This window comes from Pristis pectinata, chromosome 21 (assembly GCF_009764475.1).
Source record: "Pristis pectinata isolate sPriPec2 chromosome 21, sPriPec2.1.pri, whole genome shotgun sequence".
Classification (NCBI taxonomy): domain Eukaryota; kingdom Metazoa; phylum Chordata; class Chondrichthyes; order Rhinopristiformes; family Pristidae; genus Pristis; species Pristis pectinata.
In genome coordinates this window covers 11765938-11838026 of record NC_067425.1, presented here as the reverse complement: position 1 = coordinate 11838026, position 72089 = coordinate 11765938, and the positions used below count along the sequence as shown (strand labels likewise).

The window sequence follows — 72089 nt, the reverse complement described above, 5'->3', positions numbered from 1 at the left end:
TTTATGCCTGGTTTCACGCTGATTTTCAAGTCCAAAACTGCCAAGTGGTACATTGATTTTCTTTCTCTTATTAAGGAATATAAATTCACAGAAAAATCTCTGTCCTTGCACCTTCAATGCCTCTCAGGGAAATGTCAAGATGAGGTGAGCTGAGGGAAGTAAAGAGTGAAAACATTCTGAATGACACGGCACAGATGTGCAGTTAGGCTGTAAAAGGTCGCTTATAACCAAGGAGATCCCTATCTCTTTATCAGTTTATCTGCAATAAATCAGACTTCAGATAAGATAATTGTCTTCTCCTTGAACACCACCATGACTTCGTGATGATTGGAATCCTGGGACACAGGGTCCAGAAGCAGAAAATTGTACCTATAAAACTTCATCAATGGGTGTGGTGGAGCAATTAAAGTATCATGTGACCCTTACCAATATTGGATGATGTATTTATCTAAATTTTTGAAAATGACACAGGAAATCTGATCAAAGAGACCTGGGATCGATCCTCGTCTTGTTCAATCTGCATATCACAGCCCCACATTGAACAGTGCATTGGAAGTCTTGTGGGATCTTGCAATGGACAGTTTTCTAACTCACACGTGTGTACAATCCCAAGAATAAGTGTTCTAAACACTTCTAAACTTCTAAACACTTCTAAACACTCCTGGAGTAAGAAAGCCCCTGGTGGACAGAGCACAAACCACCCAGGTGTTAAAGAAATTCATCTCAGTAAGATTTCTTTCCCCACTGCCTGTGTTTTGACTGGGCCACAGTGTCCAGTTACATGGAGGGCCTTTGTAACCTCACACCCTCTTTGGACCCATTCTTCCACAGCTAATTCTGAATGATGTGTCCATAAAGTATCAAAGTACAAACCAAAGGAGAGGAAGAGGTGTGGGACTAGCTCGCATCCTCCTCACTTCCCAATAAAGTTGCAGGCGAAAGTCCCATTCAGCTCCTCGTTATCCTGGAAGACTCACTTCACCTCACCCAACACTCTCCAGTGGTTGTTTCCCAAATTATTCCACAGATTTTTTTGCCTCCCTTTCTCTGTCTGGGAGATTATTCCCAATTTTAATCATTCTTTGTGTGATTATCTGGACATCAGTACTATATTTACCAGTTTGTGACCATAATACCACAGTGCTATTCCCACAGTTTAAGATAATCTAATGCACCAGGTTAACACTTTCTATGGTAGCACAGTGATTAATTATTGGAGTGGCATGTTAAGACCTGAACTATTGATCTGGAGACAAGAGTTCGAATCTTACTGAGACAGATGGGGAATTTAAATTCAAATAATTCTGAAATAACAGAGATAATTTCATTAATGGTGACCATGAAACTACCAGATTGTTATAGAAGCACATTTGCAGTAGTTATGTCCTTACCAGGACTTGCTTTATATGTGACTCTGGACCCACAGGAATGAAATCCCCTCGCGGAAAGCAATAAGGAATAGTCATTAAATTTCAGTCCCACCAGTGGTGTTCACTTCCCATGGAGGAATAAATAAATAAAAACTATTTTATACAGTTCTACAGAGAAAATGCCTTTTCCAGATTGGGAAGCTACCCTCTCTAAAGCCTGTCTTCAGAACTCCGGCCACTGGGCATAGTAATCAGTCTCAGTCATATTCTCTGCAAGGGCTCCTACACTTGAATAACCTTCCTATTTCTCAAAGACCAGAACTGGGCACACACTGACCAGAGCTCTATAAACATTGATCAGTGCCTGCTCTGATTTGGATCTGATGATGTTAGCTCTGTCATTTACTACCCTAAGATACAAATCCAGCAGACTAATGAAACCATTCTGCATTAAGTTACATAAATTTACTGCTGCAGAAGCAAATTTATGCCAACAGACAGCTATACTGCCACAAGGAGTGTCAATGATGCCAAATTAGATCAGATTTTACACAAACTGTGCTTGGTTGGAAATTAATTATTGTAAATCAATTTAAATACAGTAAAAAAAATGGTTACTAAGTAAATGCGTGTCACTGGGAATATATCGTCAGGTATAAATTCTAAGAGGAGACACGAGACTGCAGATGCTGGAATCCGGTGCAACGAACAAGAGGTTGGAAGAACTCAGCAGGTCAGGCAGTGTCTGTGGAGGGAAATGATCAGTCGATCTTTCGGGTCGAGTCCAGGTGAAGGGTCTCAACCCGAAACGTCGACCGTCCGTTTCCCTCCACAGAGGCTGCCTGACCCACTGAGTTCCTCCAGCTTCTTGTTTGTTGCTTCATAAATTCTAAGATGTGTGCTTTAAGATCAGTTCCTGAAATTGCGGTTGTTTTTCAGGAGTATTTAGAAGTGCAAATAAGTGAATGGAAAAAGACCAAGTCTGAGCCTGTGATTTAAACTTGCTGTTGTCAGAGTCTCCAACCAAGAGAAGTTTCTTAGTGGTGCAATCATCCCCACAGGCAGATACACCAAATATAAAATTACGCTAATCGTGTCTGCAGGAAGAGGCATGAGCAAACAACTATTACTTTGTATGCATTAGTCAGGGCCCCAAGTCACGAAGAGAGAGAGTATTTCCACTTACAGAAAAATCATCAACAGATGTATAATAGGAACGTTTACAGCTCAGTGGTGAACACAGGGTGTTGTCTACCTGCATAAATAAATCATTATCAGGCTTGACTCCAGTAGTTAACAATACTTATCCTCGAGTATTAAAGAAAGCAATGACATTCTAGCTATTTGCACAATCTTTGCAATCATTCTGCTTAATAGTTGATAATTCTAATTGGTTTATTATTGTTGCATACACCAAGATACAGTGAAAAACGTTGTTTTGAATGCCATCTAGATATCATTCCAAGCATAAGTACATTGAGGTAGTACAAAGGGAAAAGCAATAACAGAATGCAGAATATAGTGTTAAGTTACAGAGAAAGTAGTTACTGTGCAGGTAGACAAATAAGGTGCAAGGGCCCTGACGAGGTAGATTGAGAGATCAAGAGTTCATCTTTATTGTTCAAGAGGTCCATTTCAAGACAGCAGGATAGAAGCTGTGCTTGAGCCTGGTGGTGCGTGTTTTCAAGCTTTTGTATCTCCTGCCTGATGGAAGGGGGGAGAAGAGAGAATGTCCAGGGTGGGAGGGGTCTTTGATTATGTTGGCTGCTTTCCCGAGGCAGTGGGAAGTGTTCTATTCTACATTGCAAAGTGTCTAGGATGTTTACAATGGTATGTACTGTACCTACGTACAATAACAGTAACTTCACTATGCGAGATATTTTGAGATGGTTCTGAGGGACATTATTAGGTGCTATAAGAATGCACCTAATAACATCCCTCAGAGCCATCTCAAATTTTTTGAACAACCTCCCATCACTTGTTTGCCCAGTAAGCTTCCAATTAACAGACTGCTCAGGGAAAGTTACAAGATGCAGAGCCAGCTCGCCTCAAAATAAACCTTGGGTGATCCCAAGTAGCCGGACCTGGGTTGCCATTACTCTGTTTTTACAGAGATCAGGGGTCTCCTTTGGATTTTCCAAGTTCTCAGGTTACACAGCAAAGCTAGCAGTAGTTCAGTTATTGGACAAGTATCTAGAGACCTGGGCAATTGATCGGGAGATACAAGTCTGAATCCCACCACAGCAAATATATAAACTTAGCCTCAGTAATAGTGATCATGACTTTTCCAGATTGTAAAAACCCACTTGGTTCACTAATCCTTCAAGGAAGGAAACCCCCAGTGTGGCCTGCAGTGATGCTGCCTGACGCACAGCAATGAGAGCAACTTAACTGCCCTCAGTGCCAGGGCAAATAGTGATGGACAATAAATGCCAACCTTACTAGCAACATCCACACCCCATAAATAAATATTACCCCCATCCATTCACCAGTTGCATTATTTGAACACAAAGGTGGAATCTAGAGCAGTTTTGATGGGGAACCTTTTCCTGCTTTCTCCCAGAAGGAAAGTAGGCGTGAAGCCAATTTCACTTGATGTGATAATGTAAAACAGGGCTTAGTGAATCAGCAGCCATCCTACATGTCTCTTGATTTCAGTGGGAGAAAAAGATGGGAGAGCTGTAAAACATTCTGCTGATTTTGCTCTCCCCTGTTGTATTCCATTGCACAGCTAACATTATCTCCATCACCAGCTCTGATTTCTTCACTAGCTGTCCTCGGTCAAGCTGTGTCCTGACCCTTTCCTATAAGGGAGTCATCCTGACCAGGCTTTTTACTAATGGTAAGAGTGGATTCAAAGTCCTAAACACCACAGAGTCCCGAGTCAATCTAATGATGCCACTCCCTGCCCTGAGCTATTTGGTGGGGCTGCTTTGCACGTAAGCAGTATCAAAGAAGGACTTGCACTGAAAGAATCTGCTCTCAATCTTAAGGTTGTTTTTGAAAGGAAGAACATGTCACATTTCTTACAAATATCAAATGCTTCCCACAAATGTGCAGTTGCTATTATGATGTACATAAACATTAAAAAGAAAAAAGTCAGCTGCATTTCTGTGGAACCTTCCCTTTCATGAAGTTTAATTAAGTACTTTCTTTAGAAGTACTGTCACTATTGTAATGTAAGAAATGATGGAAGCTGGTGTCAGGCTTGCAGATGATGCTGGCTGCCTCTTAGGACCAACTGGGTGGAGTGAGATTCTCGACACTGAGGATGTTAGCCTGGGAAAGGACCATACCCAACACCAGACTCCCGAGAAAGGCACTTGATTCCAATTAAAACAGAAAATGTTGGAAACGCTCAGAAGGGCAGGCAGCATCTGTGAAAAGAGAAACAGAATTAATGGTTTCAGGATGAAGACCCTTGAAATGTTAACTCTGTTTCCCTGGCCACATATGTTGCAAAACCTGTTGAGTGTTTCTAGCATATCTGCTTCTAGTTCAGAATTCCAGCATCTGCAGTTTTTTTGACCTCTGCACTCTACTCCAAGCTTTGTTACAGCATGAGGTTACCAAGAGGACAAAGGAAATAAATCTAGGATGTTCTCAAAGCCTCCTTGAGGAACTGAAACATCCTCACAAGCTCATGGCTGGCCAATCGCTGCTCAAAATGGAGATGGAGCATTTGGAATGCTACTGAGAACCTTGAGTCCTCTCATTGGGAGCACGGTATGATGGAAGAAGCGAACCACCTCTTACATTAGCCAGCAGCCTGCCCATCAAGTACCTCTTATCCTTACGACAGAGTCTGTGGGTCCCACATTGACCTCATCTGCCACCTGAAAACTGGAGTGGAAGCAGGACATCTCAACTCATTGCGACTGTCTCTGAAGAATGCAGGGGATGCAGCAATTGTTCTGCACACAGCAAGATCTCACAAGTGTCTTAAGAAGGAACAAATGACAGCCAGCAAACATGGGGTGAGAGGTGAATGGGACCTGCAGTGATTGGGGAAGGTAGTTCTTCCCAATTCTGTACTAACTAGGCAAGCAAGATGGCGCTGGAGCATGGTGACTCGTTGCAAGATGCTCACTGCAGATCTGCTCATTACTTCTATTATAATCATTCTACTCTTTTAAATCTAAATTCTAAGAACACTACATTATGCATTCTGCTATTGTTTTACCCTTCTTGATGACCTGATGTGATGAAATGATCTGTATGGATGGCTTGCAAAACAAAGTTTTTCACTGTACCTCAGTACATGTGACAATAATAAACCTATTTACCAATTTACCCTCAACTGTAAACAGAAACTGAGCACTTGGTGAGCCAAGAGGCAATGCATCTGTCTGATCTCTTCTACATAATAGATAATGTAAGAACACAATCCTGTTTAGCTCTTCCCCAAACCAAAATGGCCTCCTCTAAGGGTGGCACATTGACACAGCTGGTAGTGTTGGTGCCTCACAGCTCCATTGTCTGGGTTCAGTCCCGACCTCCAGTGACTGTCTGGAGTTTGCATGTTCTCCCTTTGACTGCATAGTATCCCCTGGGTGCTCTGGTTTTCAACATCCCAAAGATGTGTGGGCTGGTAGGTTATTTGGCCACTGTAAATTGCCCCTATTGTTTAGAATCTGGGGAAGTGTTGATGGGAATGGAGGAGAATATGTTACAAGGAACATAGTAGTGAGTGAAGGAGATTGGTCTGTGAGATGGTGTAGAATGGGCCAAAATGGTCTCCTTCCCTGTATGAAGAAAATATAGAATGAAACCATAAGACATAGGAACATAATTAGGCTACTCGGCCCTTCGAGTCTGCTCTGCCACTTGATCATGGCTGATTTAGTTTTCCCTCTCAACCCCATTCTCCTGCCTTCTCCCTGTAACATTTGATACCCTTACTAATCAAGAACCTATCAACCTCTGCTTTAAATATACCCAATGACTTGGCTTCCACAGTCGTCTGTGGCAATGAATTCCACAGATTCACCACCCTCTGACTAAAGAAATTCCTCCTCATCTCTGTTCTAAAGGAACATCCTTCTATTCTGAGGCTGTGCCCTCTGGTCCTAGACTCTCCCACTACTGGAAACATCCTCTCCACGTCCACTCTATCCAGGCCTTTCAATATTCGGTAGGTTTCAATGAGATCCACCCCGCCCCCCCCCCCCCCCCATCCTTCTAAACTCCAGCGAGTACAGGCCCAGAGCCATCAAATGCTCCTCGTATGTTAACCCTTTCATTCCTGGGATCATTCTCATAAACCTCCTCTGGACCCTCTCCAATGCCAGCACATCCTTCCTTAGGTATGGGGCCCAAAACTGCTCACAATACTCCAGATGTGGTCTGACCAACTCCTTATAAAGCCTCAGCATTACATCCTTGCTTTTATATTCCAGCCCACTCGAAATGAATGCTAACATTGCATTTGCCTTCCTTATTACCAACTCAACCTGCAAGTTAACCTTTAGGGAACCCTGCACTAGGACTCCCAAGTCCCTTTGCACCTCCAATTTCTAAATAGACTATTTAGAAAATAGTCTACGCCTTTATTCCGTCTACCAAAGTGCATGACCGTACACTTCCCTACACTGTATTTCATCTGCCACTTCTTTGCCCATTCCCCCAACCTGTCCAAGTCCTTCTGCAGACTCCCTGCTTCCTCAACACCACCTGCCCCTCCACCTATCTTTGTATCATCCACAAACTTGGCTACAAAGCCCTCAATTCTGTCATCCAGCTCATTAACATATAACGTGAAAAGTAGCGGACCCAATGCCGACCCCTGCGGAACACCACTGTTCACTGGCAGCCAACCAGAAAAGGCCCCCTTTATTCCCACTCTTTGCCTTCTGCCAGAATGAGTGACTCTCATGATATCAAACCCCAAACTCCACCCCTGCCCACCAACACATCACCAGCCTCACCCTCCCAAGGCCACAATCAGCAAACACTGTAGTGTGTTCCATTCATTTAAACAAACACAATTGTCAACCAGTGCATTTTGACGGCAGAAGAAGCATGAAAACAAATCGTACATATTACCCAAATACAATAGATTAAATAGAGTAATTCAGCACAGAATTAGGCTCTTCAACCCCTGCATCCGCCAAGTACCTATTTACACCAATTCAGTTTTACCCCCTCCCCATTAACTGCCACCCACACCCCACCAATTTTACTCTCCTGCCACCCACCGACACCAGAAAAAATTTACGGAAGCCAACTAACCTACCAACCAGTATGTCTTTGGCATGTGGATGGAACCAAGAGCACCTAAAAGGAAACCCACGCGGTTATAGGGAAAAGTGCAAACTCCACGCAGACAGCATCCAAAGTCAGGATTAAACCCAGGACTCTGGATCTGTGAGGCAGCAGCTCTAGTAATTCACTGGCCACTTGTGGAGCTGCCTCACACCTCCAAGGGTGACACATTGCTGTCAAAAAAACACTATAATAAAAACTTTTAGAACCAAGCTCTAAATAAACGCACTTCCGCGGATGACTCACCTTGTGTTGGCATTCAGATCTTGTCATCCATTTGATTGGCTTTTCAACCAATCAAATGAAGAGGTCAAGACTCCAATCATTTGACCGGATGCCCTACCTTAATTCCAATAGGCTTTCTCTACTGTGAGGATTTTGAACTAAAATTAAGGCAAAAGTCACGGATTGTTCATTCACACCAGAGTGAATATGTTAAATTTCATGGTAACAGGTGAACTGAAACTAATCTTTGATATCATTTCTCTCTCTTTAAATAGACTTTGATGCCATGTTAATCAGAAAGAATTTCAAAGCCTTCAACAAAGTGGTGGTGACTACAGATTCAGGAGTTAATCAAAAGTCTTGGTCAATAGTGAGAGAGGGATAAAATATGAGAACAAGGGGGACCCAACTCCACGGATGCTGCCTGGCCTGCTGAGTTCCTCCAGCGTCATAGTGTTTTTCGTCTTGGTCAATAGTTTGAACTTTGCTAAGTTCTTTGCCCTTTTCCATTCTCAATTTCCTTTTTATTATGAACACTGCCTTTTCACTAACCCATTGATATTGGCACCAGCTTACTCATCAATTTTCCAATCCTATTCCTTCAAGGAATTGATTTCACTCCATTAATTCATAATCTCACATCCCACCAGCTCTATGATCCAGCAATGCTTTACATGGAAAACTACAGAGTAGTTGAGAATGGAGACTTGTATTGCATTTACATGATGTAAGGAAGTTAAGAAAACATGTAACCAGGCCTGTCAACCCATCGATACCATTCCTGTCTCAGCCATCATCATGGTTTCTACCCAACTTATTAGCTCCACTGAAAAAATATTCCATTGCTGTGGAGTTCATCAGAATTCCTCCCTGACACTCCAGGTCATCAATACATCTGGCTAACAGTAATGACTAACTGAGTTCCATATTTCCAACAACATCACAAAAGTTAGCACTGTTCAATAACAATGCATTGGAAAAGACCCAGATCTTCTACATCCCAGGGGTTTGCTGACACACATCTAAAGTCATCTTACCTTCTGAGAATCCAGAGCTGCTTTGCCCACCGATGTTCAGCATTTGCGTTGGGAGTGAAGCAGAGGGCAGACACTTTCCTCTAAACTTGTCACATGTCAGTAACAAAGATTTCAAGACTTTGCTAGTGTAGAATCAATAAAAAAAGTTTAAAGGTGTAATCACCTGGTTAACAAATAACAGCAACATCTACTCATTACCTCATGTGAGCACAATATTAATCATTTGTAATTGGCAGCTTCTGCAACGCTACTGAGGTGCATTCATCTGGGATTACCCTGTTTGATTTTGGATTCTTCACTTTTGATCCTCTACTCCCCACCCTGCTTCTGTGCAGTGCTATCTTTTGATTCTGTTAGAAGAAAGTCTTTCTGTCAATGAATCATAGCCTCTGTCTTCCCAAACCCTGAGAGAGCCATTATTAGATCACAAGTTGCAAGAATTGTACTGGAAAATTTCAGATGCCTGGAACTCATGCTATCCTGGTCATCAGATACTTCACCAGAATCATTCAACACGTGGGAGCCGAGATACTGAGTTTCATGTAACATCATGGCAAGCCTGATCCAACCTCACATTCAAACCTTCCCCTATAATAAAATCATGAGGGGCGTAGATAATGTGGATGGCCACAGTCTTTTTCCCAGCGTAGGGGAGCCTAAAACTAGAGGACATAGATTTAAGGTGAGAGGGGAAAGATTTAAAAGGGACCTGAGGGGAAACCTTTTCACACAGAGGGTGGTGGGTATATGGAACGAGCTGCTAGAGGAAGTGATAGGGGTGGATACAACTACAACAGTTAGAAGACATTTAGGCAAGTACATGGATAGAAAAGGTTCAGAGAGCTATGAGCCAAATGTAGGCAAATGGGGCTAGCTCAAGTAGATATCTCGGTCGGCATGGAGGGGTTGGGCCAAAGGGCCTATTTCCGTGCTGCATAACTCTATGACTCACAGCTCTGTGATAGTGATAAAGATAAACATTCTTGACCTATCTCAAATGATCTGCACACAGTTCATCTCACATCCACATTCCAAAGACATATCGGTTAGGAAGTTGTGGGCATGCTACGTTGGCGCCAGAAGCGTAGCGACACTTGCGGGCTGCTCCCAGAACACTCAATGCAAAAGATACATTTCACTGTGTGCTTCGATGTACATGTGATGAATAAAGAAATCTTATATTAGGAACTGATCTCCTCACAGATTTTTTCAGGACCACTCGTTGAGCAGGACTTGCATCCAAACCAGACTGCTAAAATGGAAATTTTCCTTCACTTCAGGTCCTAGGTGAAATAACTTTGGATTAGTATCAACTCTTAACTAACATAACCTCTTAGAGCGAGATTGCCTATATTTCAGAGTCCCTTTGTAATCTCATTCAACGGAAGCCAAGAAATGACCAGTGCAAGCTGGAGGAACTCCTACTGGAGCAGAAGGACGTGACCTTCCAGAGCCAGCAAAGAACTCAAAACTGAACCCCACTGCCCTAAACCTCACTGGTATGGAAGATTCCAATTTCCATTCCTCCTATTTTACAAGCAACAAACTAAAAACATTATTTGTGGAGTGTGGTGGATTATATACTCACATTTGAGAATAACACAGCTGTCAGCAATGGCAACCTTGGAACTATTGCCCAAGGCCAGGTTTCATCTCATTTTGTCAGTTTTCTTGGTGCTAAACCCATTGCAGGATCTACTGAAATAAACAAATAAATCCCAGCTGCTTTTCAGGAAGGGAATGTCAAGTTTTAAAGTATTTTTGCACTGTCATGAAAGAACTGATAAAAGAGCATCACTCATATGGATAGTTGAGAACTTCCTTAGAGCACGTTGCCTCCCGTATGCCCATGGCTATGAGGGAGGAAGTCTTACCTAAACTGTTTAGTTGTGAGTTGAGCACTCAATGGCACTTTACAAGAGCTGTTAAGTTCTAGGTCTTCAATGTGATAAAGCACAGCTACAGTTAAAATCTCTTTGAGTCAAGTTCTGAGCTATTTTCTTTTCATTTATTTTTTTTTGGGTTCTGGATGATGCTGACAAAGGCAGCATTAATTGCCCTACCTGACTTGCCCTTTGGAAGTTGGTGAGACTCATTCTTGAACCACAGCAGTCCATGGGAGGTAGCTATGTCCAGAGTCCTATTGAGGAGGGATGGTGCGCAACTTAGAGAACATGAAAGTGATGGTGTTCACATGAGCCTGAAGCCCTTGTCCTTCTTTGATGGTAAAGGTATTCCATCAACACCTGACTTATGATCTGTGGGTGGTTGAAAAGGTTTGGGTAGTGAGAAGGGAGTCACTTGCTGCAGGATGCCCAGCTTTTATCTGATCTTGTAAAGGCAATATTTATGCAGTTTCTGACCAATGGTGACCCCCAGAATGTTGATGGTGAAAGACAGAGATGTATATATCAAGGGAAGATGAATAGGCTTGCTCTTGTTAGAGATGCACATTATTGTGGGTGGAGAACAGTTTACACAACAGTTTTTATTCAGTTTCAAACATACAGGCAGGAGAGTCCTCCTGAGAATCAAAATACATTGTGTTTTGTACATTGTGGGTACAATTATAATGCATAAAAATTGGTTGACAGCCCATCAGATGGAACCATGACCACTTTATGAGAGGCTGGTGGACAGAGAGCTATCTGGGACCCATTGTCCTCTTGGTAAGTCTAAGAAGGAGGACTCTTCTTGATATTTTCATGTTACGATGGTGCCAGATACCTTAATTCTTAAACGCATCATCTCCCAATGTCTAGTCTAATGTCTGTTAATGGCTGTTCACATTTCACGCTTACTTATAGTACATTCATCTGTTACCCTTTTCCTTATCTCTTCAGTGTCTCCTGACCCAGAGTTTCAATGTTTCTTTCAAGGCGTTGATGTTAACTCGTCTGTCTCATTTTAGCCTGTTAAGTACCCTGTATACTTGGACAAGTATCCCTGAATCCTCAGGGTCATGTTCATGACAAACTAAACAAATATATATCTGTATACATACACATATTGAATATTGGGATATCTCGCAATACAACCATTATGACTATTCAGGGTCTGTGTAAATACTGTGGCTAATTTCAAGATTCAATTATGTCAAATGGCTGCAGCATGCGTAAAGGTCACACATTGTAATCAATGGCGGTTTTTGTTGCAGTAGTGGATCCTGGAGATTTCAATAGTCACTTATTGTTTGTAATAACAATTGTAAACTTGATATCAATATATGTACAATAGAGATAGATTGAAAACTGGTGCGTGCTTATTATGAATCATTCATATCACCTTTGCTCTCTGACTCTCCCCCGACTAGGTCTCTCTCTCTCTTTGCTCCCTAGCAGTCATTGTCTAGCACGGTTATGACACAAATGTTTCTTGCCACTTATCGGCCCATGCCTGAATTTTGCCTGGGTCTTGGTGCATGCAGGCATTTGCTAAGGACTTGTGAATGGAATTGAACATTGTGCAACCATCAGCGAACACTCCCACTTCTAACCTCCTGCTGGGAGCAAGGTCATTGCTAAAGATGATTGGAACAAGGACGCTGCCCTGAGGAACTCCCACAGTAATGACCTGGAGCTGGGATGATTGACTTCCACCAACCACAACCATCTTCTTTTCTTTAAAGTATTATTCAAAACATTGGAGTGCTTTCCTCTTGATTCCCATTGATTTTAGTTTTACCAGGGCTCCCTCAGTCCAATGCTGCCTTGATATTACGGATAGTCACTCTCACCTCACCTCTGGAATTCAGCTCTTTGGTCCGTGATTGAACCAAGACAGTGATGAGGTCTGGAGAAAAATGGTCTGAGTGAAATCCAAATTAGGCACCAGGGCAAGGTTATTGAAGAGTTAGTGCTGCTTGGTTGCACTGCCAACCACACTTTCCATCATTTGCTGACAACTGACAGTGGATGGATTTGGTGATAATTAGCCAGATTGGATTTGATTTGCTTTTTAAGAACAGGAGATATGTGAGCAAGTTACCACATGGTCAGGTAGATGCTAGAGCTGTAACTAGCTCGAGCATGGTTGCTCAATACTAACGCTGAGATGTTGTCGGGTGCCGTGGCCTTTGTTGTGTCCAACGACTTCTGTTGTCTGTTGTTTTCATGTGGAGTGAAACAAACACTTGGTTCTTTTATATTGGGGATCATAGGAGAAAGCTAAGAAGATAAGAGGAGCTTGGTACTTCTGGCTCAAGATGTCTTTAGCATTCACCCGTTGGGCTCAACTATCATTGAGGATCTACTTACTTATTACAACAGGGAAGGAAGCCATTCAACCCACTGCATCCAGCAGAGCAATCCCCATAAGTAACATTCCCATTCTTATTTCCTCAGTAGCCTTGCAAATTATTCTCTCTTACACATGCTCACCAAATCCCCTTTTAATTTCTTTTGATACTAAGGAGTAATTTACAGTAGCCAATTAACCTACCAGCACATCTTTGGGACATGGCCACTCTTGATGATGGACATTGAAGCCCCCCACCCAGAGTATATTCTGTGCCCCAGCTACTGTCAGTGCTTCTTCCAAGTGCTGTTCAACTGTAGTGGAGCAGCAGTAACATTGCCAGACTAATAATCCAGAGGACAGTCTAACAATTCAGCAAACTGAGTTCAAATTAATCATCTGGAATTTAAAACAGCCTAGTCATTAGTAACAATGACCACAAAATTGCTGAATTATTGTAAAACTCCATCTAGTGTCCTTCAGTGGAGGAAATCTGCCATCCTTACGTGATCTGACCTGCACGTAATGCCAGACGAACTGATGCAGTTGGGTTTTAAATACCCTCTAAAATGGCCTGTTGGAAATGGGCAATAAATGTTGGCCTTGCCAGCAACGTCCAGAACCTGAAAAATGAATACATTTTATAATGTCAGGAGGAGGTTTCTTTACCCATGTTTGACTTGGTGCCCTAGGGGTTTGGATTCAACATTGAGGGCATTCCCAGAGTTTCCCACTCCCACCTGCATACTATGTTGCCCCCTCTGTCTTGTCAGTGGGACGGGATGTACCCAGGCATTGGGATGGAGAAATATGTCACATTGCCAGAGAGTATGATTCTGTGATTACAACAAGGTCAGACTATTGCTTGACTTGTCAGTAGGACTGCCCTCTCCAATTTAGACACCAACCCCCAGATTTTTATGAAGACTTTGCAAGGTCAACTAAGTTGGGAGTGACTTTGCTGTGTCTGAATTCAGTGCCTACATCAATGTCAGTTGGTCACGCCAGCTTTATTCTTTCACTGTTTCAAAACAATGTTTATGGTGCAACTGGGCAGCTTCCTAGACCATTTCAGAGTCAACTACTTTTGTAGTGCATGATCTGAATTAATGCACGTTCAGGGATCTAATGAAAAATAAAGAAAAAGTTTATAGGTGTCTTTACTAAGAGCAAGACTCCTGGAAACTTAGAGTACTGAAGAGTGACCCAACTCCCAGATCCCATTTAGTTTCACCTCAGAGCAATTGTCCTTAGTCCAAAGCTGCTGCTGGTGACCAAGTGGTGGCAGCATCTCCCTGAGAAAGGCCCATGTGGGCCAAGATCTTGTTGCAGTTATTAAAAGGCTTGGGATGAAAATGTCAAGTTCTTTCTGATTTGTGAAGAGATTACAAAGTTATTTAGCTTTTTCAGCTGTGGAACACCTGGGCAAAGGAATAATCATCTCTTTGTGTCAGTCAGTGGTACTTTCACTTGGGATAAATGTGGCTTCAAGCCCTCCTTAATACTGAATCACAATCCACTGCAGAACTGCATGAGTGCAACATTGCTGAAAGCATGGGGTGAGAACTGAAATAAGGGTTCATCTCCCTGTTCGTGGATGTTGAAAATCTACTGACTATTTGATGATGGAGAGAACATCCTGGTGTCTGTGCTATGGCACCAAACTGGCACAAATGTCATTCATTTCGCTAATATTTGTGGGTTTTACAATGACTGCTGTATTCAACTGGGAAAGTGGGCCAAGGAATGGCAGATAGAATTTAACTTCGACAAGTGCAAGTGATGCATTTTGGGAAGTTAAACCACAGCAGGAAGTACCACAGTGAATGGCAGGACCCTGGGGAGTGTTGTAGAACAGAGAGACCTAGGGGTACAATTACATAGTTCCCTGAAAAGTCACGAATGCCTTTCATTGCAGTGATGCTTGTGGGTTTTACTGTTTGCTGAATGATTGCTGTATTCATTGCTATGGTGACTGGCTGCACATCCAGGTAATTCACTGTAGATGAAGTGCTTTAGGATTACCCAAGCAGGATCAGCTGCTAATAAAATGCAAACTTTGGATTTAGCCTGATGCCAGAGCTGGCTGTTTCTATTTAATATTGCACATTAGTAGTGCAGGAGCATTAGTGGAGCATTGCACACTGACCGCTGAGGCTACAATGCACAACCCTCACTACATCCATATCACTTCAGTTGTCCATTAACCCCACTGAGAGACATTGTGCAACAACAAATAAAACCTCTACAAGGACCATTTCAAAGCTGGTAAAAGCAGCAAAATTAAGCTCAATTTATTGCTTTGTTCTACTTTGCTGCGCTGATTAGATAAGACAGGTTTCTAAGGTCAATTAAAGGAATTCCTACTATGAGTCCTCATTGCCAATCAGCTTGCTTCATTTTATTAGACTTCATTCTTAGATTCTTCTTATTTTTCTCATGGTTTTCTTCCCAGCTTCTCAAAGCACTGATTCCTCACTGGTATGGTTCCACAGACACCATAAAACAGTACAGCACAGGAGCAGGCCCTTCAGCCCATCATGTCTGTCCTGAACACGATGCCAAAATAAACTAATCCCAGCTGCCTGCACATGCTCCATATCCCTCCATTCCCTGTGTGTTCAAGTGTCTGTCTAAATGCCTCTCAAACATCACTGTCGTATGTTTCCACCACTTCCCCTGGCAGCCTGTTCCAGGCACCCACCACTCTGTTTTAAAAAAAGCATTGCTTCGTAAATCTGTATTAGAGAGCTATGCCCTCTAGTATTTGATATTTCCCCCCTAGGAAAAAGACCCTATCTATGCCTCTCATAAGTCTATAGACTTCTATTTGGTCTCCCCTCAGCCTCCAATGCTCCGGAAGATACAACCCAAGCTTGTCCATCTCTCCACATAGATAATACTCTCTATTATAGGCAACATCTTGTTCTGCACCCTCTCCAAAGCCTCCACATCTCACTCCATGTAGTCATTCTTCGTATGTTGGCCCAGGCAGTGAATGCTGATTGGCTGTTTCAACCTCAAGAGTCATTGTGATAAAGCCACCTCTTAACCTCACCTACGCAGAAGCACTTTTCAGTAAGGGTTGCTGGTTAGCAAGAAAGGGAAACGGGGGGTGAAAATGGAGGTCATTTTCTTACACAGATTGTTGACGTAATGAAAGTGAACAGTGTTAGACAGGAGAATGGAAAATGGCTGCTGGATAGTCAGCACAGACTCAGTGGGCTGAAGGGCCTGCTTCCCTGTTGTATGTCCCTATGACAAGTCCACGTTTTGAGTTTATAACTTGCCTGGATGAAGGCAGGTCCAAAAAGCTTGCAACTATCCACGACAAAGAAACCTGCTTGATTGGCATTCATCCACTATCCTAAACACTCATTCCCTCCACTACTGATGCAGCATAGCTGTGGGGGATCCTATATAGAAAAGCTATTCCCAGTAACTACAACAATGAAACTGCGGATTGTTGTAAAAAGACAAATCTCGTTCATTAATCCCTTCAGAGAAGGAAGTCTGTAATCCTTTCTATATCTGATTTTATACATCCCAGGTGGTTGACTTTTCGCTGCCTCCTTAGTTCACTGTCAATTAGGGACAGACAGTAAATACCACCACTTTCAGCAATAACCCATCACACAAACAAATATATTTAAATGTCCACAAAATTCACTGCAGTTACATGTTTAGGAGACTTCAACAGTGGCTCCCAAGCCCTTGATATTTACCATCAAGGCTTCACACACATGGAAACACCACCACCTGCAGGTTTCCCTACAAGCTGCACAATGTCCTGATTTGGATACATTTCACCAGTCCTTCATCATTGCTAGATCTAATTCCTGGAATTCCCTATCCAATAGCACTGTAGGAGTACCTTCACCAGACTGTAGTAGTTCAAAAAGGTGGCTCACCACCACATTCTCAGGGGCAGTTGGAGACAGTCTCAATAGTGACACCCACAGCTGGAAAAATTAATAAAAAGGATGTTTCTGTAACATAGTGGGCCCCAGTGAAATATAACAAACCCACACACAAATTAAAATGTCTCTATTTTGCCCTGACATTTCAGAGGAATACCAACTCCTGCATTAATATGAGATATCCTCAATCCCATACCTGCCAGGAGACAGAGAAGAATTTTCACTGCTTCCAAACAAGGCAATGTCCCCAGTGGTCGGCAATGAATCCCTACTGGTGACCCAGGGATAATAAAGATCCAATGTCCAACTCTGTCAGCAGGCATGGTGCAGCAGTTAGCACCACTGCTTCATAGCTCCAGTGACCCGAGTTCAATCCAGACTTTGGGTGCTGCCTGTGCGGAGTTTGCATGTTCTTCCTATGACAGGATTTCCCCCAGTTGCTTCCCACATCCCAAAGATGTGCTACGGGTTAATTGGATACCGTAAGTTACCTCCTGGGCGACAAGGAAGTCAAGAAGGAGTTGACGGGCATATGAGAGAGAATAGATTTCAGGGAAATAAGAGGGGAGGTCACTCTGCTAGGAGCCATCATAGACTCACTAGGTGGAATGGCTGCTTTCTGTGTCAATATGTATAGGTTTTACAATTTCAAAAAGCCAAGAAATTTTCCTGGAACCAGCACCAGAAAATAATGGCAGAATTATTAAGCTATGAACAACTTGTTTTTTCTTGTCAATTTTTTTCCATGCCTCAACTCTGATGGTGCTGAGGGGTTCCAGAGTCAAAGATACCCACCAAACAAAACTGCAGTGGTCAAGGCAAGAACTTCACACCCTTGTTACGAAGGACTCAATTACCGGAATTGAGCACTGTTTTTCTTCGACTATAGGAGCCCAGCAGCCTTAAACAAAAAGGAGCAAGTACCCAATCGACCATTGCCCTGGAAGTGCAAGTGAAAATCAAATAAAATTGCAGATGCTGAAAATCTGAAATAAAAACAGAAAATGCTGGAACCACTCAGCAGGTCAGGCAGCATCTGTAGAAAGAAAAATAGAGTTAAAGTTTAAGGTTGAAATGCAAAAGAATAAAAACAAGTTAGTTTAAAGTTGAGGAGGGCTGGCAGCAGGGATGGATCGGACAAAGGGAATATCTGTGATTGGGTCAGACCAAGGTTCCCATGGCGATAAGTTGCATAAGTCATTCAATTGATTGGTTAATGGGTATATTTGGAGAGTGAGAATACAAACAAAGGAGCGTAAAATGTTGCAAAATTCAGGGTTGTAGGACACATGCAGCAGGTCAGGTTGCGCTAATGGAGAGGGAAAAACTGGGAATGGAATTGAAGGAGTCGCAACACCTGACTTTTCACCTCTTCCCTTCCACCATCCAGGGACCAAAATTTTCCTTTCAGATGCAACAGTGATTTGCTTGCTCTTCTTCCAATTTAGTGCACTGCATTTGGTATCCACAATGTGGACTCCTCTACATTGGAGAAACCAAATGCTGATTGGGTGACTGCTTTGTGGAGCACCTGTGTTGAGTCTGCAGGGATGGCTCTGTGCTTTCTGTTGCCTGCCAATTTAGTTCTCCATCCCACCTCCCACTCTGACTCATCTGTTTGTAGCCTCCTGCACTGTTATAATAAAGCCCAACATAAGCCCGAGGAACGGCACCTTTCCAACTCGCTATCAAATTCTCCAACATCAGGAAATTCACTTTGTCTGCATCAGAAATATTGCAAGTCATCCATCTGAGATATTGGCTCTGTTTCTCTCCCTCCACTAGCACAGCCTGACTTTCTGGGCAAGTGATGCAGTCTTGCATTTCACATCATTTTACCCTCCTTTGTTATCACGTTCACTAACTGCCCCCATTAACCTATTGACCAGATGACTTCCACAAATTATCCCTGTGGCAAGTTAAAACTAACTTGCTTTCTCTCCTTCTGGTTCTGTGGAAGAGTCCCGACTTGAAACATCAACTCTTTATTAGTCACATGTACATCAAAACACACAGTGAAATGCATCTTTTTGTGTAGAGTGTTCTGGGGGCAGCCCGCAAGTGTCGCCATGCTTCCGGTGCCAATATAGCATTATCACAACTTTCTAACCTGTACGTCTTTGGAACGTGGGAGGAAACCGGAGCACCCGGAGAAAACCCACACAGACACGGGGAAAACGTACAAACCCCTTACAGACAGCGGCCAGAATTGAACCCGGGTCGCTGGCACTGTAAAGCATTACGCTAACTGCTACACTACCGTGCCTACTCTTTCCACAGATTCCACCTGACCTGATGAGTGTTTTCTGCATTTTCTATTCTTTTTGCTTGCACAGCACATTGACATGGTGTCTCCAAGCATTCCAGATGCAGTGCAGTTAGATACACAATCCAATGTTGTCCAGTAATACTCGTCAACCCTGAAGAAATTTCAACATTTTTTTAATGCATAAAGTGCATTTTGAACCAGTTGAGAAATTGCTTTGGAACAGCAACATCTGTGAAACAAAATCAATTCTGCAGCAAGTCACCAGTCTTACAAAGGTGACAACACCACATTGACAAAAGACTTTTTGCAAGCACAGCAGACTTCAGAGATAAGTGTAGTATCTGTGTTTACTGCAGTAAACACTCTGATCAAGGCAGAAAATGGTGCAAACAGCAATAAATTCCCAAACTTCAACATTATTGATTCCTCTTAGTTTGAACAGATCTAAACTATCACTGAGCAGCAGCAAAAAACAAGATATTTTTCTTTTCTCTAGATGAGCTATCCAAATATTGAACAATCAAAAGACAGGTGAAGATACTGGTTTCCTTTATGGAATTCTGAGCTATTTTATTTCACCCTCCCTAGCTCATGGATAGAGCCAAGGAGAATCCTTGTTATGATCTCCAGGTATCAACCCAGCTGATGGTCCAGTTTTCTACCTGTACCTCCCTCAAGGGATCAGTGAATATGTGCTCCACCACATGGTACTGAGCTATACTGGCAAACTAGCTGTGGTACTAGAATTTAACTTAGGACCTGTGGCAAAGATAACCAACCAGTGATTCCTATTCCTGATCATTGTCCAAGGATTACTACTAAAAATTACATTGGGGAATGTTGGATGAGGGAAGGAACTTCTCCAGTGTGATGCCCTACATAGTGCAATAGCCTGGCATGAATCTGCTTTCCCATTTGAAGAAGCCACCTCTGTGAGACACTGCAGAGGACCCCATAGCCATGCTGCAAGAGTCAACACCTTTATGGCAGGGAAAGAAAATTAGCCACAAAACCAGAAAAACATTGCAGATTGATTAATCATGAAATATCATACAGGTCCTCCCCAGGTTATGACAGACCTCCATTCCTGAGGACTGCTCGCAACCCAAACAGTTTGTAAGTCAGAAATGCGACTGCAGAGTTCCCACATGGCAAAAGATGCCCGCAGAGGTGGGTTATCCCAACGAATGGAGTCTGGAGAAGCATTTTAAATCTTGTTTTGCCATTCTTACCAATAAAGCTGATATTAACAAATTTAGCCCAAGCCTACCTAGGGCTAATAGTATTTTTAGAAAATCTTACTGCAGGGGAGGTTTTAAATGCTATTGATGGTTTTAAAAAGGACTTTGTTACTGGACTGAACAGGGAGTCTCTAGATAAGATTAACACGTTTTGATGTCTGTTTTAACTAGAATGTATTGTTCTTAGGTTCAGTGCGGCAAAATTGCAGTTAGTGTCAAGAACAGTCACCTGCGGCAGCTGGCAAATCCATCCTACTGGTCTCTCAAATGCTCATTTGTAATTACAGGCTGTACATATTCTACCTGTGATGGCCTGTGTAGCAAGAATACAGAACCTGTTTTGATACTGGCAGCTGTAATACTGTTCCTCAGTGTATGATTCATGTCTTAAGGAGAGAACATTTGGAATGTAAATCCTTTAATGGCTTAACTCCACTAAGATCAATGGTTCAGCTCTTCCTGTTGCTCTTCTACACCTGGAGATCAACACAAGTTTGGAATTCTCTTCTTCAAAACACAATTGATAATAGTCAATAAGCACTGGAAAGTTTTGCTGCAGTTGTACAGGACTCTGGTAAGACTACATGTGGCGCCTTGTGTGCACTTTGGTTCTTCACACTCAAGGAAGAATACATTTGCCTTGGAATCAGTCCAACATAGTCACTCTACATTTCTGGGAGGGGAAATTGAAGAACGTTGGCCAGGGTACTCTTGAGTTTAGAGGATGTGATCTCATGAAATGTTGGCCTTCATCGCAAGGGGTATGGAATAAAAAAGTTGGAACATTTTGGTGCAAGACCTCACCTGGAATACCATATGTAGTTTTGGTCTCTGTTTGTAAGGAATGATAGTCTTGCATTGGAGGCAGTGCAGAGAATGTTCCCTTGGTCGACTTCAGGGATGAAGGGTTGAGTGGGTCAGACCTTGCACCAACTGATCTTATGAAATGGAGCAACATGGCTGAAGGACTAAGTACAATACTTGATCCTGATACTGTGCTCTTGGAAACCCAGCTCTGTAATAAAGTAGGTCTGATGGTCCACCCGGTGGCACGAGGAGGAAAAGCAACTTAGAAATCAAATTTTAAACCCGTGTCAAGCCAGACTGTTGTCACATTGCAAACAAGCTATTCCTGTTCTATTTACATTGTATTTTTCCAGTGTGTCATTGCTTAAGAGGATGAAGAGTTCAGAAACAAGGAAACTGTTACAATATTTTTCTAAGATACAAAGTGGGTGATTGTATATTCTGGCACAGCCAAGGAAAGATTGAAAATCCACAGTTTTGATTTTCTGCCCTATATTTAGAAGATGAAAAAGAAACAGGTTATTCTTGATTGGGAGCCCCAGAACATAGAGGCCTCACAAAAATCTTTACAGTGGCATCCCAGGGATCAGTGATAAAACGTTGTGGTGCATTTTCCTACAAACCAGAAAGATCCCATTTCCAGTCCCATCTGCAGTTCAGATATTCTTAGGCAGGACCACAACCAAGAACTATAACTAACTACATTATTCCAGGGTTGTGGAAAATTGGAAAAAGGGCACTCTAATTTATTTCCTAATCACAACACAGGAGGCCATTCAGTTCATTTGATTAAAGCTTGCTCCAAGCAGAGTAATCCCATCAGTTGCATGTTTCTCCTTATTTCCCTTTACCCCTACAACTTATTCTTTCTCACATGTCCATCAACTTCCCTTTTTGATTCCCCTTATCCACACTAAGTAGTAGTTTACAATAGCCAATTAATCTATCATGACACTCCACACAGATAACATCAGAGGTCAGGATCAAACCTGGAGTTCCCAGAACTGTGAGCCAGCAACACAATCTGCTGCACCAGCATGTTGCCCTTCTGTTTTCGTCCCCTGACTCACTATACAGACACACAACACCAAGCAGTACTTGGTCACATATTCAATGTCCCCTTACAATTAGGAATATAGTTATAGCCTCACTGGTTCCAATTGATGAATGCATGACTACTATGAAAAAAGCTTTTTCTTACAGAAGCAGAGAGGTTATGTAAAAGTGTGGTTATTTAAAAATCCAGCATCTGCAGTTCCTGTGTCTACATTTAAAAATGTGGTTCATATATTAATGATTAGAAATATAAATAACCCTATGCACAACTGTCCTTTATGTAAAAATAACAGCAGATACCAGGTTAGAACAGTCTGGATTGACTTCAAATCTCATCTTTTCCTTCATTTTTTTTGCCATTGCCCATTTCTTTGTTCAGCACACGCCAATATTTTCTGCATTTGGAGAACAGAGAAGTCATTGACAAGGTTTGGCATTTCTTTTAACTTTGATACATTAATAAGGAAAACTACTATTATGTTGAAAGAACTAAGCTCATTTAATTGGTCACATAAATATAAAATTAAACTGAAAAGTGTCTGAGACATTACATCATGAGCATAAACAGAATGCAACCAAGACTGTGTAGAGCTATATTACAATTCTGCCAGTAGATCAGGGCAATTATTGCCAAGCATAGAATAGAATTTGGACAAAGTATCAAAGTGCATGCAATAAGGCCTGGGCAGCTTTGAATCCATAGATATTTCCATGCAACAAATTTGGTGGCTTATAATCTCTTTTTAAAAGAGCATTCATGGTTTGGTAACCCTACTTGACAGCCGTGAAACTCACTGAATCTTTAAACCAATGCTAAAAAGAAAGATTTTCATTCTATTGCTCTTTTTGCATTCTCAGAATACTCCAAAGCACTTTGCAGCCAAGGTATTTTAGAATTATGTTCAATGTTGTAACATACAAAAAAGAACAGTGATCTAATTTGTACACAGAAAGGATCAACAAACTGCAAATGATGAGGATGGCAGGTAATCTATCTTACTAGTGCTATTTGAGGGGTAAGTATTGGACAAAAGCTTCCAAAGCTCATTAAAATTACAAGTAACATATAAATTGCATAGAATAAGTACATAATTAGAGGTCTGCCCATACCCAAGTTATGTATGCTTGCTGCAAGTACTAAAGTAGAGATATCATTGTGCATGAGGTAATAATCATGTTATTCGAAAACCACTAAAATAATGGTGATGTTAATTTGTACTGTGGTCAATATTAGGATTCCTGCTGCTATGATGTGGTCCAATGAAAAACTTTCAGACTTCACGAAAGGTTGGGCCTTTTCCCCAAAAAGAGAGTTCAAGTACAGTACCATTACGGAACAATTTGAGAAAGCAAATAGTGAAAAGTTGTTTCCACTACTTGACAAATTGGGACCAGAATCACCATTAACTTGAAGAAAAATGGAGAGATTCCACCCATCCTTCCCTCCCCAAATTACACATACAGGATAAGTAGATCATAATATTTAAAAGGATTCAGATTAATTCTCAAGAAGGAAGTATCCAGGAAATCTTGTTGGCACAAGTGCAATGGGCCTTCCTTGTCATGACTTCTGCAACCTATAGTTCATGCACCTCTGCGCAATCTCTCACTGAACACAGAGCTTTAATAAATTGTTCAGTAACTTTCAAAAATTCTTCAACAAATTTTAATCTCAACATTTCTGTTGTTTAGCAGGATAGGGGTGGGGGGGAGTGGGACTGCATTGCATTAGGTCAGAATAATTGAAGCTGATCTTGGAGGTCATTTGTATAAAATTACTATATTACTGTTTGCAGATTGAATACAGTTTGGAATCCAGAATTCCTCAGGGGAAACAGAACACAACAAACAGATGCTTTATCTGGGGGTGGGTAAGTGGAAGGATGACGAGATCTAGTGGTCCATCTGGTGGCTGATCAGACACTAGCACTGGCAGCAGATTCAGAACCTGTAACTGTGTCATGCACAGGATCTTTGCTCAGCTTGGTGAGGCCATTACCTGACCTTTCCATGGTGCACAGCCTGGACCAAACAAAGTGAACTTTTGACATCGAGAACAATTTAGAGCTTTTCGGTGGATTAAGGATGTTTGTTTGCTTGACAATACTTCTGCGAAATGCCTAGGAATATTTTTGCGTCAATGAATTTGCAATATCGAATTGTACAGCAGCAGGCAGTTTTGAAATTAGAAATTGAGAAAATTACAGAAGTTTTACATTCTTTCAATTCAGAGTAAGTGTCATTAGGAAAACAAATCATTGCCTCCATGACAGACAGGTGTTTTGTTAAAAACAGGTTTGCATTACGAATTGATTGTTTGGTCTGTCACACGTCCCTGGAGTGAAGAAGGCCGAGGGGTGCCCTTAGAGGTTATAAAATCATGAGGGGCAGAGATAGTGTAGATAGTCACACTCATTTTCCCAGGATAGGGGATTCTAAAACCAGAGGGCATAGGTTTAAGGAGAGAGGGGAGAAATTTAAAGAGGTCCCAAGGGGCAAGATTTTCACACAGAGGATGTGGGCATATGGAACAAGCTGCCAGAGGTAGTGGTAGAGGTGGGTCCAATTACAACATTTAAAGGACATTTGGATAAGTATATGAATAGGAAAGATTTAGAAGGGTTTCTGTCAAATGCAGACAAATTGGAGCAGATCAGGTCAGCACCTTGGTCAGCATGGAAGGGTTGGACCAAAGGGCCTGTTTCCATGCTGTATAACTGTGACCAACACCAGTACGTCTGTGAAAAATCAGTCTGGTTTCAATCCTGTTCTCTGTAATCCCCAAGAACCTGTCTGAGCTGTACCTGGGTCGAAAATTGGGACTGTTTGGTCACTGAAATGTGTCTTTTTTTTGTCTTACACTTCAGGTTCCTAACATTGACATTGGACTACAACCATGGAGTTGGATCAGTGACTATCAGCAGGTTCAGTATCAACGAGGGAAAGGTGCAGCTGCTGAGAGCCCTGTACCAGAAGCACTACTTCATTGTGTGCACAGGATATTTTACTTCAACCTTCCAAAGGAAGAAACACAAGTGAAACTGTAAATTGGCTTCTGAATAGAAGCTTGCAACAAACTTAGAAGGTCAAGATGAATGTGCTTTCATGTAACTTGAGAGCAAATTATTCTCAGTTCCTTTAATCCAACTTTATGGTTTTGAGTGACATCACACCACTCTCCAAAACAGACAATGGCTCCAGCTTACTGTGGCACTGAAATTATGGTGTTGAAGGAGTGGGTGTAGAAGGGCTGTGTTGATCCAATAAGGGTGATAAAAACAAATATAAATAGAAATGCTAACTGACCCATAGCCTAACAGTAATGAGTATAGCTATTAGGTAGATAATGAAAATATTCCATTCCACAGCACTGCCAACCACCTACACTGAATACATTGTGGCACTTCAAAGGCATTTGAATTTATTCTGTACTCCACCTACACCTTTCAAAACAAAATTGTCAAGGAGCTGTTAGTGCTGATGAACATTGTCCTTTCTATCTCAGAGACCCCATGTAACACCAAGCACACCCACGTCAGGTTAGGCAGTAAGTGAAGCTCCTCTATTCTGTTTATAACTTAAGAAGTTACCCACTAAATGCACTGGTGAGACACCCTTCAACTTTGCACACCCACCTCTCTCAATGAGATCAGCAGCAATTTTGAGACAGTTTCAGTGGGGGCCACATCCTTGAAACCTGGGGAAGAGTGACTTCCTCTGGGAGACTCAGAGCCCAAGGTAACATTGGACTTTCAATCCAGTTACCAGCCAACACAATCCCAAAATCTCAGAGACTGGAAGTGCCTAAACCATGCTAACACCCAGTCCCACAGTTAAATTAAATTAAAGCTAAATAGATATAGCTGTTGAAATGAGGATGCAAATTACATCCAGCATTAAAATAGGCAGAAGATGGTTATAGCCCTTAAAAATCAATCCTCATGCCTGGGTATTTTTTAGACTAGTCTGTGTCTGTGTTGGTTCCACACAATGTTTTAAAATTTCATCCAAGTATTTGACAACCATCTCCCTCTCATCAATAGGCACCTCCTGAAGACTGTTTACATTCTGAACAGCCTCCTGCAACATCCTGACCCTATCCTGTGGGTCTGACTGAATCATTGTTTCATCAGCCTCCACTCCCGACATCAGGAAGCGCTGAACAAAAGTTCGGATTAAGTTGCCTTTTGCCGATAGAGTGTTATGGATGCAAGGGAGGTCTTTGCCAGTGACGAGACGGAGGAGGTGGAGCAGGGTCTGACAGATCTGAGTTCGCAAACTGGCACAGTATTTAAACTCCAGGAAGTCCTCGGTCTCTTCGCTCTTTTCCAAGGCCAGCACCAGTGCGTTCCAGATCTCACAGAACTGGTTAGTGTCACCATAGCGTTCGCGGGTGTCTGGGACTGAAAGCGCTGTGGCCGACTTGATGCGCACTTTGAAGTTCTTGCAGGTTTTTACCACTGAAGTCAAGGCACCAAATGCTTGCGGTGCCCAAGGAGCAGAGTCTGTAAAGGACAGCCACAATAAGATGTGAAGCTACACCATCATGTTACACTTAAGTTCAAGCATTAATCACAATCTCAAGTGGCGTGGAAATCCAGGCCTTATGAATTTTTATCAAAGGCCACAATACCGAGGTACATGCTAAACAATGTCCTAGACTGCTACAGCACAAAGTGATTATATATCAATGTTTATCCACTACTCCACATACAAAGGACTCCTGGTTCCAGTCACCTACCAATGTTCCCAAAATCAGCAGTGCTAAGAGGAGGGGCATAAAGCAAATGGTCCAGCAATGGTCTAAAAGCCCTATATCTTTAACAAGCAACCTTTGATACTGAGGTAGCCTTGCTCCTTACTCGTATTCCACTGGCTCTTTTAGCTGAAGAGAAGGGAAAAAAGAATTCCGTGAGCAATGTGGTGTAGCAGGTGACTTACAGATGGAGTCCCAGTGGAAGATCCAGCAACCACAGCATGTCTTGCAAATGGCCAAATACTACATTATTTATAAATGCACTTCAAACAGAAAAGGTTTTTTTAAGGACACCACTAGATGGAGCAGCTCAATGCAGTTCACTCCCAAAGTTCTTCAAACCTCTCCAAAACTACCAAATTCTTTCAACTAGATCAAAATCAAGTCACTGTTATGCAACATCTTTGATGCAAAAGATCCCATGGCATAACTTTGAAGAACAGCAGGGAAGTTATTCCAAATGTGCTGGCCAATATTTATCCTTCAATCAATATAATTGAAAGAGATTGCATTAAAATCAATATTGCATTGCTGTTTCAGGAGTTCCAGTGTGCAATTTTGGCTCCCGCATTGTCTACCATTAAGCAAAGCCTACCCTTCAAAAGTACTTCATTGGTGCTTTATAGCTTTTTAAGATGTCATAAAAGGGATGTGAAAGGTCCTATAAACATTCAGGTCTTTCTTTCACTGCAAACAGAAAACAAGTACCCAATTCCCCTCTTCGTGTTGTGATTCATGACTATTATATGAAGGACACTTGGATTCCCAGTCAATTGTTATGATCCCAGATGCAAGGCCTGAAGGGATGGGTGAAGCAAACAAATATAAATTTTTAAAAATTGGGTAAATTCTTAAAAGGTTAAAACAATGTATGGTTTTTTTGGTAAATGGGACTAGTCCGAAGTCTTTTTCAAAATAGTTTGCACAGGCACAATGGGCTGAATAGCTTCATTCTGTGCCGTATGAAGCTAGTTATAATTCTACAATACCACTTGCTTCACGGGACACCGCTGACATTTATCCTTGCTGCGAGTAGCAAACCAAAGACTGGCAGGGAATCCCACTGAAAACCACATCAAACAATTCTTAGCTATAAAGTTTTAGAATAGATGGAGAGCTCCAAAGGTCAAAAGATGGAATACATACCGAGTGGAATAGCTGGGTTTTTGAACATATTTCCCAGTGCGTAGCATGCATTCCACCGCACCTTCATGGTTGCCTCACTCTGAACAGTGCGGATTAAGGCTTGGATTGATTCTTCGATGCCTGGCTTGAACTGGGCCTTGGAAATGTGGTGGGGCTGCAGGAAGTGCAGCAGGTTTCCCAAGGCTCTCACTGCATTGCTCTTTACCTAGATCATAAAATCAGAAGTATGAAGGAAGATTGGATTTTTCTTTAAATATTTCAAAATCCTAAATGTCATTTCACATTCATTTTGTATTGGTAATAATCTGAATACTTGGGAATCAGCTTTAGATTGGCTTCATCTTTCCATAAATTGTTTCATTTTTCATAAAATACAAATATATAGCAGGGTAATGAAGATTAGGAAGAAACCTCTAAGAGAAGGAATGAGCTGCCAGAGGAAATGGTAGAGGTGGGTACAATTATGACATTTAAAAGACATTTGGACAGGTATATGGGTAGAAAAGGTTTAAAGGGATATTGGCCAAACACAGGCAAATGGGACTAACTCAGTTAGGCAACTTGGTCAGCATGGATGAGTTGGGCCAGAGGGCCTGTTTTCCTTGCTGTATAGCTCTGACTCTCCATCCTAAAGACAACCAGCATGAACAAATCAAGCCAAACTAGGCATGGAGCAAGAGTACTTTGAGTCCTGTGCATATGCCTAAAGAAGCAAGACCCTGGTTCACTGAGCAAAATCATTCACAGTGAAAATTAATATGTGAAGAACAATACTGGAGGGAAATTCACTCCCTGTCAGCTGTTCTTGTGCATTTTCTGGAACCAATGTTAAAGTAATATTGACGTAGATCTTGGGACTTGATTAACTGCTGTCATGCAAAGCACAGATGATTTATTAATCGTTCAGGTACAAAACAAAACTTTTATTTATGTAGAATTATAGAATGTTGAATGACTCCAAGAATGGAGCCACGGGTCATAGTATAGAAATTTAAGAGATGCAAGCTCATGCCAAATAGCTACTGTATATCACACAAGGAAGACCTTTACAAAAGGAGAGAATTTCCACACTGGTTCTAGCAAGCTGCATTGACTACTTGGGACTGGGCTGTTGTACAAAGCTGAGTCAGGCATGAGGCAACTACCCTCACATCAGGGGAAGCCATGGTCATGTTTACAGACTAAAATTTATCCTCTGAAAATTAGTCAAATATTTCATTGGTATAAAGATAACTTAAATGAGTAATAATTTTACAACAAGGAGTGGCAATAAAACAAGTGTACGGTGGCTCACAACTCTTTATTCAGTGGTGCCAATTCTAAATGATTTGCATTTCTGTAAAGTCAATTTTAAATGACCTGCTCTGAAGAGACATGTCAAATTGCTGCATCAGTGACAATCTTAAGAATTATTCTCTTGTGAAGCAATGTACATGGAAATGTGATGTTTCAGAAGAATACAATCCTTTGTCTCTGTGAATGTTCCTCTGACATGTTAGTTAATGTACAGACATGTTATTTTAAACTGAAACCGAACTTTCAGGAGGTTCAGATTTTTCACTTTGGAATCCTACGTTTTCCTGTTCCCTCTCACACATTTCAACATCATTGGACAAGACAGCAGAGGCAGCCATTCAGGCCATCGTGTCTGTGCTGTGAGCTAAGAAAATCACTCAATCGTTCCCTTGCTTTTGTCCCCCACCCCCATCCCCCTCAGCCATGAAAAATGTCCTTTTTAAGCACATATCCACCTCCCTTTTGAAAGCTACTATTGAATCTGCCACCACCACTCTTTTACATAGTGGATCCCAGATTATAATAACCTGTTGCAAATTCTCATCTCCTCTGGTTCTTCAGTCAATTCTTTTAAATCAGTGCCCTCTAGTTATCAACCCTGCTACTAGTGGAAACAGTTTTACCCTCTCCATGGTACAAAACCCTTCTTAATCACAAACACCTTCCTTAAATATATCCTTCACCTTCCCTTGTCTAAATTAACATTATCTGGAATATTTGTTTCACACATTTTGATACTGAGTGAATGGACAGTGAGTAACATGCAATATGAGTGGCATGACAATATTTATAGTGTTGTGTGCAGTTCTGGTCACCCAGCTGTAGGAAAGATGCAGAAAATATTCATGAGGATGTTACTGGGACTGGAAGGCTTAAATTATAATACAAGGCTGAATAGGCTGGGACTTTTTTCAATGGAGCATAGAAGGTTGAGTGGTGACCTTTTAGAGGTATAAAATCATGAAGGGCATAGGTAAAGTGGATGGTCACAGGATAGGGGAGTCTAAAACTAGAGGGCATTGATTTAAAACTTAAAAGGAAACCGAAGGAAACCTCTTCATGCAGCAGGTAGCTATTATATGGAACGAGCTGCCAAAGGAAGCTGTAAAGGTGGGTACAATTACAATGCTTAAAAGACAGTTGAACAGGTACATGGATAGAAAAGGCCGAGAGGGATACGAGCCAAACACAGGCAAATGGGATTAGCTCAGATAAACATCTTGGTCGGCGTGGACAAGTTGGGCCGAAGGGCCTGTTTCCATGCTGTATAACTCTGACTCTATTTTGACTAATTACAATGGATTTTTTTTAAATTCGTACTTTGATGCTTTGATAATTGATGCTGCCCAACCTGCTGAATGTTTCCAGTATTTTCTGTTTTCATTTCAGATTTCCAGCATTTGCAATTTTTTGATTTTCATTTACTATGATAAATCTTGTGAAAAGGCACTACTAAATCCCTTTAAGGATGCAATCTGTAATGATCTGTCTGTTCAGACAGATTGAACAGGAAATCTTGTAAATATGTAACATGCTCCTCAATTTGAAACTAAAATGGGAAATTATGTAACAATTTAAGATTATTTTGCATCAGTAACAATAAGTATGACATCAATTGTTTAATCTCTGAGCACACTGATAAATCAATGTTAATACACCACTGGCAGTTCGCCCATGGCATTGATCATTGAGAGCTGGTGGCTGTGCCGTTTTATAACAACAGAGATGCTTTTAAGACTGCAAAGTGCAGAGTGAAAATTACAGTAACTGCATACCACACACAAAATTATTAATGATAGAGTCATACAGACAGATAGAAAATAAATACCAGCAGAATGAAATGCTACTGTGAATCAATCTCACACCTTGTCTTTATCATGGGATGCATGAGTTGCTGATTTCAACATCTTAAGCAGCAGAACATCTGAGAGCTCCTCCTGGAAGTCTAGGCCCATGGACTCCCTGAGAAAGAACAAAGTAGCGCTAGTGAATCAACCTGTAGGCATCAATATTCTAAATTATCTAGAAAAACATTCACAGGATAACGTCTTATGGGAATTATACCACCCATGAACTATTTGGTTTTCCATTTGTATTTTAACCTTTCTTATGGCAAACAAACATTTTAGTTACATATCATAGGCAGAATCAGAGAGTCATACAACACAGAAACAGGCCTTTTGGCTCACTGAGTCCACACTGACCAACAAATGCCCATTTACACTAAACAGTCTTCAATCTTTGCATTTGGGGATTAACTAAACGTGAAACCTAATTTTAAAGACTCAAGAATATCCATCAGCTAGGTAATCACAGCTCCACTACCTCCTCCAAGGACCTTTTTTTTATTAAAAACCTTTGCCCTCCTGTCTCTGGGTTCTCCATTCTCACTTGAAGTCAGTACTCATTATAGACGATAAATGGCAGCATGATGGGTGTCCACTGTTCACCTGCTGGTACATGACTGTAGAATGTCCAAGGTTCTTGGATGGTGAACAGTGGAGGTTCCAGTGTAATTATTTTTATTTGTTCATTCATAGACTATCACATTTATTGTCTATCATTAATTGCCCCTGAAAGGAGGCAGTTAAGAATCAACCATGTTGGCAGTCTGAATCTGTGGCACGTCTTCAATTCATCTTTCCTTCTTGAATCACATTACTTGGCTTCCGCCTTCACGTGATGTCACTGTGTTGTTCAGCCAACCCACGATACAGAGCCAGTACACACCCACTTCTGTAGTATGATAACAATTGCCAGCTTTGCACAATGGCAGCATATTATGCTCTGCTAGGGCTTAATTTCTGTCTATCAGTAATTCCCAGCAATTCATTCAAGCTTTGTACAGTTCGGGAATGCATATCAGGGAAACAGTGGATACATACATGTTAGCAATCAAGGTATCAGTGAGATTGGCCAGTGACCAGGCTGCCTTGGTACGAACATTTAAGGACTTGTCATCCAAGGAAGTCAGAATGGCATTTGCAGTGTCAGCAACAAACATCACATCCTGTTTCATGAAGAAATTTAAAACTTAGTTTCTATATGAAAATAAGGTAATAGTTCCTTTCATTTATACATTTAAAGAATTGAATTCAAAGTATGGGCCAGATTGTGTCCAATCCAGTCAATTAGTTGCACTTGTCCCTACGATTTTTCTGTGGCCCTGCATACCTTTTGCGGCTCTGGGGATCAATCAACCTAAAGGGCTGGATCCTGTAGACATTCCATAACGTGGAGCACACCACGTGTAGTGACTCGGTCTCAGGCTTAGAAACCCTGGTATAAAGTAAAAGGGTTGGTGCCAAGTACAATTAGACCCTCAGCTGAGTCCATCAGTGGACTCAGTGCTATGTGGATTGGTGGAATGGGAAGCTTGACGTGCTAGCAGATCTTCAGCTCAGCTCTGACATCCACATCTCAATTCGGAGGCACAGAGGTCTGAGATCACCTGAGCCATGAGGACAACGTCTCTATCAGTTCCTTCCACAGCCAAAGGGAAGTCCAATTCAGTCCTACGAAAACTTGCAGTGTCAGAAAAAGCATGGTGAAGCATATTCTGCTCTACTTTCAAAACACAGTGAGGACCTGATAGTTTTCAATGGTGTTGATCAGGGCACTCCTGTTACCATGGTGCTGGTTGCAGGATCTTGCTGTGTGCAAATTGACTGCCACATTTACTACATTACCACAGAGATTAAATTACATTAGCTGTGAAGGGTTCCATGACAGCTTAAGCTACAAACAATACAATACGATTGGAAAATTATTTTTGTTCCATCAACTCAAATCCATTAGGACGTGGGTTGTATCATTAACAATGCATTAGAAGCAAGGAAAATAGGAAATGGCATTTGTATTTTCACAGAGCAAGTTGATGGCCTTCATTATATCTATTACAAAATATAGTTGCGTATGTGTCATACAGCAACAGTTTATCAGTCACTGTATAAAAATGCATTCAAGGATCAAAAAAAAAGTGCTACCAGGAATATGCATTGAATCACATTATGATGCAAAATTTGGAGCTGATTATCTACAGTTGTATACTAGCAGATATTTTATGCAGAGTTCTTATAAATGTTCCTACCCCTGGTCTTCACTTGACGTGCATTGTAAATTTTTCTTTAAATCTCTGACCCAGATTTTGGCTGCTTCCCTTCCCCTTTCCCAATGGGAAATTGCTTAAAGGTAGCAGCTTCTCCCTAGATTTTCACCCATGAGGGCATTATTTGCAACATCTGCAGTTTTATTTCTTGGGTCTCATGGATTCACATGAAATACTAAATATCAGGAAATATATTTGTTTCTACAACAATTAGTGCCCTGAGTCACCCTCCGTATCACTCTGCAACTTGCTGAAGATAGAGGAACTCTCAGCAATTAATTAACATTAGTGATTCTACAGGATTATCTGTATTACAGAGGTGGTTTACTGACCTGTCGGAGCGAGGGGAAGAGGATGTAAACGCCCAACGCACGCACAGCAGCTGCCTTGACCAGGGGATGCTCACTGTGATTAAGTCCAAGCAGCAGAGTAATGCACAGGATCTGCTTTTCATTCTAACAAAGCAATTTAATTAGATAAAAAGTTGAAATCTAAAATTTAGCAGCATGCTTTGTTATGCAGACCCACTCATTTGGAAGCCCATCAATAGTCATTAACCACTAGGCTTAATTTTCTCACATTCCAATTTTCTAATGTTCTTTCCCTTGAGGGTACTAGACCATGAATCATAGTCATAGAATCATACAGCATGAAAAGAGGCCTTTCACCCCAACTCATCCATTCCTTCCATATTAATCCCATCCCCCAGTACTTGTTCCATAGCCTTCGATGCCTAAGTGATTCAAGTGCTCATCTAAACACTTCTTAAATGCTGTCAGCAACCCCACTTCAACCACTCTCAGGCGACGCATTTCAGGTACTTACCACTCTCTGGGTGAAGAACATCCCCCTAATATCCCATCAGAATTTCTTCCCCCTTATCCTGGTTCTGTGTCCTCCAGTTTTATCTGTCTCTGATATGGGGAAAAGTTTCCTGCAGTCTAGCCCATCTTTACCCCTTCTAATTTTAAATACCTCAATCATGTCCCTTTTAACCTCTTGCACTTCAGGGAGAACAGATCTACCCTCTCCAGTCTCCTGCTCATAACTGAACTGCTCCTTCCCAGGCAACATCCTGGTGAATCTCCTCTGCACCCACTCTAGCACTATCACATCCTTCCTATACCTTGCTGACCAAAATTGGACGCGGTACTCCATCTGAGGTCTGAATGAGGTTTTATAAAGTTGGAGCATAACTGCCCTGCTTCTGTGTTTGATGCCCTGACTAGTGAAGGCCAGAGTCCTGTATGCCTTCCTAACCACGTTACTACCTGTTTTGCCACATTCAAGGATCTATGGACTTGTACTCCAAAGTCCCTCTGTTTCTCAATACTACCCAAGGCCCTACCATTCTAGATGTATGTCCTAGCCTCCTTAGTGCTCCCAACATGCATCTCCTCACATTTGCCTGGATTAAACTCCATCCACTATTTTTCAGCCCATTTCACCAACATATATCTCTCTGCAGCCTGGGACTACCTTCTACATTATCAACAACTCTGACAATCTTCTTGTTATCCTTGAACTTACTGATCGCGCTCCCACATCCATAGCCACATCATGCACATATATTACAAACAGCAAGGGTCCCAGCACCAATCATTGTGGGACACCATTAGACATTAGCATCCAATCACAAAAACAACCCTCTACCATCACCCTCCGTCTCATATTGCCAAGCCAATTTTGGATCCATTTTGCCAACCTGCCCATGGGCCCTAAGCTTTTGAACCAGTCTCCCATGTGGGACCTTGTCAAGGGCTTTACTAAAGTCCACATAAATTACATCCACTGATCTGCCCTCATTGTTACACTTTGTTATCTCTTCAAAGAATTCAATCAACATGGTCAGACAGGATCTGCTCTTGACAAAGCAATGTTGGCCATCTCTGATTAGCTCCTGCCTTTCCAAGTGATAATTAATCCTAACCTTCAAAATATTTTCAGTATCTTCCTGACCACTGATGTTGCGCTCACAGGCCTATAGTTACCAGGCTTTTCTCTGCTGCCTTTCCTGAAAAGGGGGACCAAGTTTGCTGCCTCCAGTCATTTGGTATCTGACCCATATTCAGCGAAGATTTATAAAACTCAGCCAGAGCACCAGCAATCTCTTCCCTTGTCTCCCATAGCAGCCTGGGATAAATTCCATCATTCCTGAAAGTTTATCAACCTTTAAGCCTACTGAGGCATTGAAAAACTCCACTTTGAGCCCCCTTCCCCTGCCAACTCAGTTTAAACCTTCCCCAACTTCACTAGCATGTACCATGCTTTGGTACAATAGTCAGTGAACTCCTTGCTAAATGGTCATTCTGCAATTGGGTATCTCAATGAAAGGCATAGAAATGCAGGTACAAACCTGTACTTCCCTGTAGGAGTTGCCAGAGCAACCAGGCATGCATATTCCTTATTTCCTCTTACTAGTGCCCAGGCACATTGGCTAGCTTAATGTTTCTAACATTGCATTGCAAATTTGGACAGCAAAATGTTCAAAAATAAAATTGCTAACTCCATGATACATGCTGCAAATGGAAATGCAATAGTAATTATGTATTCACTTCTGTTTACTGCCAAAATGGCCATGTTGATTCCTTTGTGTGGAAGTTGCTGATCTTGGGAATTTTCACGGTTGTAATCATAATCCCTCCTTTTCCTTTAACCTTCAAGTTTCTCTATGCCACATTACAGGACAGGGTAGTAACTTAATGGCCAACATCCTTCCTCAAGCAATATCACTAAAAAAAAATTAACCAGTCATTCATTTCTTCTTGTAACACACAAAAAAGGCTGGAGGAACTCAGCAGGTCAGGCAGCATCTATGGAGGGAAATGAACAGTTGACATTTTGCGCTGAAACCCTTCATCAAGATTGAAGAGAAAGTGGGCAGAAGCCAGAATAAAAGGGTGGGGGATGGAGAGGAGCATGAGCTGGCAGGTAATAGATGAATCCAGGTGAGGGGGGAAGATAGGTAGGTGGGGGGGGGTGGGGTAGGAGAGTGGGAATGATGTGAGAAGCTGGGAGGTGATAGGTGGAAGAGGCAAAGGGCTGAAGAAGCCTCTTGTTTGTGGAGTTATTTACTGTGTGAAATGGCAAGTGTGTTAACCTAAACAATTATCATGAAACTAAATAACATCTTGAAAGATCTGTTGGCACATTAAAAAAAATATAAAATTCATGTTAAGAAGGAGGCCCAACAAAGCGTTACCACAGAACTTAATAATGTCTAAATACAGCAAGAGTTATCAACCATTCTTACTGGCAGACTGCTGAAAGCTTCTGGTAAAATTGAGGAAATTGCATCGCAGGTGCTGGTCTGGAGTGTAGAATGCTCATCATTTTGTAACGCCCCTGGCAAAGGACCATTCAACATCCTGGTCCAAAAGGTCACAACCTGCAATAAGAGAGATCATCTTAACATGGAAAGACAAAATAGAGCCAGTAAGGAAGAGAAGTCTGCAGAAGCACTGCAGCATTTGCTGTACAGGAGGCCTGGGGTTTCATGGACCACCAGGGCGGGAAGTCAGTCCTATTGGGGTGGGTGCTAGGAAAAGCAATGCAAGAAAAAAAATGCATTTAATGTGGAAAAATACATTTTAGCCATTTTCTTAACAGTTAACTTCTCTATTAAATGGTTACAGCAAATTATCAAGGTAAAATGGTGCCTTGTGACAACAGCTATTTAAAGAACAGTAATTATATCAATCATGACATCAGCTGACTCGTACTTGACAGTAATAGAACAAATGAGATAGATAACAACGTACCTGGGTAACTGGTACTCTTTGATAATGGGGTGTAGGTGAGTCTGGTTTATGTTGTTGGACAATCCCTGAACCAATCTCCTCCACCAGCTGAAAATACACAAGATAGTCATTAAAAAAAACTATAAAAAACAACCAGCATAATAATTTGTTGCAGCTCTTCTCAGAATGCATGATTTGAAGAAGGCAGGATCAAAGAGAAACTAATGACATCATACTTTGAAGAACTGATGCAAGATGTCCTTCAAATCTGGTCTGTTGATTTTCTCGGCAGTCCTGAAGATATCAATTCTCATAGTGGGGTACAATTTCAATGGGCAGTGAGCAACAACAGAGTGTAGGCAAGATATGAGACAGCTCAGCCTAATGTCAACCTCATCAGAGCACTCTCCAGTAATCACAGGGTAGCTATTGCATGGCAATCAGAAGTGAAATATGTGGTCTATTTCCTCTCTCTTAACCCAGCGCACTGTGCATTAAATCTCATTAATTGGTCAGCTAATGACCAGCAGCTGACTTGGGATCCCTCTACCATTCTGATTTTAGTCAGGTCCTATCTAAAGGTCAGGTTTCAGGGTGTTGATTAAGCCATAATCTCACTGAGCGGTGGAAAAGACTTGAGGAACTAAATGGTCTTCCCCCATTCCCATAATGTCATGGGACCCATCTGCTAATGATTATATCTACAATAAATTTCTCATATTCTGCACACTCTCACATCACTGCAAGTCCCAGTGAGTCTCAGCACAGACAATCAGCTGGTATGGGGTGAAAGGTGTTTGGTCTCTGTAAGGGTCCCACATGAAATGAGAATTTAACCCACTCAATCACCTCCCAGTGGGCAAGTGCATTGCTAGAAGTCTTCAGTAAATCTGGCACTCTCATTAAAAGATGAAGTGTTTGAAAAACAGACTTGCAGTAGAAAGGTGAAAGGCATCTGGTCCATCAATACACTATGCTAATGCCTGGTGCCAATAAGGTGGTGCTGAATTTACATGGGGGTTTTCACTGTTCCTCTATGGAAAATTGAGTGAAAAGCATAGGACAGTCTTTTTTAGTTGTTTTGAGTTACAGCAAAAGTTGCAGAGATTTGCTCAAAAATTCTATCCGTTTAATTTCCAAGCTTTATCAACCCTCAGTTCATGAAGAAAAAACAGCTAAATAATAAAATATTTCATAGGCAAAATTAGCCTTCGTGTCCTCCTTACCCGGGCTCCATGCAATTGAATAGATGGATCTTGTTCTTCCATGCATTTGCAAGCTACTTCACCCAGCTCCATCAAGCTCGTCTGGGCCATTGTGAAGTATCCTTTGACAAGCAGTGCCAATACCTGCAAATCAACAAGCGGACAGAAAGCAGTCATACCCCTTTCATATTTTCATCTAATGGAATCACAGGTAGGCCAAAACAGACTAAATGACACTGCAGAAACAACAAAGACTGTGTTACCTATGTGGTACAACATTTAAGTTCTCGTGTCACTTCTGTTCTCAAAGGATCTGAATTACTTATTTTCCTCTTTAGCCATAAGATGACATGTCAAAAAATGCAGCTGTAAAAGTAATTCATGTGACTGAAATATATTTTCAATCACAAACTGGATAATTGTGCACCAGATTAACAAAGCACCTTCATTCAATACCACAAAGCACACTTCTTTTTTAAAATCTAACAAGTTAAACAAATCACAAGGTGGCAAGATGATAGAATCCACACCCCATGACCATACCCTGCGAGTGACAAACCACACTTGCTGTTTACTGCGTGTCACTGTCCAATGGGAGGAAGATCAATAAATAGAGGAAATGTCACCCACAAGCTCATCGCTGGCACCTTCAAGTGAGTAGTTACAGCAGCACCAAGCCCAAACAACCTTGTAGGAGACGTACAGAGCCACCTCAGGACTCTGGTTGGATGAGGCAGCATGAAATCTTTTGAGATATCAAATATGGGAAACTATGCTGTGGTGCAGTGTTAGTGAGGACTTAGAACACAAGAAAATAGGAACAGGAGTAGACCACCAGGCCCCTCAAAATTGCCCCATGATTCAATATGATCATGGTTTCAACTCCTCTTCCGTGCTAGATCCCCCTAACCCTCAGTTCCTACGTCATTCAAATATTTATCCATCTCCACCTATAATATATCTAATGACTTGGCCTCCACCATCTTAGGGGACAGAGTATTCCAGAGATTCACTACCCTCTGAGAGAAGAAATTACCACACACCTCAGCTTTAAATGACTGGCCCCTTATTTTAGAGCTATGTCACTTTGTTCATGACTTCCCCACAAGTGAAAACATCTCAGCATCTACCTTGTTAAGGCCCATTAGGATCTTGTATGTTTGGATAAGGTCACCCCTCATTCTTAGGGGAAAATTTCCAGACTGTCCTTTCCCCAAAAATGAATAAGGCAGAGAGAATATGGCAAGAGAAAATAGAAGAGTGAGCAAAAGATTTAATAAAAAAAAGAGCTTAGCTTTAAAACTAAAACCCAGCTCTCTAAACAATGCACTGAGCGATAGGGTCTCACCTGCAGTGCCTCTACTCGTACTGGAGAAGCTTCGTACCAGTTGCTTCCTGTTCCTGTGCCAGTGTCACTGTCAGAGTATGGCTCCTGCTTTGGCAAGGTAATGATGGAAATGCACAACTGGGTCAGCCAGCAGAGCTCCAGCTGTGGGCTTTCCAGGTTCTCCTTTTCTCTTTCACGGTTTCCAGCCTGTTGGTGTTTTCTCCAGGACTCGGCATCACTGAGGCGGTGAGGTGTCCCTGAGCCGCTGTTCGAGAGGCCTGATGAGCTAGGCTGCTGCAACAGTAGCTGCACCTCAGGAAGAGGAGCCTGAACAGATAGGATAGCCCCGAGCAAAGTCAGGCTGCACACACGCACATTGACATCTGAAGTTTAAAGGAGAAAAAAAGACATGATAATCCTGATGGTTAAAGGAATGGATATCAATCAACTTTCCCAAATATGTATCAGAATCAAGGTCAATATCTGACTGTACAATTGAAATTGCCCAATTTACAATGGATAACATGGCAGCTCCAGGTCTAGGATGATTCAAATCAAATGATAAATTCATCTACAGGCTCAACACATGGCAACACAAACATTAACTTCGCAGTTCCAGTTCAATAACTTAAGCAACATTGGGCAGTGCCAGCCCTCGGATGGCTCCATCTAATACTAACTCACACGCAAATAATCAAATCATCTGTTGACCTTTAATATCAAGATTCACAAACAAAATAAGCAGTGGCAATGGACCTAAACAACAGGAAGAATATGTGGCCTATAACCTTGATACTACTGGTCACTGTTTTCAGGCACAAACTGGCACCCAAGCATCCAATTTGATGCCAGGTCACAAATGCTTATAGTACATCGGCAGTAGTGACAGAACAGGAGAGATCCATTGCAGGCACGATAGTGTAGCGGTTAGCGTAACGCTATTACAGCGCCAGCGACCCGAGTTCAATTCCAGCCGCTGTCTGTAAGGAGTTTGTACGTTCTCCCTGTGACTGCGTGGGTTTCCTCCGAGTGCTCCGATTTCCTCCCACATTCCAAAGATGTACGGGTTAGGAAGTTGTGGGCATGCTATGTTGACGCCAGAAGCGTGGCGACACTTGCGGCTGCCCCCAGAACACTCTACGCAAAAGATGCATTTCACTGTGTGTTCCAATGTACATGTGACTAATAAAAGATATCTTATTTTGCCCTAAATCAGGCATTTGGTCCTTTGCCTTTACAAACTGGGTGCCTTCTCAAAATTGATTTGCCCCGAATACAGCTTGTTAAAAGCTGCATAAAGGATAGGGAGGGAGTCAAATTATTAAAACAGCTTGAAATAGTCTCCAGTTCTAGCAGTTATTTGAGAGATGAACTGGCAAAAGATTGGGATCTGATCTCTTGCCCACATTCTCAGCCAGAGAATGACAGAGAAATTAAGGGAATGAGAAATATACAAAGGATAAAATAACAGCAGTAAGTGCATTTGGTCGGCAATAGTGCATCCACAATTATCAGTCCTGTCTGTATACATTATTTCTTTGTTTGTCTGAAACAAACTTTCCTGATGGGTTTATTTTTGAATTTTAGAAAATTAAAGGGTGGTCTCTTTGAAACATACATGGTCCTAAGGAGGCACGAGAAGGTAAATGTTAAGATGTTACCATTAGTGAGGGAGCCTTGAGTGAGGGGATATTGTTACTAGATAAGGGTCCAGTCATTTATAATTGAAGTGCTTTGGAATTTCTTCTCACGGAGGGTAGCGAATCTCTGGAATTCTCTGTACCAAAGGGTTTTGGAGCTTCATTCACTGGAGATATTTAAAGAGGGGTAGATACACTTTTGGAAGTTTAAGGAATGGAGGGCTCTGTGGAGCTGGGACACAGGAAGAATTGAAGCCCTGGGGCAGATAAACCATAATCATATTGAATGGCTGGGCAGGCTTAATGGGCCAGGTGGCCCACTCCTGCTCTATTTTCATGTGTTTTCTTTTGTGTGTAGTCAGTGTTGGCTCATGTCCCAGTTTTCTGATTGTCCTGTTGCAGTCACAACAGTGAGACAACCAGAAGCTAGAGGTTACCAAAAAAAAACTTCAACTCAATGCTTTCAGCTGCTACAAAAATTCCCCATTCATGACCAGGTAACATGGGGCAAAAAAGACACAAGCCAAAACTCCTGATTTCTGTACCTGATTTTCCAGCTCTATCATTTTCTGCCTTTCCTTCCTGACCTACCTGTCACTTTCTACCCATGTAAAAGGTCTGAGCTCCTGCCCCTCTGCATTACAACAATAACTGCACTCATATGTAATTAACTGGTGCTTTCTGACATCCAGAGGTCAAAGAAAAAAAATTCTTTCTGTTCTGCCTTGGTCCGTCATTCCTACTTTCCTCCAAACCTGTACTTCCGGACCCATGAGCAAAAGGTGTTTACATGTATGGAAATAAACAGATGCACAAACCTCTGAAGCAGTTGTAGGGTTTAATCTGGTTCCAAACACGGGTAAGAAGTCCTGGTTTGAGGCGATTGTAGGGCACATTGGTCACCAAATTAGCAAGACACTGATTCAAATAAAAAGAGAAAAATTGAAGATCAAAATACTGAACTTAAATGAAAGGACCTCAGCTGAAAAATCTTAAAAATGGACCTTCTCAGTGCAGAATCCTCATTATCACACCAAATCGGAGATTACACTGTGACATCCTGGAGTTAGAATTGAACCAGATGTTTGCTTAACTGAATTGATACTTATTAGCCAAAAAAGTTAGGATATAAGGAGTGGGTGTCAATTGGTAGGATGTGCAATTGACCGTTATGTGGAAGTGCTGGAAGAGAATGAAAGTACAATGGACTAACATTAATACAGGCACATATCAATAGAGAAGGTACCAAGTTTCACATCAAGGAAGGGAGTTTTAAACACAAAGTGAGACAATATGCTCCATCTGGCAACTGATGAATCAATAAGCACTTTAAGGTGTGGTATGCAGATACGATTTACCTTGATTATCTGTGTTAGCGTCTGTGGTGAGGACTCTGCCACTAAGGCAAGCAACAAACATCTGTGAAGCTCCCGGATGCTGGAAGCCAAGGTAGCAGAGAAAGGTGTGAAGGCTCTACGATGATCGTTGGTGTCTTCTGCAACAGACAGGAAGTGCTTAGATCCTTCCAAGATGGCCGATAAGACTTGGAGGGCACCAGCACGGACCTAACCAACATAAATATAAAATTCCAGTAGCTCATTCTTCTACTCAGTTCTCTGGTTTTCAAGCTTTTATCCACAAGCCATAAAGAATTGTAGTACACACCTTCAGGGGCCATATATTATACTCAAGTTCTCTGTAGCTGTGACACTTTACTCTATTGTTTTTACCTGTACTACATCAATGCACACTGTACTACCTCAATACACTCTGTACTAACCCAATGTAACTGCGCTGTGTAATGAATTGACCTGTACGATCGATATGCAAGTCAAGTTTTTCACCGTACCTCGGTACAAGTGACAATAATAAACAAATGCCAATATAATGTTTAATCCATTATTCTGCATGCATCTCAAATTGCTGAAAACAACAACAATGAGCATTAATTCTACAATTAATTGATCCTAAATTTCCAAACCTACAAAATTCAGCAAGGCCAAACCAGTGAGTGCTGTCTGCCCAGTGAGGACCAGGCTGTCTGGGATCAAAGATCACAAACTGAAATCCAGCCTTGCAGATGAGTGGTTCATTTGAACCACACAAGCTAGAATTTCCGAGACTCAATTTTTGGTTTGTGCTGAGTACCTGCACTCTGTCAGTAAGAGCACTCCCTTAGTTAGAGGAGAAAATCTCCCAAGGTTTCCACTCATGATTATTATCCAGTGTTACTTGGCTTGGACTTCAGGCAAGCATAGCTAGGTAACTGACTCAGTTATAGAGAGATGCAGCACGGTAACAGGCCCTTCCCACACCAAGTTTGCACCAACCATCAAGCACCAGTTTACACTAATCCTACTTTGATCCCATTTTTGACTATCCCCACATTGTTATTAATTTCCCCCAGATTCTACCACTCACCTACACACTAGGGGCAGTTTATAGTGGCCAATTGACCTGCCAACCCAAGCGATTTAGGACATGGAGGAAACTGGAGTACCCAGAGGAAACCCACCCAGTCACAGGGAGAACGGGCAAACTTCACACACACACACAACACCCGAGCTCAGGATTGAATCCAGGTCTCTGGCATTATGAGGCAGTGGCTCTACTAGCTGCACAACTGTGCTGTCCTCCTTTGTTATTCCTTCATACCTTATGATCTAATTTAATTTGAAACTAGATTCAAATTTCAAGATGTAAAGGTAATATAAAAAGTAAGAAAGTAAATTCTAAAACAGATCATATTGGTGTCCAATGGAAAGAAAAGCGTTTAGAAATTAATACCAGTTAACAGCGCTAACAACAGCTACCTTGTAGTTACAGGACATTGCCTATCTTACAGGCAGGGGATTCATTTCTAGACAACAGCTCCTTACCTTCGGTGATGGATCTTTTAAAGCAATAGTCATCAAGGACACAGCCTGAGGGCTTCCAATGCCAGGAGCATCTGAAATGAATGATGACCAGTAGCCATAAAGAACTTTCTTCTCTATTGATTTGATAGTTGAAAGGAAGCAGGCTAAAGCTCCCTGGCGCACTTTTCCCTGAAGTGACCTATAAAGCCAAAAGAAAAGTTTTGAGATCCTACCTTTATTTCCTTTTTCCTTTCATTAGTTCTCCTTACTCCTCTTCTGCTAAAGATGCTGACCAATGGAAGACTCCATGGAGCACGTATTGGGAATACAAGCACAAGATGCACTAAATTTTTAGATACCTGTTTTTCAGCAGGTACAGCTACTTGACAGGAAGGTAAAAATGTCGATTGTTCTTAAAACAAAACAGGGCACTCAATACACAAATATTTTATATTTTTAAGTCACAAAACATTTACCGCAGTTTGCTCTGGATTCCACCCTCTGTATCTGAATACTCAGAGTCAGAACTATTTATTTTTTTCCAGGCGGGGTAGAAGGAATTTGAAGCATCTTTTCCATCCAAGGCTGGCACTATCCTATCAGGGTAGTTCTTTGGTCCCTGAAGGAGGTTAAATGTCATGTTTCCTCCTCTCTGTCTCCCATTCTCTGGTTGATGGAGTAGTTCTGGCTGTGGTATGTCACTGTGGGGGTCCTCCTTTTGATCTTCTAATTGTTCCTTCTTGTTTTTGGATCGAGATTTCTTTTTTTTATGCTTGTTAAGAACAAAAAATACATAAGAATATATTTTCAAGCAAAACAAAGGGCAACACTTTCTACTTCTGATGGACCTGCCTTCCTTAAACACATTTCCTAATCAGATCTCCTGTCTTAAGGTGGGATGGAAAACTCACTTACGTTACACTTATCCTTGTATTCCTGGAAGTTGTGAAATGGTTTCACAGAACAAACATCACTCCCAACAGCCATTCTTCCTTTAGGACAATGAATATCAGACATGTTGGAACTGTGAGATTTTAGCTAGATCCTGCACCCTGAATGAGTACCCTGGTTAATTCTACTCATTCTCATCCCAGCCTTTCCAAAGGCAAGTTCTAATGTCCTTGTGGTGAGCTCAGTTGATCTAACAATGATCTAGGATCTTTCTGATCATTGACCAAATGAGCACTTGCTAGCTCACTTATCATCTGAATTATTGGGGAATTCTATCAGCATTCTTGAGCAAATAACCTCAGCTCCAATTTCTTGCACACAGGTTCATCTGTTAGTGTGTACATGGGTACGTGAGTATGTGTCTATAAAGATGCTGTTCTAATTTAATCAGTTCTCACTCCATTAATCTTCCAACAGGCAGCTTAAGTACCAGACACTGGGGCTGCTGATGCGGTCACACTTCACTAATCAGAAACTTAAATCGCTGAAGGAGAAAATCAAATCTGACAGCTTATAACTCTTCCACCTATTTGCATAATGAAAAACTGATGGACGGGGTAAGTAAATGAACCCCAGTTTGCAAGAAACTAAAGGCCATCTCCTACTGGGATAAAATTAGAAAAGTACACAGTACTGATACTTAAGTCACTTGCTACTCATTGGTGCTTCACCCACAATGAGGTGAGAGAAGACTCTTTGGTCCCTCCGATCACATCCTTCAGGAATACCAACTCTGCTGCCGCATTATAACGGCATCTAGCTGTATCTTAAAGGAATCCAACCAAGTATCCTGACCAGACATTCCACTTCAGTACAGAGAGATATTTCCTGACATGTGCCCTAAACTTGCCCACTTTAGAAACAGTGTCAATGATCAAGAGGAAGCTTCTTTCCAGTGAATGAAAACCAGATCAGACACTGGGACACTGGCTAAATGCCCTTCTACACAAATATCATATTGCACTCCTTGGCTCAAAAAAAATGTCCATAAACTATTCAAAGAAAAAAAATGCCTAATCATGTTTCTCAGAAATGTCTCAATAGTCTCTACATACTACATAACTGAGATGTAGTCTTTTTCTCACATAGGCAAATACGGCAGCCATATTCACACCACGCATTTTACAATCTGGAATGAATGACCATTTAAGCTTTATTTCAATGGTGTATTTCAATTTATGGTAGCGTCTGAATAATTAGGAGGAAGTCTAATTACGGGCAGTGCTGCAAGATGGGCAATAATATTTTCAGGCCCCATTATACATTAGAATCAAGTTTCCATTGAATCAAATGAAAAAGCAAACTGGTAGGGTTTGTAATGGGTTGCCAAACCAAAATAAATTTTACAACTTCCCCTGGAGATAACAAATCATCTTGTTGGCAAATTGCTTTAAAACATGGAGCTCCAGTGCACCAAAGACTATTTAAACTAAGATAGATACCAAGATTTGTGATTACCTATATTTTTAGCACAGTTAGCATGGTGGTTAAACTATAGATTAATTATCTTGAGACAGGAATTTTCCCCATGGGAGCTGAGGAAAATCTTAAATGATATAAAAATATCATTTTCATTTGGAAAAGTATGGTGATCATGAAACTCACAAATTTTTATAAAAACCAACCTGGTTCACTACAATTTTACAATGAAGGAAATTAGACATCTTTAATCAGTTTGTCCTATTTGTGACTACATACCTACAGGAATCTAGAAGGCTCTTAACTACCCCGTGAAATGGCCTTGCAAGCCATACAGTTCAGGGGAAATTAGACATGGGTAACAAATCCTGGTCTTGACAGTGACACCAACATTCTTTGAATGAATTTAATTTAAAAAAATTCAATAGCAAGGTATATATTATTTTTGAAAACACATTATTACCCCCACTTGTTTTGAAGTGCTTGTTGCATCTCCTGTCTGATCCTTAGTGGGTGAACTGCCTTCATACTGGGGCAGAGGTGTTGGATATAGAATTGCAGGAACTTCAATGTTCATACCGGGGAAACCATAGAACATGTACGTCTGGGAAAAAAATGAACAAAGGGGAAATAAAATATTTAGTTAAGAGATACAATAACTATAGACTACAAATCAAGCTAAACAGTATTTTCTTAACGTAAAATAAAAGGTTGAAGGTTAAACAAACTGCCTACAATTAAAATTTCCCAGGACAATGCAAAATCCAGTCACAATGTTTCAGAATGGACCAGCTGCAGGGGTTCATCATACCCTAGATAACTCCAATGTGCAGTTTCATTTATTCATAGTTTTAACTAAGGTTAATTATGTATGTAAACACTGACCATTAAATGCTCTTCCCTATAGATTCATTTTCACGATTAACAAATAAATTGTTCAGCTAAAATCAGACCTGGAAAATAATCCGTTGTTAACTTACAGTCATTTACCTTTAGAGCTGCCAGGAGAGTTCCCAGTTGGTCAGCTTGTGTCAGATTAATTCTTCCTGCATTCAGAATGGAATTGATGCCCTTCAGTGCATTTTGTAACAACTGAAACAAGAATTGCAACCAAGTCAATTGTTGCAAAGGAAATATAGACTCAGAACTTCCTTGCTGATATGATGGTGTGAGAGATAGAGAACAATGCTATAGTGACAGGTGGTCATGGTTCCAGGGCACAAGGAAATGTCTATTCAGTGCCAATATTGGGACATGGCAAATCTTAGTTAAACTGTTTTGAGAAGACACCAGGCACCCCAAAAAGAAGAGAGGGTGCTGGCGGGGGGTGAATAAATAGAACAAGAATTATTCCCTCAATCACCATGCCCTAGGACTATGTCAAAGAGCCATGGATTTCAGACAACAAAAAAAATTGATCACCTCATGGAAGGTAAAATGATATAAAACCTCAGACTCTTTTATCTCTTTCAATTCCTTTATTGCCCTCCAGAAAGTCAGATCACAATAATAGTCTTTCATTAACTCTGCCACACACTGATTGGATACAGCTCAGTTGGTCCCAGACACTTGCCAGTTTTTTTTGGTTCCTTCTTGTTACTTTGTACACATGGCACACAAATGCACACACGTTCACTAACTGGGCCTTTTCCACCAGAATAATTCCATTAGTACAAACTTTAGCTGGTTAAGCCATTGTTGGAAAACCATTGAACTGTTCTTCACGTTGTTAAAGTTTGGCAATTGGACAAAAGATGGCAGGAGTACAACTGCTATATTTCTCAGACTGTCTTCTATTTAGCTGTTGAATGTACAATTAATTAAGCAATAACTTAACATCACAATTTCAGACACAGGCCTTTCTCACTCCTCGAAAGAGTTACATTTACAGTCAACCCATATTGCTCAAAATTATTTAATAACAAACTCTGCAGTTAAAGTCCTTGTGCATATCAGCAAACAGATGATACACTTTGGAACATTATTATACACACAAAGCTTTTCATCACATCATGGGTACTTCCCTCAATCTATGAGAACAGAAACATTGTGAACTGTTTGCTGAGTAGAAGTGAAAAGAAGTCAACTTAGAAAACTACTGGTGGTTGATATAGTAAATCTGAGACACTGCAATGTTGCCCAGACCCAAAATTTCTCATATGGTGAACACACAGTCTCAGCAGAGCTCTAGAAAGACAATGAATGGAAGTCACAAAGCTTTCTTTAGAACAGAGACAATTATGTTGTCCAGCCTTAAAAGCATTTCTCAGCCACTTTGTGCACTTAAGTGGTCTGTGGGCAGGTTGTGGCATTGGAACAAGGTTAAGAAAGGAAAATTAACAAGTAACTCTACTTAAATTAATTTTACATACATTTTCCAAAAGAAAATCAGAGCAAGAAACATAATTTTCTATCATTTAGGGCCTGTGACTGATAGGTGCAGAATACAATTCACAGCTTGCAATACCTATTGCCTTGGTTACTGTATGCATCATATTCTGGCTATCATGACTTCTGCTTTTGGCTGTTAACTTATATTGTAATGTAATCATCTACACATTGCTAGTTCATGAATCATGATTTCCCATGCAGCGAGCTCTTAATCTATGTTATAAAGAAAAAAAGACTTCGCAATGATATAGTGACTCAGCCCCAGAATGGCTAAACTGATTTACCAGCAATGAAGTACTTTTGAAGTGTATCCTGGTAGAGGAAATGCAAGAGATATTTTGGTACGACATAAATTGGAAGCCTTGCCTTTCTCCAGCTGAAAAAGGTAATGCACAATGGGATGGTCACCCTCACTTGTTTAAACACACCTCCCAACAGTCAAGTGTTTAGCATCATGCTGAAGTTAGTTTCAAGGTGATATTGTCAAGCAGAGTGGGTGACCAAGAACATGGCATATGGAATATTATGTGGGAAAAATGTGAAGTCATCCACTTTGGTGCACATTATAGAATAGTCACAAATCACAGGATAGCAACATACAGGCCAGACAAGTCATTAGGAAGGCCTTTATTAGGAAAGGGTTTAAAATGCAGGAATAAGAAAGCCTAGTTGCATTTGTATAGAGCCTTGGTGAGACTGCACCTGGAGTACTGTATACAGTTTTGGTCTCCTCACTGAAGGAAGGATACATTTGCCATAGAGGAAGTACAGCAAACTGGTTTGAGGGAGGGTGGGTTTGTCATACGAGGGTGATTGAGTAGATCGAAAACATATTCTCTGGAGCACAGAAGACAGAGGAGATCTCATTGAAACACAGAATGAGTAAATGGCTTACAGGCTAAATGCAGGGGGAATATTTTCCATGGCTGTGTACAGGACAAGGGGACACATTTTCATAATAAAAGATAGGCCATTAAAGACTGAAGTGAGGAGAAACTTCTTCACTCAGAGGGTGGTGAAAGTCTGAAATTCTCTACACCAGACAGCTGTGGTGGCTCAGTCATCGCGTTAATTCAAAATTGGTAGATCTCTCAACATTTAAGGGAATCAAAGGATGTGGGGATGTTGCTGAGGTAGATCAGCAATGACATACCAGGCTCGGAGGAATGATGGCCTATTCCTGCTCCCATTTCGTACATTCTTAAAAGCCAACCACAACAAATCAACTCAAATATAAATACGTAACTTAATCTTAAATACATACTACTTAATTACCTTACAAACTGTAACATCATCAACTTCAGGAGTCTTTGGGTTCCTCAATACAGTCAGAAAGGTCTGCAGAGATACTATTTTGTACTGTTCCTCCAGGTAAGCCTGTCCAGGTACACTGTCAACAAGAGATTGAAGCAATTGATAAAAGATTATTGCTGGGTGATGGACCTTCTACAATTTTCATTCAACACTTCAATAAAGCTAGTGCAGTCAATGAGGTTTGACTTTATTTCTTCCTCTTTGAGGAAGGAGAACTGTTTAAAAATGATTACATATTATTGCTGCGTTTTTGACATTTTATGTTTGAGGTGAATGCAGCTGGCAACAATGCCAACTGCCAGAAACATAAAGGGTCAAAGGGTTCCTTGGCCTTGAAAGGTGCTTCTATAACATGCAAGGTGGTGGTGGTTGATGGGTAGGGTCAGTCAATGATCCATCTAATCTCCACCCCGTGACATAGGCAAAACTGAATTTAACATTACTTACTGCAAGTGCATCCTTTAACCCTGCCCCATCATCACAAAATGCAATGGTGAAGTCTCCCTCCATCACCAGCTCAATGAGGCTCCTTCAGTGGCACCACTCAAAACAAGAGTCTTTAATATCAAAAGGACAGCAGGTGCAAGGGAACAACACCGGCTCAAGATCCTCTCCAAGTCACACACCAGGGCAATACAGTGGCACAGTTAGAAGAGCTCCTACCAGCCTGTACATACGTGGGCATGGACAGGAACTGGAGTACCCCTAGGCAACGCATATTCAGAGAGTGAATATGCAAACCAAACGTATACAGCAGGGGAGGTAGGTAAACTGTCTAATATAAATTGTCCCTTTTGTGTAGGTAATTGGTAGAAGCCGGTAGGAGTTGATGGAAAGGTGGGGAAAATATTATAGATTAATATCGGATCAGCGCAAATCATGGGCCTGTTTCTGTGACGCACGAGTCTATGACCATTCTAACTAGATGCTGAGTAGTTCTTCATTGTTGGTGGGTAAAAATCCTAAAAACAGACTCCCCAAACCCATTGCTTGAATAACTTCACCAAAGAATGCAATGGCTCTTTGCATTCCGATCTGACTGTAACACTCAAATCCAAGTTCCTATCTACCTTCAGGAACCTTTCACCTCCCTACTTATCAAGAATCTATACATCTCCAGCTTAAAATTATTTAAAGTGCTCCTACAGCTCTCTGAGGAAGTGAATTCCAAACACCAGTGACTGAGACAAAAAAAAATTGCCTCATCTCAGCCTTAAATGGGTGACCTAGTTCTAGATACTGCCTCAAGAGGAAACAGGCCCTCTGTATCCACCCTGCCAAAACCTCTCAGAATCTTATGTTTCAATGAGGTCCTCTTCTCACTTTTCTGAAGTTGATTACAAACTCAGTCTCGCCAACCTCTCTTGTACGATAACCTGCCTATTCCAGAAAAGCTAAAAGAATGTTATTGTTTATTGCTGGCAAAATTAAATAATAAGTAAGGAGGTTAAGCTTCAGTTATATAGGGCATCATTGAGGTAACATCTTGAGTAGTACATAGCCTTTCTGCTACCTCTATCATTTTCAGTTCATCCAATATCTTAACTGTATCTTTCTTTGTTGAGACTCCAGCAGCATCTTCTTCCTTGGTAAAGATTCTGAAGAATGTCCTCTATGAGTACATCTCCTTTTTGGTCCCTGATAGCCCCAACCTCTCCTCTTGCTAGGTGTTTACATGCCTACAGCAGACTTTTGAATTGCCTTTTATGCCATAATTCTTTTATCATATCCTCCCTTTGCAACCCCTCCCCTTTTTTTGCTTCTTCTTTAGATGTTCTATAACCATTCTGGGTCTCATTAGTGCTTTCAACCCAATAACTGCCATATCCCTATTTTATTTTATTCTTTGTTTCTCTCTAGTCATCCAGGGACATCAGGTTTTTATTGCCCTATCTTTCTTCCTCATGGAAGATACCTATATTGTACTTGAACCATCTCTTCCTTAAAGTCTAGCTTGGTTCAGTTATATGTTTGTCTGCCAAAATTTGATTCAATTTACCCAGGCCAGATGTTGAGACTATTTTTCCAGGTGACTATTTTTACCTTAGAATGGTCCATATCTATTTCCATCTCTATTTTCAAACTCATGATACTATGATCTCTATTCCAAAATTGATACCTCACTGCTTATCTGCTGACAGCTGGATGACAGCTTACCACCGACTTCTCAAGAACAGTTAGGGGTAGGCAATAAATGCTTGACTTACCTGCAAAGGCTGCATCCCCTGAATGAATCAAGTACATAACTACACTCCTGCACACTATCCATTAACCATGAAACCAAGCATCATGGTTTCTAGGAAGAAAATGTAATATTAAATTCCCAGTCACATAGTTCTTACAAGTAAAATCAGTTTTGAGAGATAATGAGCAGATTCACCAACAGATGTTGCCAATGCTGTTCAGCTCCATTTTACATGGCAATAAGCCTAGGATTCCCACATGTCTGCTCTCAGATCCTGCAACAGGCTAGACCCCAATGATTTCAGTAAGGATTATGGGCCTACAGATACCAAGTAGTGAGCAAGCGACCTTTTCAACAAAATATCATGCTTTGTTTAGATATTAATTATTTAAGTGTTTTACTTGAGTTCAATTACCTTGCCAAAAATGTTAATACATTTTTGAAGAAGTGCAATTATTTTTAAAATTTTTTGTAAATCTCTGTATGTCAGAGACAATAAAAACTGCTAAAGATTCCTCAAAGCTTTTACGGATAGGAAAGCTTGGGACAAGGCCTCACCAAGTGTCAAAGCTTTTAGGGACATTTCGAGGATCAGGATTTTTTCAGTGTACTGGAGGGTCTACAGCCTCTTAAAGCCATGTCACCGAAATGCAGAAAACACTGGCCATGCATGGTAGACCAGTCACATCTGAACCAGGGAAATATAGGCATGGGGAAATCCTGGGCAGCGATTCCTGACCATAGCACTTGCTCTGCAAGACCCAGGTAAATAAGTTTGTAACTTCTAAAATGCATTTAGTCAAACAATTCTTCAGCTTGACCATTAGATGAAGCATTGCATTTTGACAGGTTAGAGCAGTGCATGGTAAACAGGCCATTTCACTCTGCTATGTATGCATCGCCGACTAGCCAACAATGAAGAAGGTTTAAAGAAAATTATTGCAGAAGTCCCTGAAATTCTAACCCTCTTTTTGTTCATCCATCATTGAAAATATCACTAGCCAGTGAGGAGAAAAAAAAAGGATTGAAGGAATTGTTTTCAGTTAAATTATTATAGTAAATGATCCGATAGTCTACCTAAGACAGAGATTAGCCATGCAGTACACAGCTGCCCTCCGCAGGTCCACGTCCGACACTGCCGGTGCACTAAGCTGCAGTAAGATTCCGTTTTTTCCAAGAAGGTCTGGAAGGAACTAGAAATGAAACACAAAAAAGAAATTATTTCACATTATCACCAAACTTAACAATTACAGGTTTGTGCTGAAGGTCTTCAAGGCAAAAGAATGACGTACTTTGCTCCACAGGTATGCAGACATAAAACTGGGAAATGCAGCAGTCTTGTCAGTGTTTGCAAGGTCAGAAGAGTGGGTAGAAAATCTGCCATGGGAGGAGCAGGACAAGGGGGAAGGATTGTGATGCCATAAGCTAACCAAGCAACCAACCATACCAACACAGATATTAAACCAGAAAATAAAAATCTGTATCTAACTTTTTAAATATTTTTGAACTTTTTTCATTCATCTGTATGTGGCAGAATCTAATTGGGTTCCCAAATTCAAATTTAGGACAGTTCTTTTCCTGCTTGTCCTTCTTCATATGCCAGCAGCAATCTTGGGAGTGAATTTGGTAAAATATCTGAGCATCGCTGCAAGTACCATCAGGATCACTCTGAGGCTGAGCAGAATGTGTCTGCTGAAAAGTCCTACATTGCATTGCTACACAAATGGTCCTTCTGCAAAGAAGGAAGCCGTTCATCCCATCTAGCCCATGCAGCACCTGGGTGACTTGTCAGTCCTGTAGCCCCACACCCGCCCTGTGGCCTGCAAATTATTCTTTCTCAATTACCTATCCATTTCCCCTTCAAAAGCCCTGATTGATTCTGCTTACACCACTCTTACAGGCAATGAGTTTCAGTTCATAAATACTCTCCGCATTCATAGCTACTCTCCCCCTCCGATCTGATCCTTGAAACATTGGCTAATGGGAAAAGTTTCTATCCTTTCTCATCCTATCAAATCTCCTTCCAACTTTTTTTCCTCCAAGGAGAACAATCCCAACTTCTCCAGTCTAACCTTAGAGCTCTGCTCATCAGAGAAAATTGCAAAAACATCCTCAGCTGATTCAATGGATTCCCTTTGGAATACCAAAGTGCTGCCCAGAGCTTTTGGCGTCTTTGCAGGACTGCAGTCTAGGAATCCACCCTTTCAACCACAAGATATTTTCCCAGGATTTGGCATCACCTTGGGAGCACAACAGCAGGCAGAGGCTCTGACCAGATCCAAGAATTTCTGGGCATCTTCGTTCATTTTTGGCCAGTTTCAGTGTCTATAGCCAAAATATTAATCTGATTTCTCTTGACACCAACAAATGTGCTTCCTAATACCAGCATCTACATTACTGCAGATTTTCAGCATTTTCATTTTTTTTCCCTTAGCTTTGAAATCTGGTCGAACAAATGTTTGATGACATTCATTATTAACATGAACAGATGAACTCAGCAACTTTTTTTTAAAAACCGAAACAATTTCTTTGTTTCCCTTTTCTGCTGAATGTCCTTGTGTCAGCTCCTTGAAAGAACCATCAATCAGTCCCTTTTCCCAAATGTCCTCTATTGTTGTGAATTTTCTTTTCCTTTTTCTCGAATAAATCAGCTTCCACCACCCTCTCAGGTAGCACACTCCAAATCATAATGTTTTGTTGTGCAAGGTAATGGATCTTTAACGTATTTAACCCAGATCTGGATTCATACCTGCAATTTTCCTCATCTAGATGGATCTCCTTTACAACACCTTCAGAATCAGATTTATTATCATTGACATATGACTTGAAATTTGTTGTTTTGCAGCAGCAGTACAGTGCAAAGACAAAAATCTATAAATTATCAAAATAAATATTGCAAAAAAAAAGGAATAATGAGGTAGTGTTCATGGATGAAGATGTCCTTGATGGTGGAGAGGGTTGTGTCCATGATGGAGCTGGCTAAGTCTATAACCCTCTGCAGTCTCTTGCAATCTTGTGCATTGAAGACACCATACCTTAATGTTAATAGGAGATCTGCAACACATCTTTATTCTTAAATCAAAAACATGAACATACCTTCTGGCACCGTGGCCCATTACCATAGACGAGAGCAGCTACCGCCTGCAGTATTTCGACATGAGTCCAAGACTTGCATTGCTGCAGGGCTCGGATGCAGTAGGAAAGTAGTAGCTCCAAGCTCTGTTCATCTACTGTTACCTTAGAGAATAGCAAACATATAAAGTTTTCCAAGCATCTTGAGCAACATTTCTCTCTCAACTAACAGCCCTGAAAACAGAAAACATGGCAGCTTTCTGAAAGAGGTGTCCACTGAATTCATACTCCAAAGAAACATTAATAAAAATATACTATTTGCTTTTAAAATCTATCACAGGTTATATTTCCTCCACTCCTTCTTGAATGATATTAAGTGTCCCAACAACTGCCACCAGAAAAACTAGTTGATTTCTCTGTTTGTTCTTTGGGAACCATCTTAATTTGCTATCCTCTTTTTACCATTACCACTTGGTCAAATATGATGAGAGACAGCTAACTTTGACTTGTAAAGGAAAGTTATGTCCAAGTAACTTGGTTGTACCTTTTGTGATGATTACTATTGTGGTAGACAAGGAAAGAGTTTATGGATGTTATTTATATGAACTTTCAGGAGGCATTCAATCAAGTTCCACACAAGAGGTAATCTCAAAATTGAGAGCACATGGGAGTGGGTTAACCTACTGCTAGAAAGTGAAGAATAGAGTTTAGCAGTTTGTACACCATTGGCAGAATGTGATGAGTACATTCATCCACAGATTTATGGAGGGGGTTCAAATTTTCATTTCATTTAATATAGAACCATACAGCTAAGTTAGGTGTCACTTTAAGCAAATGCAGATCAAAAGACAAGGATGTAAAGGATATTGATGAATCAAGTAAAACTATGGCAGATGGAATTTGATATGGAAAAATTGTAAGTCACCCACTTCAGACCTGATGATGGATCAGAGTAACTTATAATTGCAAAAGGCTTGAAAACTGCTGAACAGCAGAAAGATCTCAGGGTTCATGTACAGAATTCATTAAGAGCTGATGTACAGTTACAAAATATCATTAAAAAAGCTGATGCTGCTCCTCACTTTAAGGTGAAAGCTTTGCTACAGACATGTAGAACTCACATTTGACCATATTTGGAGAACTGCACTGTTACTGGGCACCGCAACCTCAGTGAGGATACATTGGCCATGGAGGGAGTGCAGTGCAGAATCACCAGGATGATACAAGGGCTAAAGGGGTTAAGTTATAAGGAGAGATTGCATATTCTAAACATGTATTCCCTTCAGTACATAAGCTTAAAGGGTCATCTACTTAAAGTCCTTAAGGTGATTAAAGGATTTCAAAGGGCAGATAAAAAGAAACCATTTCTTCTGGTGGAAGTGTTTAAAAAGTAGGATGCTTAAAAATAAAATTAGAGCTTAGCTATTCAGGGTGACATCTTCTTCACACAACGCATAATGGAAATCAGAAATTTTGTTCCCCACAAAACTCTGAGATTGATAAGATTTTTGTTGGAAAAGGATATTATGAGACATAGAACAAACGGGAAATGAAGCCAAGATACAGGACAGCCATGATCTTATTGTCTGGTGGGACACACTTAAGGGGATAAATGCCGGTAAATGCCTCCCTAAGCAGATGCAATCATTCCCCACCTCCCCAATTTATTTTCTCACAGCTCCTCATTAGCTCACGAAAACAAAAGCCTAAGACCACAATTAAGGCTAGTAGGTCACATTCAGCGACAGATCTTATTCATTGTGATCTTAATTCTGCAAGTTGGAAACACTGGAGCACTGACCTCATGTTTTGAGGTGGTGTTCTGAATGTATATTCCTCTGCCATAAGATTCTGTGGACCGCACCCCCCCCCCCCCACCCCACCGGCCTTCTTAGAAGGTGCCAAAGCTCAGGTTTCCCCAGTCTTTACTGTAAACCACAGGCCATCTCCATGGTGATAGCACTAAATGCACTGCAGATGAACTGCAATGTCCACATCACATACACTTCTACCAGGTGACCATTATTCAACCAGAGTCCAGGGAAGACCACTCTCTTATCATACCCGAAAATAGTGTTCAAACATTTCCCAGAGAATTAACTGGAGCAAAAACCTAGCTGATGTTTTGTTTCCTTCTGCCCCCACCCCCCACGAATCTAGGGTCCCATCATAAACCCCCTTCTGCCACTATTAAAGGAACCAGGCATTCAATCAGGTCAGTGTTGCTCAATGTGCTGTGTATTTATCAAGTAACTATTAGGGCAGCAACACCATATCACTGGAACAGAAGACGACCATTCAACCCCTTTATGTTGCTTTACCATAGAAGGAAATCATGGCTAGTCTCTATCCTGATTCCATCAACCTGTTTTGACTGTGAACCCTTGGCTATCTAGGTGCATTCCATTCACTCCTAATATTAACATTTACTGAAACACAAATAAATCAGCTTTTTTGGTTAGTTCAACAATGTAATTGAGAAGAAGGTGGTTGGCAGGGAGTTAAAGAAAAAGTTAAAATGCAAACCACAAAGTAGTTTAGAACATGCTGTATATAGCAGGAATAATTTTAAGGCTTCACGTGGTTCCGCTCCTTCCCTCTTTAAAAAGACAGATTTCTGAATAACTTGACTCTATTTGCAGTGCAATCAGCTGTTTACCATGAGCAAGGCTGCAGCTCCAATTCACTGGTTGATACAGAGTTATCAATAGTGATTCTAAGTTTTATGTAGATTCATACCTGCAAACGGTTGAGCAAATGATGGATTAGTTGGCACATTTTGCTCACAAGGTGTTCCTGGTTTAACTGGACAAGTCGACAGGCTTGGACAAGTAAGGAACACACATCCTACAAGTGGAAAGTAAATTAATGAGATTTTTTTTTTAAGGCAGATATCTTTGAAATTAATCCATTCTCATTGTTGATAGGTCACTTGTAATTTGTACATTTGCCAATTCAAAAATTCATGAGAACATTGGTAAGGCAGCATGATAAACTACCTGTCCCGTACATTAATCTTTCATTGAGGAACTTCTCACAGCTACATATTACATTTAGTTGTCAGTATATCAAGAGGTTTCACGCACTTCATTCCCATGTCAGAATTTAAACTGTAGTTTTCCAATTTTGCTCTTCCCTATCAGCTGCCATTTTATGCACTGTCTTGTTAATCACCTGGTCTGACATGCAGCTCTTGCAGTGCAATGACATTTAGAATGTAGAATATTCTGGCTTCTACTCAGCTAGCAGTACTGAAACCTACATTCTACTGAGTCTTTGGATTTACTATGGGTTTTCTCCTTTTCTCAATGCCCTGAGCTGTACATTTCTGTCAAGTTGATTTGCTGCATCATGCAGATTTATGATCATTTCCCTACTAGGAATTTTTTTTAATGCAACATACAATCATTTTCCTCTGGAGTAGAAGCACAATAACCCTAACCAATATTTCAATGCAGACTGATTCAAGGAGCTTAATTCAAAAATAGATCTGATCTTCTATTTGTGTCGAGGTTGGCTTTACATTTTCCAAATTGACATCCTCCAACGGGCAAACAACAGAACAAAGGCTTTGGACAAACATGCTGATACACGTTCTACATTACATATTCCTATAGCCCTGACAACATTTGCTCCTTTATACTATATAGTATGTGCTCCAACTGACAGAGCAAGATATGCACAAATATAGAAGGAATGTAGAAACAAGAAAAGCCTACTTAGTCCCTATGAGTCATTTCCATAATTCAATGCAATCAATGTGGTTCAACACTGCTCACAATCTTGCTTATCTTTGTGTCATCATCAAATTTGGTTAAAGTGTGTGCCCACCCCCCCCCTTACCACATCTAGGTCATAAATGAACTCCCCTAACAAAGGTCCTTGTGGAGCACGACTTGTCACATACTGTCAATACAAATATATGATCATTAACCCTACTCTCTGTTTCCTGCCATTCAGCCAATTCCCTGACCAGATCAATAGTTTGGATTTGATTCTATAAGGTTCTAGTTTAACTAACAATCTTTTATGAGGAACAGGAAAACAAAAAAAAAAGCTGCAGATGCTGGAATTCTGAAATAAAAACAGCAAATGTTAGAAATATTCAAGTGACATCCTTGGACAAAGAAACAGAGTCAATGTTTCAGGTTGAAAATTTTTCATCAGAACTTATTAAGAACTTTATTCGTTGCCTTCTAGAAATTCATTCTTATTCCACTGCCCACTATTTTAGACACTCCTTCAAAAAAAATCAGTTAGGGTTGTCAGGCATAACCCACCTTTACAAAATCTATGCGAGCTCTCCGTGATCAACTGAAAAATTTCAAGGTATTTACTCACTCTTTCCTTAATACTAATTTCCTGATTACAGATATTAAGTAGCTTCCCCCTCTCATTTCTAAAGAAATGGAAAGACAATTGCAACTTTTTCAAGTACAGGAACAGTTCCTGTATAAACTGTGTAGCAGGAGCTCCCATAGAAATGATCGGTTAGCTCGTGAATTGGTATCATTACAGGTTAGGGGGAAGAAATATAAATTAGGCCCAAGCCAGCCCATTTTAATGGACTGCAATGCTTCTGTCTGTGTGATGCCTTCATCAATCGCAACACCACTTCCAACTTGCAAAATCTGGGAAACAGTTTGTTTTTATATTATTGATTTAATATATAAAAAATTGTGCAGCTGGGATTTTCACCATTAAACACAAGTACAAAGATTTCAGCTGGTCAGATCTCCACATTACTAAATTCCTCGTGAAAACATTCTTGGTCCCAACAATATATGTTCTGTGCACTGAGATTTGGCACATATGTAGTTCAAGTGTCCTAAGATTAATTTAATAATTAAGGTGCTGGTCTCTTCTCAGCTTAACTCTAATTCAAAACCTGCTGACTTGACTGCTGCGATATTGGCACTTAACCAACCATATAGTAATCCATCAGCACTGGCCTCTAACATTCTGCAAGAAATGAAACTTCAATGGATTTTGAAGGGCTATGCTGTCAGTCAGACATTTTTTGCAAAAGGATAAGATAAGATAGATATCTTTATTAGTCACATGTACATCGAAACACACAGTGAAATGAATCTTTTGCATAGAGTGTTCTGGGGGCAGCCCGCAAGTGTCGCCACGTTTCCAGCGCCAACATAGCATGCCCACAACTTCCTAAACCGTACGTCTTTGGAATGTGGGAGGAAACCGGAGCACCCAGAGGAAACCCACACAGACACGGGGAGAACGTACAAACTCCTTAAAGACAGTGGCCGGAATTGAACCTGGGTCGCTAGCGTTGTAAAGCGTTACACTAACCGCTACACTATAGGGGAAAATACACTGAGAGTTCAAACCAAAAGACTCCCAAAAGATATTTTTCCCTGTGACTTACATTGTGGAAAAGCCTCATACAGATCTTGACATAATCTCACGGCAACCATCCTGCCAGGAAACAATGTTTTCAGTACCGCATGTTTATCTTGGTATGCACAATAGATTTTCCACGATTGCTAGCTTATTAGTTATGTTGCACCTGCTCCTCCATTCTGGGTACAAGAGACAGCTAGTTTGCAAGTGTACCAACATGTTGCATCAGTATGGTATGGTACAGGTTGTAGCAATTACCCAGAGCAAATTCCTGATTATAGTTTTACTTCATATAAAATTCAAGTACAAACTAAGTCTGAAGATGGGTAGAATGAAAACAGAATTGTTACTGTGGGGCATCACCAAAGTCAAATCATTCATGTACTGGTGAACGTCATCAGAAACTGTCCATTTAATTGTTTATAAAAAAAATAAAATTGGTGTAAATGGTTTTCATTTTTGCCTTAATGTATATGTAGCACAAAGTGCTTTGAAATATTTTGAAAGACATTATACAAATGTAAGTATCATTGTTGGAATCTAAACACCTAGCCCCAGAATAAAATCTCCAAGATGAAGGAGACAAAATTTCAGATTTTATATTTACAACGTTCACAAAGCACATTTGGGAAAGATAAAAGCTAAAATTAAATATCACTGAATGCAAACCTATTTCCTAATCCTCTTCCCAAGGACAAATGCACACCCTCTCATTGAAACATTAGGATTAGATGTTAACTCTGCAATGAAATCTCTAGTGACTGGATATCTTGCAAGATCTCAGCAGGCTCCATTGAAATGATAGCATCAAGGCTGCAGCTCAGGTACAGATAACAACTAGATAAGATCCAGTAAATATTACAATCACAGAAGAGAAGCGTGTTACCACTAAACAATGTCTAATGAAAACACCAAATGATTGCAATATTAAGCCTTTAATTTAGAAAAATGTCTCTAAACACTTTAAAATAGCATAATCCAAAACTTAGTTCGAGCCAAAGAAAAATGACTGTACTAAGACAAAAAGAATTAATGTTGTCAAGCTGGCAGTGAATTAGAATCATATGATTTTCATGACAAAGAAGGAGTCCATTTGGCCCATTAGTCCTTGCCAGCTCCTGGTACAACAATCCCATCAGTTCCATTCCCCCATTTTCCCCCATATTCTCTCTTAAACACCTATTCAATTTCCTTTTGAAGCCACTAATTGATTATGCTTCTGCAACTCTACAGGCAAGTTAGCACAGTCAAGCTATAAAACAGTTTTTCATTTGTCAATCTAAATCTAGTAGCTCTGGATGCTTACAACACATTTATGAGAAAAACAAAGTTGGGGTCACAATCCAGAAGGGAACATAAATAAGAAAATCAGGAAGGGGATACCTGTTTTGGCCTCCTGGTAGATGGGGCTGCGTGGATCACTAGCTCATTCTACTGACAGGAAGGTGTGTGACATGAGGAAACCTCTGGATGCAAGAGAACAAAATGGGAGAACAGTAAGAAAACTGGCCATTGCAAGTTGCTCCTAGTGTGTAGATGAGTGGCAGAATCTGTAGACCATTGACGAGAATGTGGGGAGAATAAAAATTGGGATAATGTAGAGTAAATGAGTAGTAGGTACTCTGATACAAAAACAGAAAATACTGAAAATACTCAGCAGGTCAAGCAGCATTTGTGGAAAGAGAAACAGGGTTAACATTTCAGGTTGGAGAGTCTTTGGCCTGAAACGTAAAGCCCCTTATGGTTATAGGTAAATTTATGGCCCAGTGTAGCACTGAGGCACATAGAACAAAAAGAATCAAGAACAAAGTGCTGGTTTACACCGAGTTAATCAATCTAACCTAGAGCAGCAATAAGAATATAATTGTTCAACCTAGACTTTCCAGAATAGAAAGAAAAAATTTGCACCCATGGTACCCATTTATTGTGCTTCTACTGGGCCACAATCAAGCAGCCAATTGGCACCAAATTTATAGATTCACCTATGAAGAATGGCAGTCACATGGAATCCACAAGGCCATGAATCAACACCTTCAGCATGTCAAGGGGAACTCAATAAACCAGGAGACTGAAAAATAAGTAATCTCAAGTTTTCAAATCATTCCTCCACTGGCTGTATTTGATCATACTGATGTACAGGAATTATTAGAAAAAAAATTGGTGTATTTTTTTGCAGAACCTTGCAATGTCTGCAGAGCTGCAAATTTTCTACAATAATGCAATCCAACCACCAGCTGATTTTCTCTGAAGAATCCAACCCTGTTGTTACACCTGCGAGCTGAATTAATCATATAAACCACCAACATCAGGACATCATCACAAACTGTACAAGATCTGGCATCCCACTGACTCAGTGAAATTTAAAGGAGGACTTTTATTCTACTAGGCGATCTATGGGGTCAGTAGAAATTAGTAAAGTTCTCACTGCAATAACACCAAGATATTCAACTCAATTGAAACCTAATTTTACGACCAATTCCTGAGACAAATATTAGAAGGTATGCGACAATGCAGTTAATCTGAGGAGTTAAGACAATTTAAGCAATTATTCTGGAACTGTAACTCATTAGTTGTATACTCCAAATTTGCCATGTTCACAAATGGAACAGAATAAAATTCACACAGGCCACAGACTGATAGAAATAACCTACCATGGAACTCCCAATCACCAGGAGTTGATAAATGATTTTGATATGACACACTAGGGCAGTTAGATGTTCCTCCAAAAGGAAATAAACATTTACAATGAGCCTTATGTTTTTGATTCTTATAGGAGTGCGGTGATCCACATATGCATTTTGACTAGATACATGGACTAAGGGAAAATAAGTCTTTATTTGGAACTGGGGAAGCTACAGCAAACTTGACAGATTTATGCTAAACTTAGAAAAAAAACAAAAAGGGCAATTCCTACAATTATAATCTGATTGTTTACTGGCTATGGTTTATGGTGGCAACTTAAATGTCAGAAGTTCAAATCCTATCATGGCAAACTATGAAATTAATTTTAATAAATCAAAAAATATGAATTTTGTGCCTAACCAAAAACATTGATCGTTCTTTTTAATAAATCAACTCATTCACTGATGTCCTTTGGGAAAGGAAGCTTCTTCACACACTGTGATAACACTGCAACGCCACATCAATCAGTGAAAACCAAAATATGATGGAAGTTCCAAGTGGTAATTATCCACATTCAATATCTAGAATAGGTTGCACCAGCTACACATTTCCATTTACAGTTTTAACATCTGGCTGCCAAGCTCTGGTAGAAACTGTCCATTTGAGGAATAACTTACTGGATAATATTCTCGAGTAGAGGCACCTTAATCACAGGAAGAAACTGATGATGATCCTACAGTCAGGATGGAGGAAGATTTGAGGAGTTCATGATGCATCATTGTCACTTTTCACCAGTGAGGTCTGCCTACTAACTGGAATGCCGACATTGCATCATTTTGGAATAAGGACAATCTGATCCCATGTCAATGTATGTCTTAGTAGCATTGCATGGGTACTCCCAAATGAGCAGATAATGCAAATAAGTGATTCTTCTCCAAGATCCTAAATTGTAGTTAAAGGGGACTACAGAAGGGCAGGATCAAGTAGCCAATACCTGGAAAAAGCTAATTATGCAGACTTTTGTGTAAATAAAGTCAGTGTGGAACACAGTAACAGGGGCAAGATTTCTTGCTGCTCTGCAACATGTTATGACTAACTCTTCCCAATGATAATTGTCAGAAACCATTTTATACCTGCATACTTACTTTTTGCACCTCATGAACCACCATGCCCCTTAATACATCACCATTTATTTGTTTCTTGCCTTTTTATTGGTAAGTCTACAACCAGGGGTATAACCTCTGGATAAGCAGTCAGCTGTTTGACTCTGAGACGAGGAAAAAATTACTTACACAAAGGATTGTAAGTCTTTGGAATTCCCTGCATGAGAGGACTGTGTGTTTGTTAAGTGTATTCAAAGTCCAAGATCAATAGGTTTTTTTCTAGCAATAAGGGAACTGGAGGATGTGGAGATTGGGTGGGAAAGTTGATTTGGGAGCACAGGATTAATCACAAACTTACTGAATAATGCAGCCATATGCCTACTCATATTTATATTCCTTATGTTCTTATGGGAGAGCAAGAAGTTACAGAAAGCTTGAGGAAAGAGCACATCAGAATAACAGACTGGAACCATGAAGTACACACATCAGAAAGGAAAGAGGAAAAAATGAGGAAAACAGACAGATATGCAAAATCAAGTCATGGAAATATGGAAAGCATTGTAGTCTCTAGAAGAAAAAAAAGACAGATAAAGATCAGTGGATCTTTTCCAGTGACATTTCATTCTGTTCTTCTGCAGCCTGACACACATATGGACACCAGTACAACAGTCCCATTTCACAGATTCTGCCAATGGCACAGTATAGCCATTGTTTCAATAAAATCTTGAAGTATTAAAAACTACTGAATATTTCCTGCAATACACTAGATTGATGATACTCCCCTTTCAAAGAGCAGTGAAAACACTGGTGTACTTATTATCAAAATTTCCTTTGAAGATTAAAACAAGAAACACATGCAAACAAATATCATTTTATTTTACTGGGACAAGCCCATGAAGTCTATCATTGCTATTCTCTCCAAACTGTACTTTTATTTCCTCCTATTACAGTTTTCTCAAGACAGTGATTAAACAACAAATAGAAATTTCAAACCAAAAGCTATAATCCTCTCCAGAAAATATTGCCATCCTGAAACACATACCTATAATTCTCCATAAATTATTCAGTCATCTATATCCCTCAAACTTTTATTTCTGTACATAAATGGAGGGAGGGCATTCATCCCAATGCAGCCAGGCTAGCTTCTCTTCTTGTACTGTCTATACCCTTCATGATTTTCACCACTCCATCTGATTCCCTATCAACCTCCTCTTTTTCAAGATGGACAACAATCTACCCACGTGACCAAAGTCCCTCATCACTGGAATCATTGAAGTAAGTCCCTTTTATACCCTTCCTAAAGCCTTCGTGTCATTCCAAAAGTGTAATGCCCAGAAATGCACACAATACTCCATTTGTGCCAGAGCCAATGTTTTATGAAGGTTCATCATTACCTCCTTGCTATTGTACTCTATTTATAAGGCAAATGATTGCATATACTTTTTAAATCACTTTCTCAATCTTGCCTGCCACTTTCAATGAACTATGCACATGTACCCCCATATCTCTCTGTTCTTGCAGTCATGGATTGTTTTCCTCTAGTTTAAACTGTAATTTTCTTCTTCTTCCTACCAAAATATTGCACATCACAATTCTCCGCATTAAATTTCATCTGACACCAAATCATCCATTCCACCAGTCTGTCTACATCTCCTTATAGTCAATTATTCAGATAATTGTACAAGTCCTTTTTAAAAGAGTTCATTAGCTTAGCACCAGTTTTAAAGCGACCCAATAAGGGAGAAAAGGTGGCTGCACACCACGCATATCCCCATGACTGACTCCTATTTTGCTCCCCAGCTGTCCTGAAAGAATTTAGCAAGATTGGACCAACTTCCATTTACATAGTCCCTTTCAATTCCTCAAGTGCTTTACATCATATTGGTATTGGTATTGGTTTATTATTGTCACTTGTACTGAGGTACAGTGAAAAGCTTGTCTTACAAACCGATCGTACAGGTCAATTCATTACACAGTGCAGTTACATTGAGTTAGTACAAAGTGCATTGATGTAGTACAGGTAAAAACAGTAACAATACAGAGTAAAGTGTCACAGCTACAGAGAGAGTGCAGTGCAATAAGGTGCAAGGTCACAAGGTAGATCGTGAGGTCATAGTCCATCTCATTGTATAAGGGAACCGTTCAATAGTCTTATCACAGTGGGGTAGAAGCTGTCCTTAAGTCTGGTGGTACGTGCCCTCAGGCACCTGTATCTTTTACCCGATGGAAGAGGAGAGAAGAGAGAATGTCCCAGGTGGGTGGGGTCTTTGATTATGCTGGCTGCTTCACCAAGACAACGAGAGGTAAAGACAGAGTCCAAGGAGGAGAGGCTGGTGTCCGTGATCCGCTGGGCTGTGTCCACAACTCTCTGCAGCTTCTTGCGGTTCTGGGCAGAGAGGTTGCCGTACCAAGCCGTGATACATCCTGACAGGATGCTTTCTATGGTGCATCAGTAAAAGTTGGTGAGAGTCAAAGGGGACAAACCAAATTTCTTTAGCCTCCTGAGGAAGTAGAGGCGTTGGTGAGCTTTCTTGGCTGTGACATCTACGTGATTTGACCAGGACAGGCTGTTGGTGATGTTCACTCCCAGGAACTTGAAGCTCTCAACCCTCTCGACCTCAGCACCATTGATGTAGACAGGTGCATGTAACACCACCCCCTTTCCTGAAGTCAATGACCAGCTCTTTTGTTTTGTTGACATTGAGGGAAAGGTTGTTGTCATGACACCATTCCACTAAGCTCTCTATCTCCTTCCTGTACTCCGACTCATCGCTGTTTGAGATACGGCCTACAGTACTGTGAGATATTTCACTATGGTACAATTGTCACTGAACTGGAGTAACTGTTGTTACTGAGACAAATGGTACTGCCTATGCAAGACCATTTGATCCAAAAGTAATTTTCCAAATTCATAAAAAGAACGTTCAATTCACTTTCTATACCATTCAGGAGGTGAAATCTTATTTCCTGGGTGTTAACCACCCTCCAATAACTTGCTTAAGTTGTTATTTTTCATCCAAATGGCCAGATGAATCAAACCAGCTTAACTCATCCTTCTGCACATGGGCTGCAGCATTTGCCTGTATAAGAACACTGCAGCAATTGTATTCTGTTATAACATCTCACAACACTGATTCATTCAGTATGATCTTTAACAAAATCTCTAACTTAATAACTATTTTTGACACATCCACAAGCTTCATGATAAGATGATGCATTTTCCAAATGAACAAAAAAAATTGGTAAATTTGCTGTATTATACAGCATTGAATCAATTACCCCAGGGAAGACATGCATCTCCTATTTATAATATATTTGGGTTGATAGGATGACATAGTTACTAGTTTGAGGGAGGAGGAAAAGAAAATATTTACCTGGGATCCCACTACTAAAGAACACACAGCAGACCCCAGTTGGAAATGGATTTGTTTGCAGGTGTTGCTTGTGTCACGTTGATGCTGTTAATATTCAAGAATTATTGAGCCCACTGAATCTATGCCAGTCCCTAATAGAGAAATATCCTAATATATCTGCAAAGGCCAACAATTTATTCTCTCTCAAATGCCTGTCCAGTTTTCTCTTGAAAGCCCTGACTGATTCTGTTTCCACCAATTCTGTGAACACTCACTGTCTAGGAAAGGGTTTTTTTTGTTAAAACGCCTTAGGACATCCTAAAGGCTTAATAAATAAGTTTGAAATGTAGTCTCACCTTTGATCAGGTGAGAAACTCCCATCAAAAGGATGAAAAAGATGACAAAGATGTGGGGAATAACTCCGAGGAGCTTCAAGTTGTCCTGGTCCAACCACGTAGACACCACGGCCAAGAAAGTGCACCAGCGCCTCTATTTTCTCAGGAGGCTAAAGAAGTTTGGCATGTCCCCTTTGACGCTCACCGATTTTTATAGATGTACCAATTAAAGCATCCTAACTGGATGCATCACGGCTTGGTATAGCAACAGCTCTGTCTGGGACCACAAGAAACTGCGGAGAGTTGTGGACACAGCTCGGCACATCACAGAAACTAGCCTTCCCTCCATGGACTCCGTCTACACTTCTCGCTGCCTCAGTAAAGCAGCCAGCATAATCAAAGACCTCACCCACCCCAGACATTCTCTCGTCTCCCCTCTCCCACTGGGCAGAAGATACAAAAGCCTGAAAGCACTGGCTCAAGGACAGCTTCTATCTTATTATAAGACTATTGAACAGTTCCCTAGTATGATAAAGTGGACTCTTGACATAATCTACCTTATTATGACCTTGCACCTTATCGTCTGGCTGCACTGCACTTTCTCTTTAACTGTAACACTTTATTCTTCATTCTGTTATTGTTTTCCCTTGGACTACCTCAATGCACTGTTGTAATGAAATTACCTGTGTGGATGGCATGCAAAACAAAGTTTTTCACTGTACATGGGACAATAATAAATCAATTTTCCAATAATCACAAGATTGTGCCCTTTTACACACACCAGCCTATTGAGGAAAATCTCCTAGTGAGGCAATGATGTACGTCCTTAACACCAGCAAACTGCAGCAGAAGGGCGGCAGCGGGTCGTATTCAGTCGCTGTCACCAGTGGTCGAGTTTCTCCCACCCCTTACCTCGCGGTTTATGTTGGAGTGGTTCAGATAATTCTCCGAGATGAGCTGATCGAAGACCAGGTTCACCTCGGTTTTGAAGTTCTCACTATCCGAGGCCCTGATGGTGAAGAGTTTGTTGTGGAAGCGGCTGAAATCACAGTTCGGGTGCGGAGTCGCCGCCGGTTCCCCGCGCCCTTGCTCGGCGGCCATGGCTCTGCCGCACCGAGTCACTTCCTGCAACCAGGCCTCCTCTCCATGGCAACACCCCCACGCAGCCGCCAACTCCCTCCGGGTTAAAGGCCAGAGCTTCAGCAACAGGCAAGTGTCAGTCATAATGGGGAGTTTCCCTTTAACTGGATCATTCATTGTCTGTTGGACTAAAGAGGTTGCAGGATAAAACCTAAATGTTGTGCACACACACTTATGAGTGGAGGTTTGAATGACTGGCTGTTTTCACTACCAAAGGCATGTTTATTTTAGGATTATGATTGCTTTTTGATAGTGGTAAAGTAGGAGCAGAGAAAGATTATTTTCTTTGGAGGGAGCCAGTTTTTGTAATTTTTTTTATATTTCAGAAATAAACTTTATTCATTAGAAGGTATATATACAAAAAGAAAAACAGTGCAAGAACTTTTTACATCCTTAGTGTCATTTGGTCAATACATTCAGTAGTGTTAACACTTTTTTAAAACATAGCACCATTGTCACTCATGTGAGGTGATACACCCTTTCAATGTTTGAAGGGTCCCCCCATGTCAAGTAGCGGAAGGAGCTTAGACTGTGGCCCTTCCCCACAGAGCCTTTGCATTGGCTGCACCGAGCTTCAGTGCGTCCCTCAGCATGTACTCCTGCAGCCTGGAATGTGCCAGTCAGAAGCATTCCCTTACGGACATCTGGCTGTGCTGGAAGACCAACAAGTTTTGGGCAGACCTGAAACTTGTGGAATTCATCAAGAACCTCAATCTGTTGATTGGAGAATGTACTTTCCTAGGCAGCAAGTCAGCAGGTATTCCTAGTTGGTCTCCATCCAAGTACTGACCAGGCCTGAATCTGCTGTATACTTGAATGGTATACAATAAAAATGGTGATTCATAGGGATCTAGTGATAACAACTATAATTTTAAATTGTTCCTTTTCTCATAATGAATTTTTTTGTCCATTCAAATGTTTTTTCCCCACAGCATATGTTATCCTCTTTTTATTGGAATTCTGGATACAAATTAACATACGTACATTCACCTTGTATTCTGTTCGTTCAAGATGGATACTGGTATTGAGTGAGTTTTACTTGCTGGGTGAGGTTATAGATAATTCTGCAGGCTCCCAAAGAGAGAGACACTGATTTTTTTTCAAAAATATACTTTATTTGTAATACATATAGTAAATGCAATTGGGACATGTCTTTCTCTATATCATTTGTACTATCAATTCAATACATTCTCTTTACAATGCATCCATGCCACTCAAGTTTCCACCTTAAACAATGCACCTGTGAAGCATTTGAAATGTAACCACTGATTTTTTTTTAATGTTATTTTTCCATGTGCTCAATCGCTGATATACTGTACCATGCTTGGAAATTTACCTTATGCAACCAGGGTACCACCAAATTGCAGAAGGGATGGAACAGTAACTTGGAACAGCTTTGATGTGATAGAAGGCTGGAAAGAGGGGCCAGATCTTTTAAAACTATTCCTTCCTCAGCATTGGAAACCTCACAGTATTTGAAAGTTTGGAACTTTTCCATTGCATCTTAATCTGCATTGCAAATTCACCTTGTCTTCTGAAGAGATTGCTTATCATTCAGTTTTCAATTCTGACAATGAGATAGAAAAAAACTGTGTTTATATTTGAAAAGAAATGCTGATAGTTGTGTATTTAGAACATATAAATAGCATTTAAACATAAGAATTGGGACTAGTCGTAGGTCATCTGGCCCTTTGAACCTGTCCCACCATTCATTAAGATTGTGGCTTTCTAGCATTTTATGTCGTTTCAGATGTATTTACAATAATCATGGAATTACAAAAATTAAAATAGTTAAATTTGCATTTTACTACACGATTTCAGTATTTTTAACAGTGTCATAAGGTCACATTATTGGATTCCATCCATTTTTGTAAATTAGGTATCAGCAACTCACATTTCCAATTCATCTGACTCCTGACATGGATATGATTCCTGTAGTTATGAGTTATAGATTATGGAAATAAATACTAATATTTCACATCACCATAATCATATGCTGTTTTGCTGAAAAGCTGTTAATATTATTGAGTACAAACAGGCTAATATGTTTCTGGTATGGGTACCATGGTAACTAGAAGTGGGTCTATAACCTTACTGATTTTAGAGTGTCATTTTGTGTAAAACAATATGCAAACAACCTCTCCAATAGCAATGCAAGTTCATCCACTGACAAGCTGAGCTACAGACCAGAACAACCCAATATTGATTCTAATGTCTGCCACTGTAATTGATTGGACCTAGGAGGGAAAATTGGCTTCAGGTTTTACTCCCAAGTGCATATGAAGAATGCAGTCCATAATTGTGGGTATCGTGTAAGACCAGAATATGGCTTGGCCAAG

General features: G+C 40.8%; 1 protein-coding gene across 3 annotated transcripts; it reads right to left on the bottom strand.

The window, feature by feature from the left end:
* Positions 1-22939: 22939 nt before the first annotated feature.
* On the bottom strand, positions 22940-69764 carry heatr6 (HEAT repeat containing 6). 3 transcript variants are annotated; one of them, XM_052035804.1, is made up of 21 exons: positions 69523-69544; positions 62581-62663; positions 58573-58680; positions 55858-55998; positions 53839-53954; positions 50538-50652; positions 47862-47963; positions 47335-47475; positions 44978-45273; positions 44523-44700; positions 43002-43208; positions 42462-42561; positions 40025-40386; positions 38698-38820; positions 37493-37579; positions 36985-37119; positions 34064-34186; positions 32509-32633; positions 31489-31585; positions 28328-28532; positions 22940-26930 (listed from the first exon to the last, which is right to left on the bottom strand). In XM_052035804.1, the coding sequence occupies exons 3-21, from the start codon at positions 58609-58611 to the stop codon at positions 26365-26367; spliced, it is 3258 nt and encodes a 1085-aa protein (XP_051891764.1). In that variant the 5' UTR covers positions 58612-58680; positions 62581-62663; positions 69523-69544; the 3' UTR covers positions 22940-26364. The 3 variants fall into 3 exon arrangements, with proteins under 3 accessions (XP_051891764.1, XP_051891762.1, XP_051891763.1); XM_052035802.1 differs by lacking the exon at positions 62581-62663 and having other exon boundaries at positions 69523-69764; XM_052035803.1 differs by lacking the exon at positions 62581-62663 and having other exon boundaries at positions 47341-47475; positions 69523-69714.
* Between the last annotated feature and the right edge of the window lie 2325 nt (positions 69765-72089).

What these genes read in the sequence shown, in the direction of transcription:
- heatr6 (XM_052035802.1), bottom strand. Translation starts at nt 69,711, where the DNA reads ATGGCCGCCGAGCAAGGGCGCGGGGAACCGGCGGCGACTCCGCACCCG. An exon ending in ATGGCTAATCTCTGTCTTAG is followed by an intron (nt 50,653 to 53,838) that starts GTAGACTATCGG and finishes TCTTGTTGACAG; the next exon opens with TGTACCTGGACAGGCTTACC. An exon ending in GGAATCCAGAGCAAACTGCG is followed by an intron (nt 44,701 to 44,977) that starts GTAAATGTTTTG and finishes TTGGCTTTATAG; the next exon opens with GTCACTTCAGGGAAAAGTGC.